Below are 71,702 nucleotides of genomic sequence, written 5' to 3'. Positions count from 1 at the left end.
TCATCTTGTAAACCCACTACAGTACCTCTAAAATGGTTCACTTGGAACACTATAAACAAGACAGCTTTTGGGTTCACAGCGACAGAAATGTTTGCTTACAGTGAAGTGTGTGTCTCTCCCTGACACTCAGTATTTCCAGCTGAAATCCTCTATGCGGAATAATGACTGTTTTCCAAAGAATTTGAACACACTGCTGAATATTTAAGGCATGTTAAAAGTAAAAATATCCCCTTGACAATGTTGTATACTCTATTTCACCACCAAAAAAAAAAAAAAAAAAAAAAAAGGAAATATATGTGTAAATGCCGAGGCATACTTACAACATTTTATAATCATTACTTAGAGCAGAGGGTGGGCGGTTTTCTTGTTTTTGACAGTTCTCACATTTTTGCAATCTGGGAAAATGTGGAATAACAGGCAGTCTGACACCCTGTAAAATATATAGCATCACCAGTTCTTGTACTTTGTTTTTTAATTCCTGCCAGAGGGTTCATTTTGTCTCACTTCAGGCATCCAGTCTAAGAGTTTATTCAAGTAGGCTGGAATACAGTCCATGAAGGAAAATAAGTATGCTGAAATGGACCAAACCTGTGCTTTTTACATGTTATTTTATTTTTTCTTTGGTTGTTGTGCTTAAAATAAAATTAGTTTCAGGTGTGTGCTTAAATTGTTACCATTCTGTATTAACAGAAAATAACCTGTGTACACATTTCCACTTGAAAGAAAAAAACAAATCCAGAAAAAAATTGTATTTCCACCGAATATGTCTTACTGCATGTAAAATTTTTTTGCATTTGTATTTTCTGGGTTTTTTTGAAAGAATAGGCACTTATGCCTCACCATCTCCAGAGCAAAGGCTGCAAATTTTCACACTGAATTCCAGAAATACACATATCTCCCAAAAGATATGTGTATTTCTGAAATCTGTGGTAAAGCTTTAGTAGGATACCTGGATCTCAAAGCCAACAACCTGTTGCCCACAAAATGATAGTAAAATCTGGTGTGCACAATAATTCAATGTAAAAATTCTCTCCCTGAGCATTTAGTAAAGCTCATCCTTTTGTTGTTGTTGTTTGAAAATGTAGGGGTTGGAGGAGTAGCGTATTGAAGAATATCATAGAAATATTTGTCCTGTGTGACATTACAATCTAGGGTTTTATGCTCAAAGTTCTTACATCAGTCAATATTAGCTTAGAAACTGACCCTGCAGTCAATGAATCAAAGAGTACTTTGTCACTGATTTCAGAGGAACATGCTCTAAAAGAGTAGGCATTCCTCAAAGTGAAACACTTCCTTATTCCAAAACTTTTAGGTAACCTATAGGAAGACACAGAATACTGGAATGACAATCTGTTGAACACAAAAGGGCAGGTGGCTCAAGGGTATAAACAAATGCATCAGCATTCACCAGCGCTCCTTCATACTGGGCTGATCTTGAGTAGTGAGCAACACAGACAGCAGCATTTGCAAAACTTGGTCTCTGGTCTTGTCTCTCATTTTCTCTACTTGGTGATGCGTTATTTTCATCCTCTTCACTCAACATAACAAGAAATGTCAGTAAGTGTTCTCTGAGACACAGAGCGGGGGAAGATCCAACAAAAAATGCTTTCTGCAAGAGACTGAGAAAAATAAATCATTAAAATCAACTATGGCAGTGTAAAAGCAGTGACAGATTTCCATACAATTTTAGCAGAGATTTGTTTTGAATAAAGGGGAAGTTTGCTCTGCATAGCAAATTGCAGCAAAGTAGTTTGGTTCCTTGAAGCTTAATATTGGACTAATGAAACCTTAGAAGAATAGAAAAAGAAAGCTGATAGAAATTATTCTGCACTGCTGTTATTTCTGAGCTGCCAACAGCACTGCTGACAATGCCATTGCTGCATAAAATCATTAGCTCCTTTTCCTGTGGATACCTACAGTATCTTCAGGCTTGCATTTGAATATAAACCTTCAGAGAAAATGCATTTCATTTAGACAACACATTGGCCCCGACTGCTATTTCATATCCTGCATATCTGGAAAACGATTTTGCCCTCATGTTGCTCAGATGCAGAAATGCTTTGTGATCCATTCAAATAAACACTTGCACTTATTTCAGTGCATAGCACTTCCAGTCTTCTCTTGTGCTTCAATACCTATTCCTTTGACTCAGATAATAAATTTAACATGACTGATAATAAATTTAACATGAGATCAGTGGCTATACATACATGGTGGGTAACTTCCAAGTTCCACAAAAGCAGAAGGGCAATACAGTCCTAAAAAAGGAGCATTTTTAGATTATTAAGTACCAGAAAGCAATGAAAAATGCAAATTATGAAAAATAGTTAATTCCTCTGGCATAGATAATTAAAATAGAAGTATACAAATACTTTTTGCGTTAGATGGAAGATCTACTTGAGGCCTAAAAGTAAAGTCATCACCCATCCCATCTCCTTACCTGTAGTACATATATTTCTTTAAAAAATATAATTTACATTATAAACTTAACCTAGGTATATTTTCCCCTGTAAGTAGCCCTTAAAATTGTCATTTATTTGCTAAAAGATTTAGAATTCTGGGATTTCTGAGTGTTCTGATAATATACCAAGTATATATAGAGAGATACACAGATATCTGTAGTAGTCACAAAATCAGTTACTGATCAGTTTTTAACAAATTCTGTTAACAAATTCAAATGGTCTACAAAAAATATACCATGAGAGTTAGAGAATCACCTAACTGGTGAGATTTGGCTTTCACCTTGGCCCACACTTAACTCCCAGTCCTGCTGCAGCCCTACTCCAAATCTGGCTTTAAGATTTAGCAGCTCTCTAACAGTCAACAGCTCTCTAACAGTCCCCAGGAGGCTTTCCATAAGGATCTGTTTGACCCTCGCTGTAATTCACTCCTGAATTCCTGCCCCACTTTTCTTCTAGCTGTATACAAACCCACCAAGCTGTGCCTACAAACCAGCAAAGCCTTCTCAGCACTTTCCCAGGAGGGTGGGAAATGGCCAACAGCGTGAAGTGGCCCAGGCAAATATCACCATCCTTCTTCACTTTCTAAAATAATTAAAGCAAAACTTTCCTGCTGTTTTCTGCTCCAGCTAGTTAGTGTATGTGAACATTTACATACATGTGTATGTAAATGTCCCATTTACATGTACTTCCTGCTTTGCTTGTGCTAACTTATGTTTGCATGGACACTTCAAGGTTTGTTTGTAGCTCCAGTTGTGTTTGCACATATCTGAGCCAGGCACAGGGTTTGAAATGTTTGTCCCTTGACCTTTTTGGCTGAGAATACAGTTCATCTTAGCAAAAATATCCCAATTTTGGAGTGCTCTAAGTGGATGGAATAGGCTGATACCAAAAGCATTGCTTTAGTCACTGTAACATCACTTTCGTGATACTGTAGAACAGTTAAAACATATTTACAATGGAAACTTCTGTTTTCCAAAGATAAAAGTATATTTGCTAATTCACTGCTCCAGGGCTACAAGCATGCAGTCATTCCAGCAAAGAAACCAGCGAATTACACAAAATAGAGAGCCAAAGGGTGTTAGGACCACACAAGTGTACCTTGTTAGGACTGGAAAGGGTTACCTTTGTGCCATTCCCTTTCTCATTTACAATCATTGCCCCTAGAATGGATTCATGTTGTGCCATTTTCTCTTCTAGCTACAATAACAATGAAGTTTTCAAATCCCCGTCCCTTCTTTGATTTGATGGTCATTCCTGTTCCCTCTTTTATACAGTCTGGCAGCCTGAACAGTAAAATCACCAATGAATCAAAATACTCCTTTTCTTAGGGACAACTTTTGTTCTCCACTCTTTTTTTCAACTTTCACCTTTTGCTTTCAACATACCTTCCAAAGAGAGCCCAGGGGGGAACCACCCAGCTCCCCTGAACCGACCCTAAACTTCAATCGGTTTTTTTTTGCCGCAGTGATTCCCACTTTCCATTAGGTGGCATTAGTTCAGATTCTATCTTGGAGCAAATTTGGTCCAATGACAGTTTCCCGTTAAAGTCCATCTGAGTTGGCTGGACCATGTCTTCTTTCTCTCTTTGTTTCAGACCTGTATGTTGCCCATCTATAGAGCTGTTAATTCTGTAGGTTTGCCAGGGTCCCCTGCCAAAAAATATATTTGCAAGATGTATACCATTTTGATCAGTAAATAATCTTTTCAAATATAAAATCTCCTGTTAGTTTCTATAGTTTTTTTTTCAGTGTATAGAAAGAACTGTGCATGCATATGTGTAATAGAACATATGTGTATAAAACCAACAAAAGAACAATAAACCACTGCCCAACATTATTCCCCTTTTGTTTCCAAAAAGTAAAGATCTTAAAAGGTGAAAGAGAAACATTTCCTTATCTCATTCCTAAATAACCTCCAAAAAAGAAGAAGGGAATAAAAACAAATCCAGCACAACCTGTTGTTTCTGTGTTGTTAATTCTGTGAAAGAGAGCACTATATAATAGACAGGCTGGAGTATAATACACCCTGCTTTCCTATGAAAATTTTTAAAAAATTATTACTTCAAAATGTGACCTAGAAGATTCACAAGTTCCCTCAAGATAAGTTGAAACCTGAATAAAATCAAATGGAAAAACCAAGGTGAAGATACAGAGAGAGACATGCTGGCTGAGGACTGCAGCTTGCTGCAGAGGCTGGGGAAGTTGAAGCTGGCCCTTCTAAATGAGGGCAAGACAGAAATAGCTTTCAAACATTTCTATCTCCTGTTTATCTTTTACACAAAAAATACACTTCCATTTCAAATGTCAAATTTCTTCAAATGTCCTGGAGTTTGCCTTGGTGGGAAGGGCATCAGAGAGAACACTAGCATAAGGAAAAAATAGTGAATCTCTTCCATTTCTCTTTAGAGTATGGGAAGAATTAAACACAAGACTAACAAGGGAAAAAAAAAACAGTTATGAAAACAACAACAGATCAGTCTTTTGCTCTAAATATGCACTATGTTTACTCTCTCCTCTTCCTGTAATTTTATGCAAGTCTTTTCTTTTAAAGTCAAAACTCCCTAGTTCATATAGGCAAAGGACCACCAAAGTATGTCATCTTTATGGCTTCAGGCAGACCATGGTTCCTGCTGATATTCCTGTATCTCAAGAACAGCAGAGGTCTTCCTCTGGAAAAAACTCTTTCACAGCCTGCATTTACACTGAAGGTTTTATTTAAACCATCTCAACTTTGACCTAGCAGCTATGGGAGTGCAGGTTCTGCCAGCAGATGATACTGTAAATCTCACATTCTAAAGACGCTAAATTTATGACAGTGATCTGTCTGTCTCTCCAGCTTCTCCCACCCACTCCACCCCCCTGTAATTTTGGGATCTATTAGCCAATGTCAGTTAGAAAAGTGTAGAAATTGTACAGATGTACTGATGCTCTCTCCTCCCATGTAGGTGCAGGACTGTGAACAAGATTACTTGATCACATCCTCTGATTTGTATATTTCTCAAGAAATGGAATGAAGGCAAGGGCAGAAGTTTCCATAGAAAAGAAAAAAGAGCAAAACATAGGACAGTCCAGAGAACTGTGAATGACCAGAGGCAAAGGCCATTTTTTTCGGCAATAACACTGTCCTCTGTCATGAGATTCCAGCATAAACAAGGCTGACACACATCATTCTGGCAGCCTGCACTTCTCAGGATTCACTTTCATTCACTTGTATGGGATTTCCCTCAATGCAAAAAGTAGCATCACCCCCTTTGCTTGTCTGATGGGCACAATGCCTGTACCCTCAGGATGGTCAGCTCCAGCACTGCTGCTCCAATCTCAGCAGCATCAAGTGGCTCAGATCAGCACTGTTGGGAGGGGACACATGTCCTCCCGCCCCATAGAGACACCTCCAATAACTGCTGGCCCTATTATCTATGCTGATAGTACAGACAATAAAGAAACCCTCCAAGTATGAAGGTGATGATCTCAGTCTTGTTCCTGAATATTTCCACAAATCAAGGTGTTTGAGGTGTTTGAAGGACTCAGTGCCTGTTTTGGGAAAGACCTTAGGTTGGGAATTTCTTTCTTCTCAAGATTTTCTATAATGGCAGCTCACCTGCAATGTCTGAATTCCATCCCTAAATCAAATTTCTAGCTTAAACTCATTCTGATAATTAGTTCTGAAGATAAAAAGGTCTGCTCATTTTATCACAAACTGGGAGACTATCTCAAGAAGCAATCCATTGTTGAGGTGGACTAGTGTGGAGAAATATGCATTTGGAACTCAATACATTTCACCTTTGTGTAAGAAAGAAAAAATAAAAAAGCTTGAGAGCTACTTTCTGTGCATGCAATCACTTACTCATATTTAATAGCAATTGGAAAAGAGAAAAAATTTGACAACTTTACTGCAATTTGACAACTTTTGCTAAAATTCCAGTGCACTGAACTGCAACAGTCTATTAAATTGTACATTGCCTAAACCCACTCTGACCTGCGTTAATTACAAAAGACAAATCAGGCCTTGAAAAATGTTTTAGCAAGAGAAAATAGACAATACCAAAACACTCAAAAACTCTTGTGATCTTTTCTTAATGGCAGCAGTGTTTCAATAATGATTTTAAACTGGTAATATGAAATTGGCAGGTCATGCTGAAAAACAACAACACAAACAAACAAGAAAACCACCCCTCCTTATGGCTTTTCATTTGACTGTCAAAAATGTAATTTCAAAACAAAACTATGGAAGTAGGTGAAAATGATGACAGCAAAATTAAAACTGATCTTAATGGCATCAAGTAGTGATTTTTTTCTATTACTCTTCTAGCTCCCCTCAGGGTTATTACAGATTTTAGACAAGAAAGAGTGACTGACTGACACTGTTCTCCTGTATTTGGTGGAGGCAATCACATGTCTAATTGTGACAAATGTCTAAGGCACATTGTGGTGTCTTTATGAGTACTAGTTCAAACCAAGTCAGCATAGAATCCCTGTCTATCCACTCCAGAAGATGTATCAAAAGCCAGGATTGGTCTTTCAAGGGAATGGAAACAAAAAACAGAAATGTTTCTCTCCTTCACAGTACCTAAACTGGAGATGTCTACTTGCTTTTCTGTAGCAACACCGAGGATATGAGGCCATGACTACTCTGAAAACTGTTATAGAAGAATACAATAAGGGTGGTAGGTTAGTTAAAATCTAAACATACTGGAGAAAAAAAGGAATACCAAGTTTTGTTGAAATGCATTTTACATGTCTTATGCTCCTTGGCTTATTAATGCTATTTACCTCTTCTGCACATGTGGTTGACCACTTTCTGACTTAAACTTCATGGTATTTTGAGAAGACTGGGAGCATGGAGAGATGGGATTTGCTCTGTCATGTTATACTTCTGCAGAAGAAAAGGGAGTGATCTGTGCTCACATGTATGCATTGGTGGTCAGGGCTGAAGACTTTGTGGTCCCAAACACAGTTCTGTGTGCAGTGGCACATAGGTCTCAGCTAAAATTCCTCTGCTCTTATAGGAGTCAGATTTTTTTTAGGGTAAGATAACTACAACGTGTAAGCTATTTCTCAGACACTTTGTGAAATTGTGTTTTACATACCAGCTACAGCTGTGCATATATTATGGCCTGTTGGCTCAGGAAGGTAGAACTGGAAAGCAAATGAATAAATGAATTGTGTGGGTCAATCTTAGTGTTAGGTCTCCAGTATTTTGTCTGGATGGCCTTCAGTCCACCCTGGGGTTTCATGCCTCTCAGCCTGTGAAAGCCCCTTGGCAGTTCACCGCTGACCCCTGTTGAGTGACAATTAAGAAAGAGAGAGAGAATTCTTACAGAAAACCGACAGCTTTGCAAGTATATTAATCGACAGTTTCACAGCGCTGTCCTGCAGCCTGGCAGGCAGCTTTCCTTGCTCCTCTTTGCAAGAGGATGCTCCTGCCGCTGTCAGCGAGACCCGGCCCGCTGGGGGTCCCGTGGGATAAGACTTGTGCGCCCACCCCGCCCCTGCTCCTCCTACCACCCCTGCCACCAAATTACATATACAGATAACGGGAATAACACATAAAACACCAAACAAACATACCCAACACCCAACCCAGACCCGCGGTTGTTGGTGCTTTTCACCGCCCCTTCGCATAATGAATATATTCGCGTTTCCTCCCACTCTCCCAATGGGCTACCAGCTGCAGAAGTCCTGAATAGCGAGCTTAATTGGGCTTTGTCATGCAGAATACCCCCATTTTCTATAGCAGGTTACAAAGGGGCCCTTGGCAGACGTGGCGGGCTCCTCTGGCGACGGCGGGTCCTGCCTGGCTGCGCCCAACACCTCCGCACACCGCGCAGGTAGCGCCTCCGCCACCATCCCCCCGGCACAGGGCCACCTCCAGCCCACCTCCCCCGGCACAGGGCCACCTCCAGCCCACCTCCCCCGGCACAGGGCCACCTCCAGCCCACCGCCCCCGGCACAGGGCCACCTCCAGCCCACCTCCCCCGGCACAGGGCCACCTCCAGCCCACCACTCCCAGCACAGGGCCACCTCCAGCCCACCTCCCCCGGCACAGGGCCACCTCCAGCCCACCGCCCCCCGCACAGGGCCACCTCCAGCCCACCACTCCCAGCACAGGGCCACCTCCAGCCCACCTCCCCCGGCACAGGGTCACCTCCAGCCCACCGCTCCCAGCACAGGGCCACCTCCAGCCCACCTCCCCCGGCACAGGGTCACCTCCAGCCCACCGCTCCCAGCACAGGGTCACCTCCAGCCCACCGCTGTCCGAAGCTGCCCGGTGCAGGATCACAGCTGCTTCTTCGCTGCTCCCTGGGCTGCTCCCAAACGCACCCGGGACCCTTTGATCCCACCAGATCCCTTTCCCTTGGCGAACACGGCAAGAATGTCAGACATAGTTTATTTCCGACACGACCTTTTATTAAAACTCGGACCTTATGACCAAGTGTTCCGGTTTCATAGCAAATTGGTGCGGTGAGAATTAATGAGCAAAACCCGAACTCAAAAGATATTTGCCATTATGGGCTAATCATATATTCTCTCTTTGATATAAATGGTGTAGAGTGTAAATATTCACCGTGAATTACAGCTAATTGCCATTTGGAATCCAAGCTACTACTTCTGCCCACTGATTGGTATTGTTTTCTTCAAACTTATCTTTCCCCCCTTTTGTTTCTTGTTTTGACAGTTTAAATCCAGGTCTATATGACATAGAAAGCTAATAAAATTCTCATTTCATTGTTAATCTGATTTCATCGCAGTATTGGTTTTACCCTCACACCTGCGTAGCAGGGTGTAATTCCATTAATAATAATGATAAAAAAACCCTAAATCAACATATTCACTGCATGTCTTTTCCCTGATGATATATTGTGAGCAGTGAGAGTTGAAAAAGAGCCATTTATTCTCACCGTGAATGAGTCTGCCTGGAACTGAAGACTTCACCTGCCTCCTCAGTCAATTAGGAATGTATCGAAAATTCTACCAGAAAACGAGTTAAATTAACCGTTAGCTAATTTCCTTGTGTCCCTCCTACATAATCCCCCCTTTTCAGCTTGCCCCAGAAATTACCACATGTTGCAAGGTTCAAATAGTGCCTAATGAAACAGTGACTAAATGGTTCTCTCAAACCCACAGTGAAGCCCTTTCGCTGTGCCTTCAAAGCCTGGGGGGCTGCAGCGGTCGGGGGTCCTCATCTTAAAAAACATTTTACATCTATATATATTTATAATAATTATCGAGTTTGGCAGCAAAGTCTCCCCCGGCAGGGCTGCGACGTCTCTCCCTTCCCACCGCGCACAGTCCGGGGCCGCGGCACCCCGGCTGCCCCCGGGCAGAAGGAAGGTATCGCCCCACCAGAACACGGCGGGAAGGGCCGGGGACCTGAGAGGACACGGCCACGAAGAGACTGCGCATACATGCGGAACCGTGCCCCGGCGTGCGTGGGAACACGAATGGGCTGCCTGGGGGAGTCCACACAACTTCATTTCTAACACTCTGAGTTGGTGCTGCCTCCGAGGGTGCAGAAACTGCTTTGGAAAGACCGCCTCTGTGTTGCTGGGCTCTGCCGGGCAGCAGCGTTTCTCGCCGTCGTGTCGAGGTCTCCCTTTCGCTTTCTTTACATTCACACGGAGGAGGAGCGTTTTTCCCTATTTCATACAGCGGTTCCACATAAATTGTAAACCTCGGTTTTACCGAGGTTCCTTAATTTAAGGACGGGAAGAAAAAAAAAAAAAAAAAAACTGGTCAGCAATCTTCTATGTAAAACCCTCCCGAAGAGAAGATTTGCCCCACAGTTACGAGCTCTCATTTCTGTCTAAAGCGGCTTCACTGAAGTGTCATCTACTAAAACTCGGTGAATTCCGCAAAGAGAGTAGAGTCACTTATTTGAAACGGTAAGGCTAATACAAAGTCATCAAAGCACTATGGTTCTTGTCTTTAAGTGACAACCCTCTTTATTGAACTGTTTGAAATACGCCTCCTGCTTTTCAATGTCTCTCTATCCATCTTTGTCTGCTCTTCAGAAAAGCAGACAATATAAAGCAAAGCCTGGCGAGCTCCCCACGCTCTGGCTTGGGCAGTGCCAACGTTAGCCTTGAAATTGTCACTCCTTCATTAATCTGAAACTAGTTATTTTTCCAGAGCACACAGCACACGCTTCCGATCTCTTTGGGTTCGCTTCCAACAGCTTAAATCCCCCCGGACACGCCGGCTGGGGTCGGGGCAGGGGGGAGGCGCGGAGGGGCCGAGGCCGGTTCGTCGCCTTGAGCGGGGCCGCCTGGGAAGCGCGCAGGGGGGCGGAGAGGGGCGCGGAGCAGATCCTGCGTGAAATCGGTCCTTTCACGGCGAGGCTGAGCGCGCTGCAGCGCGGACACACGCCCCGAGGTTTTCCGAGTGGCACAGTGGGTTCGGGCTGTTTGTTATTCCGCTGTCATGCGGGACTCCCCGGCAGCTGCCCGGCGCACGGCGTTCCGCCACCGGCGGGGGCCCGGCGGAGCGAGGGTGCCTTCCCAGGGCCGGGTCCCACCCAGGACCCCCGGGCCCAGGCTGCCAACCTTGCCTGGGGTTTCTCGCCCAGACCGAGACTCAGTTCAGCCGATGGAGGTGCGCAGAGGCTGCGGGGTGCGCTTCCCACTATCGTACTTATCATGCTTTTCGAGCAGCCACTAAAATAATGGGGGAGGAAAAAAAAAAAAAAAAGTTTTGGCCGGGTTTCTTTCCCGAAGGACAGCATGCGGTCATCTTTAGGCTCCGGATCCAGAATGGGAGTGCTGCCCGCCCTGCCCACGTCCTCCAAGCTGGTGTCAGGACGCTCGCTGGGGTCCCGGAGCGGTGGCAATAGGACTCGGCCCTTCCTGGCCATCTTATTCCCGTGGGCACCACAGAAACTCCCGAGTGATCCTTTCTGGCCGTGGCCTCGTCCTGATGCTGTGCCGTCGGCTGAACCGTACAAGAGGGTAAAAGAGCCCCGGGCAGCATCTGAGCCGCCGAGCAGCGCTGCTGCAGATTCGGCCGCCCCTGCCCGCAAGGGCAGCACGAGGGAGGCGCTGGGGAGCCGCACCCGAGGCCGTGTCCCATGGGGGTTAGGTCAGCAGGAGGGGCAGGAATAGGAAATTAGGATAAACTAGAGGTGAATGCAACGGGATTAGATAGACTGTCCTCTCTCTGCCCCAGCTCCAACCGGAGGTACTGAGGAAGGAGAGTTTCCTGGCAGTTCCCTGGCCTGGATTCCTGCAGTGTGAGCCCCCCTCTCCATGAGTGCTTAGGGCTTGACTGATGAGGCCTAGCCTGCCCTATATCCCCTAGAGAGGATGTGCAGCCAGCCAGAACACTGAGCCCTTCAGTCTGGGAATCTCTGGAGTGTACTTGCCACTGTGTCCCAGCTACACCACGTGTGGAAGCAAGGAGCTGACCAAAGGGCCTCCACTTCCCCAGGTGCCAGATGTTGGCCACAGACATTGTGGCAAGAACTCAGAGTGCAGGGAAAAGCTTTAGCAGCGCCTATGGGGACTTCAGAGCAGGGCTGGAAAGAGCAGCCAAGGGAGCGCGGTGTCTTCGGCACTGGGAAGTTCCAGCAGTCCACGGCCAATGCTCCTGTGAGCTAGCACATCTGATCAGGACATGGGAGCAGGTTCAACCAGGGGATCCACAACAAGAGAGTCTGACCTCAGCCATGCAGACCAGGGTCAGAGAAACTCCTCAAGATGGATGTTTTCTTCTCCTGATTTTTTTTTTAATTGAAAAGAGTTAAGTAAAACTGCAGTTAGTAAATAAATATCTCAAGGGGAAAACTTTTCTGGAGGGATGATAACCCAACAGGTTACAGAAGGTCAGTAGCAGGATCACTCACACAAACATGAGCCACACCTCTTGTGCAAACGCTGCTCATGCTTTAGTTGTGCGACCTTCCCCTTGCTGGGGGGGCTAGGTGACCCGGAGGGTCATTAGGAGCTGTTCCATACCTGAAATCCACCCAGGACACAGGCAACTCCTCTGCCACCAAGCTATGCCAGGAATGGCTCCATCAGGAGCTGAACACTGCCTGTCTTAGGCACTGGATGAGTGAGGGGGGAAAATTGCACTTCACACTTTGTGTGAGGAAAAAAAAAAAGGATAGAAAGAAGAAGGGGTGGGGGAGGGGCGGAAGGAAAAACCCAACACATTTTAATGTAAATTTGCCTACATTTCAAAATGTTGAATGCTGGATGTGGAAAACATACAAAACATTTCCTGCAAATTATGGTACATTCAGCTTCCAGTGGTGCTTCTGTCACACTGACTTGAACTGCCAGGTTCAGGTCGAGTTGGTTGTACCCACCTTCTGAGATGTGTCGGGACAAACCATTGCATCATTCCTCTTTTCCAAAGATTTTACATTAAACATTTACTTTGAAATAAAATATTGTTGAAATATTTTTGAAATAAACATTGTCTCAACTGTCCCAATGACAGTTTGTATTTGATGATGATGATGATGATGATAATGATAATATGCCACAATTACGTCCCAACCCTTGAAAGACACATGCAAGCATTGATTGCTACAAGAACAATCAACTAACTTAATTTTCCTAATTTTTAAAGAAATTGGTAAATACTGCAATGAAGAGAAATCTCACTGTTTGTCTTCTAGAAACAGAGAGAAATACCAATTTATTCACTGAGGTGCATATTTCTACATAGGTACACTGAAAACATATACACTCTATCAAGTGTTTCCTTACAGTTTTAAAGTATCTTGGAGTTTTGCAGTCTTAGATTTCAGAGACTGTGATGCTTTTTCTCACCCAGCAAAGTTTTGCTTTCCTAGGCTGCTGCAGGCCTGCTGACTCCCTCCTGTTACAGTATTGGGATGACACTGCTGAGAGCGTGGGCAGTACTTTCTGTGGAACTAATGCCTCCTGCCAGAGCTTCAAGGTTGGAAAAGACTCACTGTGATTATAAAAGCAAGTTAGACACAGGTGAACTGAAGCAGAGAATCAACAGTTTCCAGATTTCACCTCAGCAAATTTTAGGGGAAAGGGGGACAACCCCCTCAGCCATACGCTCCATGAAGTCCCCTGGGGGAGGAGTCACAAGGACCTCAAGCCTTTGGCTCTTTGGTCTCCCTAGCCTGGCAAGTGAGAGTCACTGGGGTACTAATATCCCCAGCCATTCAGCTGGCATGCTTCTGGCCTCTGCAGTCAGCTCAGGCAGTGAAATGGTAGTGGTATGAATCAGTGAGATTTTTTATTTGTTTTCTAAGTCCAGGCTAGAAACATCAGTCCTGCCTTTCCCTTCCTGTTAGACGCGCATGTGCTGACTCTGCCTCTGCCCCCAGCCCTGAAGTTGGTCCAGGCTGTGAGACAGTGCCCATAGCAGGCTCTCTCCATCCTACCCCAGCCCCGCCCCTGCACCTGGCCTCTCCTCCAAGACAGGCAAGCAGTGCAAGTGTCACTGTGCTGGGGCTGCCTCTCTCTTCAGCAGCCAAGGTGATTGCAGGCTAGTCAAATTGGAGACGTACCTCTGAGCTGAAGCTCCGAAGTTAGGGATAAAACACGATAAATGTAGGGATTGTTTCAGAGGTTGAAGTCAAAAGTGTATATTGGATTAGTGGAAAATCCATCCAAGGAAAAGGTGAGAGAAATAAACATAATGTGCAAAAGGCACTTCTGATTTGCTTATATTGCTTGCTGTATATAGGCTTTCTGTCTGCCAGTACTGCAGGAACTAGGAAAAATGTTGTAGAGGGGCTCATTTGGGACTGACTAGCTCCAGGTCCATCCCACTCTCATCAGCCACCTGTAACTCTCCTGCAAGGAGCTGAGGATGGGCTGCCCAAGGCAGAGGCAGGACGAGACCCGTAGCTGAGCTCTGCCCGACGCAGATTGCAGAGAACTTCAACCGCGTCTCAGCCTAACGGGTTTGCATTCAGATCTTCTCCCTAAGCCTGGTCAGGGCGCCTAATGAAATCAACACCGAAAAGAGCTAACGCTGTTCCGGCGCCTGAGGGGAAAAACAATCCCTGATCTCTGCTTAACATCGACCCGTAAAATAACTTAAGCGGAGTTTCAGCCTGGTGAAGGGCCGACGTGTGCAGCCAGCCCCCTCGGTGAGGGAAGAGCCGGAGCTACCAGGCCGGCGGGGCGGGGGACTGTGTGCGGGGTCCCGGCACACAGCCCTTCTCCCGGCCCCGTGCCGTGATCGGCGGCCCTGGGCCAGCGGCAGCCGCTTGTCCCCAACGCGGCGCCTTAGGGCCAGCAGACGGGAGAAAGCTGTCAGTCGCCAGGAGGGCGTGCCCTGGCTCCGGTTGGGAAGGAACCCAAGGCTGCTGGACTCAGAGGACCGGCTGTATTTGCATTCCGGCCGGAGCGGAGTCCCCCCCCCTTCTCCGCCCCCCAGCCGTCCCGAGTCACAGGGGAACAGAAAACATGTTCATGTTAGTAGCCGATGGCTTTTATTTTCACTCTTTACGCAGATCTGACACATATACAGCGATGCTTTCACCGTACGAAGGACAAGATTGCAAAGGAAAGCACCTTGCCCAGCCAGTGCACCTTCGCTGCCGGGACTGGGCTGGCACTTCATGAGAGGAAGGGGGAGTCGGAGGGTTAAGAAGAAACAAGTTAAATTCTTGTCTGATTTCATTTATTTAAATAAATATAAATATAATTTTTATATAAAACTATTCACAGACAAACAGCCGTCCCAAACCCAAACGGGCGATCGTTATGTCTTTTCTTATTTTTGTTACGAAGTTCGTCCAGTAGATTCTCTACAGGTTTTAATTTGCTTTTCAGGTTTGTTTTTTGTTTTTGTTTTTTTTTTATGTCTCGCCTTTCGGTTTCAAATGCGTTTCTTTTTTTCCTTTAAATTGCCTGTGGCGATACAGAGGAAGACACCCTGGGCTATGCGAGCCTTGTCCCACGTTACATTTTTGAAAGAGCAGGTGCCCTCTCCTAGGGTTACATAAATAACGTTTAGGTTGACCTCCCACGACTAAAACGTTTGCATTCCGAAAAAATATATATATATACACTTCTATTTCTATTACTGCGAATGGATGACAATTAAACCTCCGCGGCGGCGAGGGCCAGCTCGCTGCAGGTTAGCGGGCTGCCGTCCGTGGGGAGCGGTGCCAGGTAAGTCGCCGTGCCGTCACCTCGCTCCGGGCTGGGACCCGGCGGCAGGAGCGGAGCTCCGAGCCGGGCTCATAACGGGGAGATCTCTTTATCCTCGGTAGCCGATGAGGGAGATAGAGACTCTTCATCCTCTGACCGGGGGTAATGCCCCTGGCTGGTGCTGCACTTGCAGCCCCCGTGCGAGTTTCGCTGGGTGCCTTTGCCTTCTTTCTTGTGCTTCACCCTCCTGTTTTGGAACCAGATTTTCACTTGCTTCTCAGACAGGTTCAGGTACGTGGCTATCTCGATCCTCCGCAGCCGGGACAGGTACATGTTGGAGGAGAATTCCCTCTCCAGCTCCAAGAGCTGAGTGCTAGTAAAAGCAGTCCTCATCCGTTTCCCATTTTGAATTTGACTGGATTCGGACCCTCCTGGACGGGAGAGAAATGCGAACTTCAGCGGGACAGGGAAAAGTGGGGGAGGGAGGCGAGAGAGAGAGAGAGAGACAGACAGACAGACAGAGAGAAGACATTCCCCAGTAGCTTGCCGACCCGGGACAGCCGCTCTCCCTTGGCAACACCCCTTCTCCCGCTGCCCCCCTTCCCCGGCGGCCGCAGGGCTCCTACCCATGCCGAGGCAGTGAAACCTCCGGGGGTCGCTGACGCTGTAGGTGGTGGCGGCGCAGGCAGGTGGGTGATGCGCAGGGTGTCCCAGGGCGGCGGCGGCGGGCACCGAGGCGGCGGGCGGCGGGTGCTGCGGCGGGTGGTGAGCGTGGCTGCTCCGCGGGCAGCACTGGGCCTCGCCTGCGGCGGTGGGGAACTGGCTCTTGAGCAGAGGGATGGCTCCGCCGGCGCCGCCGCCGCGGGAGGAGTGCAGGTGCGAGGTGACACAGAGCGGGCAGACGCAGAAGGCGCCGCTCTTTCGGGACGGGCAGCCCGGGCCCGACACCGACATGACGAGGGGGGAAGGCATGCTGAGAGGGATGAAGAAGTCCTGGCCGTGATGATGCTCAGGAAGGGACGGAGCCGGCCTCGAGGAATCTTTGATGATTAAGGAGTCGACATAGAAGGAGCGTGACATTGCGGAGGGCTGCGAGGCCGGGGGCGGCTCTCCCAAAGTCGGGTTTTCCTGCTCGGCCAAGTTGCCACTGAAGTCCTGGCGAGTCGAGAAGGTGCTTATGTTTGAGAGCTGAACAAAAGGGTCCCTGGAGAGGGCCGGTCTTAAAGTCCCCCCGCCTGGATCCCCTGCGCCGGGGTTTTATATCAAGTATTTAAACACGTGATGGCTGAAAGCCTCGCAGATCTAAATCTCCCCGGCTTCCCAGGCCGGCAGGAGAGGCTGCCGGGGGGGACCAAAGCGGGGTAGGGGAGGGGGGCAAAGTGTGCGTGCTTGCTCGTTGCCCGATGACTTCACTCCTTTGCCTCCGCCTCAAATAAATTATAGGAGCAGAGAAAGCGGGGAGGGGGCGGCTGTTCCGCGGCCCCGTCACACGTCGCTCTCGCAGGCATGTCCCTCTGTCAACACACCCGGGATGCTGGGGATAAAATTAATCGGAAGGAGTTTCTGCTCGGGGGTTTTCCCCGAGGAGAACGCTCCTTTCCCTCTCCGTGAGGGAAAGAGAGGTGAGAGCAGGTAATGCCCTGAAACAAGCGGTTCAACTCCGCCCCCCTGACCCCCAGTAAAAGAACATCCAAAGGGCCGTGGATCCCACAGAGGCCTGGGACCAACACCTTTCCCCAGTCCGGCCCACTTCCTGCACTCAGGACTCCTTCAGGAGGCTCCTTCTGCATCAGAGGAGCCAGGTACACATGCAGCCATGGATATAAGGTTAGGGGTGGAGCGCGTTTGTGTGTCTGTGCATACATACGCACGTAGGGTGGGTTGAGTGGCTTTTATTTTCTCCTCGCCCTTTTCACCTCAAGTGAGTCTTGCCAAATTGGCAATTACTGCAACGGACAAAGCCTTCAAATATCTGGACACTTCTCAGCCAAACGGTATCAAAACGGAAAACTTCCAAGCGAACTTCCCCGGCCTCTCCAGGACCGCAGTGCGCCGCGCTAATGAAAAGCGAACATGTCAGGGAGGGATTCTTTGATCTCCACCAAGTTTGCTGAAGCAATCATTCAAACTAAAATTGGATAAACAGCTAAATACGGTCGGTGGCTCGGAAGCATTTCAGAATGCATTACAAAGCCAAGGTATTCGCAGCATATTACGCGATTTTCCAATGACCTGTTTTATGGGAGTTTAAGAAGAGACTTATCGTTAATAGAAGGACTATCGCGTTCTTGTTTAGCAGATGCGAAGCGGCGTTTAAAACAGACTGCGGATCCCATCCCACTTGACACGTGAAAGGGAAGTGACAATTGTGCTCTAAAGCAGAAAACACAGACTACGCCTGATTGCCAGAGGCTGACCAGAAACTCGGGAGTCCAGCAAGAGCCGAAACGTGTTTAGAAGCGGTTATCATGCGCAAGGGCCGGGCCGCGGACATCCTACCATCCCTCCCGCACACCCAGTCTCCAGCTGTTAAACCCAGCAAAATAAAACCGCCTTCTGAAGGAGCCGGCATTTCCTCGCCCCTGGAACCGGCAAGGCTCGGCGGTGCAACTCGAGCCTTGCTAAGAGAGGGGCCCGGTCTCAACCGGCTGTGCTGTCCCATTCTCATCTCCATCCCAGTCCCCATCGTGCCGCGGGCAGTGCCGTTGTGCAGGGACCGGCCCTCCCATAGCCCTGCTCCCCTTTTTCCCCCGCACCTCCCCGGGCCGGCACCATGCAACAGCGTTTTTAGGGACACTCCGCGCTCGGTGATCTGAGGATTTATGGATAGCAATTAAAGTTTTATGAATTGCAGCTGAGGTCTGTTATGTGGCTATTTGAATGTGATTAGAATTCAATTAGAAAGTGTTTACCGGCCGGCGGGGGCTCCTGAGTGTAAACAGACAGCTATTCCAGCAATGCGCTAATCCCGCGTCTTGTGACAACAATTAGGGGCTCGCGGGTTTAGGCGGGTCGGCTCCAACCTCACCTACTTTTCCCCAAACTGCTCTCCAGAGCTCAGCCGAGGCCCCGCAGCCGCCAGGCCCTGGAGCCCCAGCGACCGCCGCCCGCGGAGGCCCTGGGGTCCGCGGCCGCGGGGATCCCCGGGGGCTCTGCCTCCTGAGCTCCGGTGGGGCCCGTGAGATCCTAGTCACGGTCACCGTGCACAAGCATGGCATTTTTTGGTTCGGCTCTTCCCGTTTAAAGAAAAGTATATCTGGAGAAGACTTGAACTAATGTCTGCATTTTGGTTTAATTTTTTTTATTAATTTTTTTTTTGTTTGTTTTCCTTTAGGAGAGCTTATTCTGGAAAATGAAAATATAATAGTACAACCCCAAACCTCGGTGAAAAAAGCTGTCTGCAGTGATGGACTGGATCTGGGGAGGGGGCTGTCATAAAAGAAGGCAGACAGAGAAAGAGTCGGATCAAAATTGCAATTTGTAATTGTTATAATAAACCGAGCGCAGTGATAAAAGAGAGGGGGAAAGAGAGAGAGAGAAATCACTAGGAAAAACCCACCCCTGAAAGCTAGAGCAAGAAAAGAAGTCATTTGAAAGCAAAGACATCCCAAACCAGGCGGAATGATGCAAGGCGTGCGCCCACATCACATCGGCCTCGTTACAATTTTATTTTTCAATAATTCTGTCCGATAAAATTTCATTGTCCATTAAGTAATCCCCAAAATGAGAGCTCTTATGAGCCTATAATGAGCTCTAATTGCTACGACTGGGAGAGCCACGTGGAAGGATTTAGAAGGTATTAAGCAGTTGGGTACAGAGCACAGGCTGTTACCTAGCCATTACTTTCATAATTCAAGGAGAAAATTAGTCCTTTTAAGGGAAAATCCTTTGATTCCCTTCATTCTGCTCGGGGTGACAGAGTATAGCTTTGTCTGCCTTTAGTTCAAGACAGTGTAACAAATGAGAATGTAACGAAATTGCCCCCTTTTGAAAGTGGAGCAGTTCAAAAAGAACATCAGAGCCGCTCCCCTGGTCCGCCGAGCGCAGGACTGGGTGCTGGTCCCTCTTTTCTTCCAGATGTCTCTAACACCTTTATGTAGAAGAGATTCACGGCTTAAATGACAAAAGCAACTCTTTCCCTTCCCTCCCCCAACCCCGGCGGCTCCCGGCAGAAGAAAAAGCCATGCCCGCCCGGAGAAAGCGCCGGCTTTCAGGCGCGCATCTCCGCGGAGTTCACGGGAGGAGCTGCCTCAGCGGAAAGCGCCGCAGCCCGGGGACACGTTTCAAACAGAAAAACAAAAACACCCAAAAAAACCCAGAAAAAAACCCAACAAAAAAATTCCAAATCAACACCCAAAACTTAAAAAACAAACCCAAAACAACACCTGCAGAGCAGCCGTGGCCGCAAACATCACACCGGGGTGACATGCGGTGGCGCTGGGCAGGCTGCGCCCGGGGCTGGGGCAGTTCCCGTACGGGAAAGTCCAGCTCAAAATAAAGTCTTGCGTGGGTAAGCGAGGGGCCGCGGGTTCCTGCTCTATAATCGCATTTATTCGCTACTCTAACATTGATTTCCTATTAGTTTCCAAAGTGATCGGCAATCCCGACGCTGGCCTTTCTGAAGTGAACGCAATCTAAAGACAGGACTTGCCCCCAGCTCCCATTAAGGAGGTCATTATAAAAGCGTGAACAAGTCTATTAATGTTTTATTGAAAGCGCATCGTTAACTTGTATCCATCCTTTTCTGAAAGTGGCATTGTGATATTGCTGTCTGTGGCACATCTTACCCAATATAGCCCGAGATTTCTCCATTATCTGTAACCAAGCAACACTTTCTGAATACCAAAAATTGAAAAGAACCGCTTAGTCTTCAAGAAAGTCCTCAATAATAGTGGAAAAGAACAAAGATCCAGGAGACAACAAAATGCCACAGGGGTGACTTTTCATGAGCAATTATCTCTCATTAATCAGAAGAACAGCTGCAATATTAATTTTCTCTCTTTCTTCCTCTCTTTTCACAGTCCCCAACATTTGAATAATCATAAATTTTGATTTCATGGAGCAGCTACATTGCCAGCGACTTCCAGACACAAGCTACCTAGGCAGGGCGCACGCTTTGCACATAGCTCTTATTTTAAGGCTGCCAAAAAATAAACTGAAGAAAAGAAAAGAGAGGAAAAGTCTGGATTGCTTTCCCCCCTCCCTTTGCCTCAGAGCACGGATTAAACCAGCAGCCCCTTCCCTCCACCCCTGCCGCTTTCACTCATGGAAAGTAACAGGCGAAAGTACCGAGTGTCTACGCCAGCTTCAAGCGTGGGAGTTTCTACAACCTCGCTGTCCATTTAACTTCCAAACATGAAGCCAAGCGTTGTAGATCTGTCCAAAGAGACAATCTTTGGGCGTAACACGCATTGTGAGACATCAAAAGGCCTTGGCGTTATGCGCACTGAGAAGCGTATTCAGCACGAAGGGTGCAATGCCTCTCTTTTCAGGGGCTCAGCCGCGGATTGTTTAACAAGTGACGTCGCCGCGGCAAGAAAACCGCACTCCTCCAAAGATAAGGATGTAACATTAAATCTCGCTTTTTTGGATTTCAAAGAATCTCATTAAGGGCAGGGGCTGGAGGCGGCCAAGCCGGGAAGGGGAACCGTGCCCCGGGGAAGTGAGCGCTCAGTGCCGCCTGCACTCGCTGCCTGGGGGAACAGGGCAGAGTCGAGGCCGAGATCCCACCACTCCTCGAACTCTGCCCATCTTCGGGCATCCGCCTTTCCCTCCTCGGCCCCAGAGGGCAGGGCGCGAAGGCTCTCTCTGGAGACCGGCTCGCAGCCAGGCAGCGGCCAGGGGCTCACCCAAGGGCTTTCGAGCTGACCGCGGACTGAGGAGAGGGAAGGCAGCTTCTCACCTTTCCCGGCAGATGCTGATCCCTGGTGCCCTTCCCTTCCGTGAGAGATTTCCCTTGCCTCCATCCCCTGCCATAAATTACTCCACCTAGAACTTGGCACGCCAACCCCCTTCCCCCTGCAGGAAATGGGGCTGTTTCCGAGGGAATGAAGGGGCACTCCTGCACTGAGGAAGGACAGGCCCCCGGCTGCCCTGCCCGGGACTGCCGGGCCCCTCTTGCCCCAGTGCCCTCTCGCACCTCGTGGCGTGGGGGTGGTGGTGGATGGCAGGACATGGAGCTCCAGCTGGAGTGACCACCTCTCTCTAGGAAGAAACCTGCTGCGTCTTTCAACCACTTCCAGCCTTTGGAGAGATGATGCTACTCCACGTTGTTGGTGCTGTTCACAAAGTTACTCATTCCCACGATTAGCAGTAAATTTCTACACGACTCCTCCAGGGCGACTATGATCCCTTGTGTTTGAATGAGTGTTTCCAAAGAGCTGCGACAGCAGACTTCATCTACTCTTTAGTGCCTTTTGCTTTTACCTGCAGGCCCACAGACACAACTGTCTTTCATGTAAAGGGCAGCCAGAAGTCTTAATTCTGTTATATATTTTATTTGGAGGGGGAAATTTGCGAGGTTCTTCCTAAGTCAATCAGGTCTGCTCATATATATGCAGATGTAGGCCTTAATTCTCTCCCTCTTCAACACTCATAAAAAGAGTGTTAGCACTTTGATGGGTTCTCTTCAGTGTCTGGAAGCAAAAATCTCTTGCTTTCATCTCCTCACCAGAGCACCCTTCTATAAGAGATCATGTGAAGGAGATTGAATAAGAAAATACCCAGTGAGATTGTTATCCACTATTTTGCCTGATATTTCTCTGAGTCTGCCATGTTTCTAGTACTCTTTAGGTATGGGGCAGCATCAGGCTAGACACTACAGGTGGTCTGGGCCCTGGTTTCATTACTGGCTGTTGTTTACAGCTCTAAGAGCTAAAATTGCTAGCTGTTACACATGATATGTGTGAGAGAAAATTGTGATGGCGTATCTTTAAAGGGGATAAAGTGAAACCCCTGCAGCAGCCTCAGTGAAGTTTTATGTTGGGAGATGGAGATGAAACCCCAAGGTGATGTTAGTCAGAACAAGGATTCAAAATGCTGCTGTGGACTCTAGAACACACCAATCACGATCTGTTTTGGTTTTACAGTGATACAAAATCACAGTACCACAAATCAATACAAGAGTGATACTTTGTAGTGATACAGGCCCCAATCCAACAAAGAACATGAGATTCTGTGTAATACTAAACATCCCATTCCATTTCTCTCCTTGAAATTCAGACCTCATGAATTTTGATCCTTAGGTGTCATGGTTAGGTTGAAGCATTCTGCCTAATAGTGACCAAGAAGCAGTCTTTTGAATTTTCTGCAAGAGGAAGTACCACATTTTTAAAAGGCAGGTTAACAGGAATGGACATTCAATGCTGCTTGTGAGAAAAATGAAGAGGTCATCAAACATATAATCATATTGTAGGAGCTAACTATTTCACAGTCAGAAAACTGCAAATTTTGAGTTTAATTCACACGACCTAAACAAATAAAATGGTTATCATTTCTTTATTTTTCCTGTAATGAAAGTATGGATGTGGTATATTTCAAGAACTGTAGTCTGATGAAGGAATTACCTAAGGAGAGATGATACCACTCCTCCAAATTCAGAAAGCAGAGAGGAATAGTTATGATGGAGTTCCTCAAGGATAAGTCTCAGAAGCATCTGAATTACTTTGTTTAACTTGCTTTCTTGCCACAGACAATAGGACTTCACTATTCATAGGAAAGAGGTGAAGTCAGTACCTGTGGAGGCTGGACTGCCATACTGGAAGAAGGGCAGTGACAAACGACAAGCTAGGAGCTCCATGGCTGAACGTGACATTAATGACCCAGACACATTAATCCACGTCTACAAAGCATCACTGCAGTGGGGCCAGGTGACAGGTATGACAGAGTAGAACAGGCAAGGCCATTGCACTAAGGAGACAGAAATACTGTGCATGTGGACTCTGGAGCATGTCAGCTATACATGGAGAAACCCATGTAGCTGGTCAAAGCCCATGACACTGTGCATGCTCATCAGTGATGGCAGACAGATTTCCATGTCCATCTCAGAAAAAAACTAAATCAGAGCACATCCAGTGAACAGAGCTTTAAAAGTATAGTATCAGAGGAACATGGAACCCCATGAGAAGAGAAGACTCAGAGAGAGAAGACATGATTTTTCTTTATACCAGTGAGGTAAATATCTGCAAGAGAGAAGAGCTACTCCATCTAAAGAAGAGTATCATCATAGAAACAGGTGGATATACTCTGGCCATGTAGAAATATAGCATGGAAGAAAAGGAAAAAAAAAACCCTTCTATCTATGAGAGAAATAAGGTTCTGGAACTCCTTGTGGGATTTACCAATGAGAAGATGAAACAGAAGTATTTTTAAGAGAAAACTTGACACATTTATGACTGTTATATAACAGTCCCTGATGTGATGGGACTTTTTCTGAAGACACATATAAACTCTGCTTAACATCCATTTTGAAACAGTACTGAATTAATTTTTAATTGTTGATTATTTCAGGGAATATGCTGTCTAAAAATATGCTGGATTTGTACTCCTAAAAACTAAGGTCCACAGAGCACCTAGAGGTAGTGTGGAAGTACTGCTCTGCTGCATCCTTACTGTCCTCTACCCTGTACAATCCCTGCTCATTGCTTGTTTAGTGTTCTGCCTTTGCTCCAACAGGAACTGTTGTTCTTGTTTGGGTTTTCACCCTGTTTTTACATTTGTTGTTACAATGTGTAATAAAAGCCATATGTGCCCAAATAGTCAGTTTTTTTCATATGTCGGAATAAACTTCGGTCTGCTTTCCTATGAAGAAAGTAATATATTGAGGAAGGACACAATATGGGCATGTCAAAATGAAATAAAAATGAAGATTTTTATTTAAAAAAATATAAAAAAGGTTTTGCGTAGTCTGCCTCTTCTTATTTCTCATTAATACATTGTCCAAGCTTGTATTTGAAGCTTTCTGTTTGAAACAAAATAATTTCACGTGTTCTATGACCTTGTCTAAGTATATTAGTTCAAAGCTTATTTAATATGCTATAATATTGAGGCTATGTCAAATTATAATCAAAAGAAAATTATAGATGTCTTGAAAATAATTTTATAGTTAGGGAAAAAACCCCAACACATTAAAATGAAAGCAACTCCCCAAAATCAACCAAATAATCTAAAACAGTATGAAGCCTCTGAAGAAGGAAGAAGTATTGGAACCTAAACTGGTAGAAGACGTAACCATGAAGGTATATAAGTTACAAATTTATTGTGCAAAAAAATTACTATGCTACACTGACCACATGAAAAAACATCAGCCAAAAAGGAGTCCAAAGTTTTAAGAGTAGGTCAGACACAACTGTGTCCACATTAGCAGTCTGTGTTCTCTCTTTCACACTTCAGCTGAGCCAAGGAATGAATATTCCTATTAAAACGTGCATGTGTCTAGAATACAAGTTACACTACAGTGTATAAGAGGTGTGGCTGTCTGCACTCTCAGACGTACTAAGACAGACTAGTTACAAGTCAGAAGATGGAAAGCTTTGGGTAAAATACTACTCTCAGCTCAGAGCTGTAAGACAGAATAACTCTGCAGCTATTCTGAATGGTGCAGTGGGAGTAGAATTTGGCCTGGTGTTTTCAAAGGTTAGTTAAACAAAATATGACCTTTTTCAGGCTAGGGGAACAAAAGAGGTCAGCTCATTCTTCAGAGCTACAAAAGGTCTTTCAAGGATACCAAAGAAATAAAAATAAAAGCCATGATCACACTTCCTAGATGCACACATAGAAACAACACTTGTATGTTAAGATATTACCCAGTGGAAAAACCCCGTGAGCGTCCCAATTAATAAGGAGTTCCTCCAGTAATTCACCCACTGGGAAAGGTGTACATATTCAAACTATCTATTTTTGTCCAAGGTGCCAGAGCAAGACAGTTGCAGAACTGAGATTTGGCCCAAAATCTCCTATTTTTCAGCATCTTGCAGTATTTTACAGTGCTTCATAAGGCACCTTGAAGAATTGCAAAGAGTCTGATGAATCTGATTGTACTTTAAAAACTCATTGGGCAGAGGAAGCCTAATGCAGCCTTCCCATTCCTTTGTGGGTAAGACCTTACATAGGTTATTTTCCCACTTGCAAGGACATTCTGGTACAAGTTGGCCATCATGTACAAACAGATCAGTTACCCAAACTTCACTGATTTAATTCTCTGCTGCAGGCTGGAATTGATACTCTAGTCTCTTTGAAGGCGCAAAACTCGGCTCCAATGTCTTAAAGGAGCTGCAGTGAATCTGATCACAAAGTGCCTTTGAATTAGATGTGCAACTTTTTCCTCTGCTGCTTCTTCACACACACATCAAGAAACTGTTGCACTCATATAGTGATGGGATAAAGCACAGATTTCACTGAGCTGCATCAGGGGATGCTTAGGGTGAGTTCAAAAATGAACTCAAAGGAACTGGATCCTGCAGAAAGGATATTATTTTCCAATGTCTCTCTTGCTTTGAAAGCAAAGTAAGTCTCTTTTGAGGTAGCAGATTATTCCCCTCTCTCATGCTTTACCACAGAGGTTGGAATTGTTATTTGTTCTCTACCTTCCTCAAGGAAATCATGCTCTAGGAATGCAATATGTTCCACTATGCATTAATTTTTCACACTTTAAACAACTCATAATAAGAATATTTATTTTTTCATTATTTAAGGATGATGCCCAGTACTATCAGAGAGAAAAAAATATCTACTTGGAAGCAGAAAGGATGCTATTTTAAAGATATTCAAAAGGAAATAAAAATGGACATTTTTGAAAGAGACTGGTGCTAAAAATCTCTCTTTGCTTACATGCAATAGGAACGAATATGTTAGCATTCCCAAATATTAGTCAACTTGAAAGTATTCAGAAGAAATCTCAATTGTTCATGTTTTGATGATTTTAAATGAAAGATATCCTTCCCTGTTCTCTTTAGATCAACATTTGTCACAGTAACTAATGAGGAAGTAATTATAATGTAATTTATCAGAATAATCTGACAGGCAAAGAATTATGTTCTCAATCATAAAGGACTACATAGTTATAGTTTTCCAGCAGATTGGGTACATGTGGGTGGCATAGCAGAGGGTATTTGTCTTAAAGCAGGATAAAAACTTTTGCACTTTCTATTCTCAAGCAAAAATGGACAAAGGCATTGTCTAAATTCTCTAAAATATGTTACATGAAGGCATTTCACCTTAATACAGATTAGTAAATCTTATTTTAACAATTTCATCATATAAAATCTACTTCTTTTTACAGTGCCTTTGAGATTTATAGTTCAGTTGCAGTAGTTAAGTAGTCACCCACTGTTTCTTTAAGACAGTGAGTAAACAATTTAGTCATTTAGTCATATTTACCAAGAGGAAAATAGCTGTCCTCAGCATAAACATAAACTACAAGAAGGCATTGAAGCATGGAAAAACAAAGAAACAAGGAAAAAAAAAGAGACATTAGTTTAAAATATGCACTGGTATTCAGGGAGGTTTGATTGTTCACTCCAATAGCAGCTGGGGGAGGCCTGCATTTGTCATTGACCATTTTGGTGTGGGGCATGTTTTGGTTCAATTTTTTTTAGAATAGAAGTTGACCACCAAGTTACAGTATCTGTATCTCTAATATATACAGCAGAGGACTCAGCCCACATTACTCCTTTATACTTGATTTCAGCACTTCCAGCAGATACTGTTCTTTCTTAAAGGTGACCTTCTGAAGAAAGGATTGATATTGTACATCTGCTGTTTTAAGAATGACTTTAAAACCTAGAACTTGCTGTTCCATTTGCATGTTTATATGATTTTGTTTACATTTAACTTTAGTGGACTTTATGCTTTTGGTCTCCCAGCACTGAATAAAACCCCACCAGTTTCAATGCTAGATTAATCTTAAATCAAATACAAAAAGTTTTGTGTGTTTCTTTTTAATTGATGTGATTATAGGAAAAAAACCCTAAAAGCCAAGCAGCATGTTGTATTAGATTCTAAAATTGATAGGAAGAGAAGAAACAAATTGCTGCATACATTTCATGTCAATGAGTCCTCCAAGAAGAAAACAAAACCCAGTGTAATGACTAAAAACAGCCAAGAGTTTATCCTGCCTGTAGGTTATGTGAAACACAAGTAGGTCTTTAAGTCAAGCATATCACAAATTCTTTATGGATTCAGAGATTCTGCCTTCAGAAATGTGTAATCATTTGGTCCTTGAAAGATCAGGAGTATCCAACTCCACCCATCCATAGTTTTAACAGACTTGAAACTACAAGGACTCTATTCTTCATTTTTTTATATGTTAAAGGAATTCTGAAAAGGAAGCATCTGTTTTTCTCTTTACATGCAATCTATGCTTTCAGTACTTTATTTATGATATAGTCTCTTTCAGAAATACTATATTCTATATAGAGGTATCTTTTGAAATTGTCTCATTAACCTCATGCAGTATAGGAAGCTGGACCAAAAGGAAAATAAATTGCTTGACAGAAAAAAGAAAAAAAACCACTAATAAAAAAGGACATGAATTGGAGCTATTTAACATACCCTTTTACTCCAAGAGCTCACTCAATCCTGCATCATAAAGTCAGAAATAGAAATATGACTTACCATAATGGTTTCGTGCCAAGAGTTCCCTTTGATTTTTGCACAGAAAATCTTGGTTCATTTATTTGGGGTTTACAGGGATTTTGAAAAATAATCAGTTAATCATCAAGAAATGACATAATGAAATTGGTCAGACAAACAAATACAATGCTGTGACTAACAGTAAATTCTGTTGTGTGAGTTTTAGCTATGTACCTATTCCTGACTTTGCCTTTCCATGTTTCTGCAACACTGTAAATAATTTTTAAAATTTTATTTGATTTTACCATTAGCAGAAACATGTACGTTGTCAGATACACTTTATCCAGATTTCTCAAGAGCAATGGGACATTTAAGCAGGACAGAGGAGCCAACCCAGAGGTGAGGGGCTCTGTGTCAAGGGAAGGGACTGATGACCAGGTCTCAGAGCAGACCAGGTCATCAAGAAAAGCACAGCCTGATGTGAGTGCCCTTGGAGGTTTGCTACAGTTCTGTAGCTTTGTTAAACTCCCTCTGCAGTGTATATTATTTCTATCTTCTCTTCTCTGGCTTCTGTACCATCCCTGCTTGGCCCCTTCCCTTGCTATCACCACCCACTCTTGTTGTCCTTCTGGCTACCTCTCTTCTCTTAATTAATCAGGGAAAGAGAAGCTGTTCCTGCCAGCTTTGCTTTGCTATTGAGTAGTGGTAGGAGTTCAAAGAACAAGGTTACGCCTGCACCTGCTGCTTGTTCTTTGATGCCCTGTTGCGTGAAACAATTTCCTTCAGAAGTTCCAACAATGTACTAATTAACAAAGGAAAAGACAGGGAGAAACAAGACAAAGACTGGGGGAGGAATGAGGTGAGTAACAACTGAAAGATGTCAGAGGAAAGCAGGGGAAAGAAGAAATTACAAAGGGGGAGCTGGGATAGAAACATATAAAAAAGGAGAGGGACAAACAATAAAGGAAAGGAAATTAAAAAAAAAAGCAGAAACCAGAAGATGGGGAATTGGATAAAGAATTGCATAAAAATAAATTATTTAAAGTCTCCTTTAGATTACAGTATGCAATTCTTACAGAGCAACTCTGAGGACAGTGAGTACCTCTGTTAGAGAGATCTGTACATGGTATCAGTTCTCCCCTACTGCAGTAAGGAAATTCACTGGGGAGGGAGGGCATTCCTACCTGGAACAACAGCACAACACTCCCCAGTCTGGACTCTAAGCCTAACATCTTTATTTAGATATAATGAGAGTTAAGTTGCTTAAAAATGCAAACAGTATGAACCTGGCATTACTCTCACTGTTCCCAAAGAAAGGATAATGAACTGTAAGTGGGAGTCCCACAGTGTTGGGTCAGAGCAGACACCAAAAGTCACAAGCAAGCCCTGTGATGTAAAGGCATGGACTTGGAAGTATGCTGGCAGGGCTGGCACATAGCAGGGACACATCAGCAGTGGAGAAGTGACAGCTCACTGATACTTCTTGAAACAAAGGAGAGGTCTGCTTTCTTCAGCGTAGGTGGTAGAACAAGCTGCACAAAATGAGGAGTCTCCTTGCAGCCTCTGAGGGTGGTCCAGTACTGCTGAGCCCAGTGCTGAAGGCTTCAAGCACACCAGGTGCTGTGAACACACACTGAAGCATCATGGGCAACCTAGAAACTTGAACTTCCACATCATACCTACCACAGCTCTTTATCTATTAATGGCTGCCACATACTGAACACCTGGAAACTGTGGACTGTGGAACTGGCATTTGTTAGGCAAGTAACATACACTTAAATTGAGATCGAGAGGCTTGGGACTTTTTTTCTCTTTGTCTTATCTCAAATCCACCAAGTGAGCTAACCAAGCCTGTCATGCCACACAGCACAGGGATCTGGGACCTCAAACATTTGCTGGTCCCTGTAGCACCGCTCCAAGAGCTTAAGTGTGATGCAGGTAGGCCCATCCCTTCAATGTCTTTTCCAAGACTTCCAGCATGGTGCTGCTGTGCTGCTTAGCACATAACCCTGATTATCCATCTGCTACCGTGAAACAGGTATCTGAAAACAAACTGGTTACCAAATTCCTCTATGGAGTGAAGTAGAACAAGGAGGCATAGCTTCACTGAAACCACTGGGTTTTCTTTTGCTTTTGCCAGTATTAAATTTAGTCCATTTACTCAATTTCAGGACTGTTAGGTGGAACTAATGAGCTATCAATCCTACGAAATGCAATTTCTGTGTGAGACATGTAAGAAGAGTAAATAAGTAAAAACCCCATGAGTTAAGCATACTAGTATGAAAGTGTATTATTACTAAGGTGAATTCTGTGTTATTTTGTAGAATTCTGTTATTTAGGAAATGAAACCTGTTACAAGTAGTTCATGATAGAAATACTGTCACACTTTTCTAGTGTGACAGCACAAAATGCTGCTTCCTCCTTTGCAGCATAGCCAGTGTTACGGATTCTCTCACAACCACACTGTTTCTACCCTGGCTTTGCACAGAACAGCAAGCATCTTCACATCTTTGTATACACTCTACACCTGAGAAATACACCATGAGGATCTCTATGAGTAATGGAGAGTAAGTGGCAACGTAGTCTTTCAGAAAATAAACTGATCAGTATAACGAATCCAGGGGAGTGCCACAAAGATGACTGGAGGGATTGAGCACCTCTCCATTGAAAATAGGTTGGTTTGATTATTTTAGGAGAGTTGGGGTTGTTCAGCCTGGACAAGGCTCTGGGGAGACCTCACAGCAGCCTTCCAGTACCTAAAGGGAGCCTACAAAAGGCTGGAGAGGAAGTTTTTACAGGGGCCTGTAGTGATAGGAGAAGGGGAAATGGCCTTAAATTGAAACACTATAGGTTTAGATTTAGATGTTAGTAAGAAAGTCTTTCCTTTGAGGGTGGTGAAGTACTGGAATGTGTTGCCCTGAGAAGTTGTGGATACTCTCTCTTTGGAAGTGTTCAAGGGCAGTTTGGATGGGTCTTTGAGTGATCTGCTCTAGTGGAAGTTTCCCTGCCCATGGCAGGAGAACTGGATGATATTTAAGGTCCCTTTCAACTCAAACATTCTATGATTCTATGAAATACTGAAACAAGCCAGGAAAAAAGAACTGCAGGTTTCAAAGGAAAAATTATAATGTGAAAAGGAGGCTATTGTAAATAAGATATATGAAGTACTAGGAAAGTAAAGGGAATGCAGAATTCCCTTCACACTCATGAAAGTGGACAAGGGGAGTGCTACAGATGTCATTTATCTGGACTTTAGTAAAGCCTGTAAAATCCCACAACATCCTTTTCTCTTAATTGGAGAGAGATGGAATTAAGGGGTGGGCTGTGAGATGGATAAGAAAGTGGTTGGATGGTTGCATCCAGAGGGTGGAGGTCAACAGCTCCTGATGGACATCAGTGGTAAGTGATATCCCTCAGGAGACCGTACTGGGACCAGCACTGTTTGATACATTCATCAATGGCATAGACAAAGAGATCTAGTACACATTCAGTGAATTTGCAGATGACATTAGGCTGAGAAGTGTGGTCAACACACCTGGAGGATGGGATTCCATCCAGAGGGACCTGGACAAGCATGAGAAATAGGCATATGGGAATCTCCTGATGTTTAACAAGACCAAGTACAAGATGCTGCACCTGGGCTGGGGCAACCACCCCTACCAACACAGGCTGGGGATGAACAGATCCAGAGCAGCCCTGCTGGGAGAGACTTGGGGGTGCTGGTGGGTGAGAGGCTGGACATGACCCAGCCATGGGCACTCACAGCCCAGAAAGCCAAACATGTCCTAGGCTGCATCCAGAGCCCCGTGGGCAGCAGGTGAGGGAGGGGATTCTGCCCCTCTGCTCTAGTGAGATCCCACCTGGAACACTGCATCCAACTCTGGGGTCCCCAATACAGGAAGGACATGGACCTGCTGAAGTGAGTCCAGAGAAGGGCCACCAAGTTGATTAGAGGGGTGGAGAACCTCTACTAGGAGGAAATGCTGAGAGAATTGGGGTTGTTCAGCCTGGAGAAGAAAACGCTTTAAGGTGACCTGAATGTGGCCTTGCATACCTGAAGGAGGCCTACAAGAAAGATGAAGAGGGACTTTCTACAAGGACATGTATTAGACATTAGCAAGAAACTATATACCATGAGGGAAAGATGCAGTTTTTACATTTTCTGTGAGGGTGAGACATTGGAACAGGTTGTTTGGAGAAGCTGTGGATGCTTCATCTTTGGAAGTGTCCAAAAGGCCAGGCTGGATAAGGCCCTGAACAACCTGGTCTAGAGGAAGGTGTCTGTGCCCACAGCAGGGCAGGGTGGAACTTGATGACCTTTAATGTCCTGTCTAACCCAAGGCATTCTATGATTCACACATTTACCTTTTTTTTTTTTTTTTTTTGACTGTTTCAGGCTGAAGCCTCTGACATTATATATTAGATACTGCTGCAAGTACATAATCCACCAGTTCACTCTGTCAAATAAAAAAGGTCTCCTCCCCCTTTTTAAAATGTCATCCTACTAGTGCTATATCCTGCGTCACATTGCTTTCCACTGTTGTCACAAGAGTTGACGGCCTACCTGTTGATAAGGCCATTATGCTCACACTGGCATTTCCCAGTCTTTAAGTTTTGGTTATAAATAATAAAAATACCAAAACTGCCAAGAGAAAAGAAGAATCCCTGCCATTTTTAGGGTTTTCTAGTTAGCATTTATCAATGTAGTCCTAAAGGGGCTGCTCCTCTGCAAATTCATTGTTCATCTGCTCTGCAAACAGTGGCCTTAGCATGATGTTTTCCATTCAAGGCTGCCACAGGAATGGCAGATCCAGGAACTGACAGCACCAAGGGACATGCAGACACCTGGTCTCAGCCTTCATATGAGCAGGTCAGCCTTGGCCAGGGACCACTTTCCCCACATCTCCCTGTGCTAAGCCAGAGGGACCAGTGGGCAACCCCTCAGCTCACAGCAGATGTCTGAATACACCCCCCACCCCCTCTGCCGTGGGCTTCATGGATGCCTGAAAAAGGGTTAAAACCTTGTGGTCAAGAAAGCCAATGGTATTTCAGGCTGTATTGGGAAGGGCATGTTGAGGGAGATGATGCTGCCCCTCTACTCAGCCCTGTGAGGCCACATCAGGAGTGCTGTGCCCAGTTCTGGGCTCCTCAGGGCAGGAGAGACATGGAGCTCCTGGAGCAGGTCCAGTGGAGGGCAGTAAAGATGAGTGAGGGATTGGAGCATCTCTCTTGTGAGGAAAGGCTGAGGGAGCTGGGCCTGTTCAGCATTGAGAAGAGATGTCTGAGGGGGGACCTAATCAATATCTATGAGAATCTGCAGGGAGGATGTCAGAGGACGGAGTCAGCTTCTTCTCAGGGGTGCCAAGCAATAGGAAAAGGGACAACGGCCAGAAACTGATGCACAGGAAGTTCCACCGCAGTGTGGAAGGAGGAAGAACTTAGCTGCGCAGGTGACCACACTCCAGAACAGACTGTCCAGAGAGGCTGCGGAGTCTCCCTCACCGGAGATACTGAGGAACCGTCTGGACACAATCCTATGCCCTGTGCTCTAGGAAGACCCCCTTGAGTAGGGGGTTGGACCCGATGACTGCTGTGGTCGCTCCCAGTCGTTCTGTGCCTCTGGCAGCGCCGGGCCCGGGCAGCGCCGCGCTCTGGGACTCCCCACTCGCCCCGGCCGCCGCGCACCCGCCCACGGCCCGCCCCGGCCGGCGCGGCTCCGAGCGGGGCGGGGCGGGGCCGGGGCCGGATGTTGTTGTTGTTGTTCCTGCCCCGCCCCTCGCCCCCTCCCCCCGCGGAGGGTGACGGGCGCTTCCCCGCCCGGAGCCGCCGCTGCTTCAGCCGCTGCCGCCGCCGCGGCCCCGCTGCCGCCCGGCCCGGCCCCGGGGCGCCCCCGCCGGCCCCCTTCCGTCTGCCTCCCTGGCCGGCTCCCGTCGCGTCGGCCCGGCTCCTCTGGCTCATCGGACGCCCCGGCCCGACCATGGCGGACTTCGATGAGATCTACGAGGAGGAGGAGGACGAGGAACGGGCGCTGGAGGAGCAGCTCCTGAAGTACTCCCCCGACCCGGTGGTGGTGCGCGGCTCTGGCCATGTCACCGTGTAAGGGCCGCGCCGGGGCCTGTGCGGCCGGGGCGGGCGGTGGAGAAGGCCCGGGCGGCGGGACGGGGGCGGCCGGGAGCGCCGAGCTCGTGGGTGCAACTTGGGGCAAGTCGGGGGGTAGGCGTGGGGAACACCGGGCCGGGGCTGCTGCCCTTCCCCCACGTCCGTGAAGCTGCGAGAGGGCTCTTGTCGGCCCCGCTGGGCAGCTGGGAGCCGCCTGGAAACTCGCAGGCAGGTGCAAACCTCTAAGTCGGCGCTGAGGAAACAAGACTGGCTTGGGCTGTGACTGGCAGAGGAATGTGAAGTATTTGTCCAAAATGATGAGCTGTCAGGAAGTAAGGTGCCTGTGCTCCTCTGTATAACAGGTATGTGCCAGCACATGACTGGCTGGACTATTGAACAAGGTTGTTTATGTGCCTGTTTCCCACTCCCACTTAACTTGTGGCTGCTGATATACCTCTGAGGACTTTAACAAAGAGAAGGCATCAGTTAGTCAGATACCTACATGTAAAATTATGTTGTGATTGGTGTGTGTTGTTTCACTGTGTTTGACATAGAAGCAACTTTGTTTTGTGCGTGTTTGATATCTGAGTCTAGCAGCAAGTGACCATGAGCTTGTGTAGTACTTCTCAATAATGTAAGAGATGAGGATATCATTCCTTCCATCAGTTCTGTCAGGCTCGCTCTGTTGAAGTGTAGTAGTTGTCAGTTACAATGTATAGTGTCAGAAGCTGAAATACAAACCTGGAGACAAGGCACAGTAGTACAAACTTTTGGTTTCTTTTGTATTCAGTGTTCAGCAGAGCTAGGTTTGTAGTACAGACATAAAAGCTGAAGATACTGTGGTCTGCTTCTCTGAGTCTCATAAACTATTGATTTTCAGATACTGACCTGACAAGTTTTTTTGGGACTTGGATACATTGTTGCTTTATTATTAGGTTGACACAAATGCTAATAGCTGGGCAGTGCAGTTAGTTATGTAGTTAAAAACAGGAAGTTATAGATAGACTGAGAGAGATTTGAAAAGTTAGAAGGACAGATGGGGCTGGAGGCCAAGGAGGCCCTGTGAAAGAGTAGAAGCATGTAGTCAGTGTGTTCAACTTACGATTGTTTACTGTGAACAGAAGCTGTACCAGTGATTCACTGAAAATAAGTCAGTAGCCTTAGTCTGTTTCTGAAAAACAGAGCAAAACCACAATTAGCAAATGAAAAGTACAAATAACTGAAACAGAGGCTACCCCTGGTTTCTTCTCCAAGACTTGAAGGTATGTTGTGCAAGACAAGATGAAGGCCCGTTACTGGAATGTTGGGGAAGCTTGTGAAGCATTGGCTGTGACTAGTAAGGGCCTTGTGGTTGAAGGATGGCTAACTTGATAATTGTTCATTAATAGTTACTAGCTCATTATTACTTTAAGATCTTCCTTAAAGTACTTGTTCTTTAGGTTTTGAATGAGCAATGAAATACCAAAGTGTGCCTCCAAAATTAGGCAATTGATCTTCGTCTACCTTCTTTACTGTGCCAGGTGTTTACAGTAAACTACATAGCATTGGCCACTTTTAATTTTGTACAGCCTACAAGTTTTTTTGTCATTGATCCAGAAGCTTATTATTAAAAGTTAGATCCCTTTTAGAGCATTCATTCGGTAGATATAAGGAATAGGTCAAGTGCTGTGTACGTGATGAATTTATCTTGCCAGTATAAAAGCACGCATGCATTCTGAAGGTCTGACAAAAATGATCAGCAGTTAAGCAAATACTGGGTTGATCTCTCCCTGGCTCTGCAGTTTGAAGAGTTGCTGACTGCTTCTGCTATGTGTATATTTAAACAGAAGCTCTCTTTTCATAGTCTGTTGTCATATCCTTTCTGATCTTACATAGGAGTCATAATGTTGAGTTTGAAATATGTCAATTCCATGACTACGTATTAACATCATAAGACATTTACCATTACTTGATTTCATCCAACAGAGAATGGAAGTGAGTCTTTTCTAAGCTGAGTAATTAAAATCAATTAAAGGAAAGCAGTTAAATATTAACCAAATAAACCATATGAAGTCTTTGCCTTTTGAGGATGTGGAGGTTTTGGTTAGCACTAAGTTTTCTCCTTGTACTCACTGTTTGAAGCAGGCTGCTGGCAATGCTAATATTTTTTTTTAACATTGTTTTTTAAAAATTTGGTTAAACTGTTTTCACATCAGCAGAGATTTGATAGCTTGGTAGACAGGAGTAATATCACCTGGCTGCTGAAAATTTGAGGTTCTCTCTTGTTGTGGCAAAAAATTTGAAAGCACTGTGAAAATAGAGATCCTTACTTACAACTGAACTGAAAGTCCAAGGTGTTTCATACTTGTTTCTGAAATCCGTATTATGGTAGGAATGGAGGTACATGATGTATTTGAAATAGTGAAGAGAATATTTATGATAGGTGTCTGATAGTGAGTGTTTTCCAGTGATTGTTTTCCTGTTCCTCAACCAGTTGAGACATGTATCATATATATAGCAGACTGTATTAACTAGTAATACTGGATTTATTCTTGCAGTGCTGGAATGATGGAGAGCCATTGGGATGTGCTGATGAATGCTTTTCTGTGCTGTTGTTACAGCACCTTATATCTTAATGCAAGATAACTTTTTGTAGGGGGAAAGAGAACTTAGAAAATATGTATTTACCGAAGTAAGTTTCTTTATTGTTAAACTGAAGTCTGCTAATACAGTTTTCAACCTTACTCTGTATCAAGGACACATGAGTGAAAACAGGACTATGTGAGAATCATGAAGCATGTTAAGATTTGTGAAATATATATTTATTCTTTAAGGGTTGGGAACATGTGGACCTAAAGAGTAGAGTTAAGGCAGTCAAAAAATGGTTTAGTGTCTCCATAAGAGAGGACAAAGAGGAAGAGGATAACGTGTCAATTTTTTGTGTTAGGATGATCTGAGCTGCATGCTAGGAAAGGTTCCAAATTGCCTGTGTCCTATATTGTAAACTTCTGTACTTTAAAGTTTCCACCTCTCACCATTTCTTTCTGCACTGTATACAAGGGCAGGAATTTATCTGTAACTTTGAAGTGGAGTCAGGTTCCAGAAATGCTTGTTCAGGTCCAGGAAGGGTAAAGAAAGTACTCATGCATGAGGTGAGCATGGATCTGTTGAAGACATGATGTAAAGTGGGAAAGGCATAGAGCAAGCAGAGAAGGGTGCAGGGTGTCACTGGAGATGCAGTATTGTACTAAAGAAAGCTAATAGGACAGCTGTCAAAGGAAATGCATCTCCAAAACATTGATTTCCAATATTTTATTTTAAGGCTTATTTTTGCTATTTTTTTTTTTGACAGAACAGTTATGTATTTACATTGAACATGTAGGAGTGTTCTATGGAGTTTCTAATACTTTAATTTCGAAATTTCAGCTTGCAGTCAAGAGTGACAATTCTGAGATCACATAACTACTTACAGTGTATGGTATGCTTTTAATGTATGGAGTCACCCTTGTTTACTCCCTGCATATGATGACAAGACTCTGATATGTCAAGCTCAAAATTATGCTGGTAACTGAGTTAGCTTCAGCTTCGCTACCCCACCATGTATTAAAAATTACCACAAGCCTTGAATATCTTTGCTTATAACTTCAGCCAAGTGTAGCTGCATTGGTCGGAAGTTTCTGTGCCTCACTCTGCCTCAGTGTTTGTAATTTCAGATAGATGTAGAGCTTTTCCAGTGGGAGTTGCTTTTGTCACGCATTACTTTTGTGAGCTTTATGAATATTTGTTTGTGTTTGATGGAGCTGTCAACATTTCAATAATTCACAAATACTGATTTAATAAACTAATTATATAGTAAAGTGGTGTTACCTTTTAGTTTTGTGACTTGTGGTGGCAGTTGTGTATCTCGAGCTTGGAGTCATTCTCCAGGCTTGGTTACTTCTAAAATGTATGCGAATCCAAGGGTTTTTTTCAAACTTGAGTTTCCACTTCAACTTATAGGCAGTTTTAAGTAGGGAATGACACTTAACTGATAGGGCATGACTCTGACAGTTATGTAACTTTTGTCTCAGCGCTTAGTTTCACTCAGCAGTTTGAAGAAAGGGTGGATGGTCCTCCTGTCATGGAGTATTCAGCAGGATTTTCAATTGTAGCAATGTTTTCAGTAACTTAAGTTTCCTTTGTTCTGTGTTGAAGTAGTAAACTTTCCATGTGTGTTTCTCTGTAACAATTCTCATTTGTTATTTCACCAGTTTTGAGAGACTTACAGACTTGCAGAGCTACTATTCTAGTTAGACATAATGAAATATGGTAGATAACTTCTGTGTAAATAAGGTCTCCTGTGAGATCTTATTGCAGCCTTTCATTCTTCAAAGGAGGCATATAAGAAAGGTGAAGAAAGACTTTTTGCCTGGGCCTATGGTGACAGGACTATGGGGAATAGTTTTAAACAGAAAGAGCATAGGTTTAGTTTGGGTATAAGGATGAAGGTGATGAGACACTGTAACAGGTTCCCCAGAGAAGGTGTGGATGCACCATCACTGGAAGTGTTCGATGGAGCACTTGGTTCATTGGAAGTGTTGGTTGGATGCAGCTTTGAGCAACTTGATCTACTGACAGGGAGATTGGACTAGATGATTTTTGGTTCCTTCCAACACAAATCATTTTATGTTTCTACTGCCTGTAATCAATGATAGGAAAATTACCTGCTTCCTTTGCCTTAAGACCCTATGAAAAAGTCACCTACATCCCCAAACTATGTAGCCCAGTGTGCTGCTGCAAACTTTGGCAACAGGTATTGCTGTGTATGGATTGCATGTAAGTCTGGCTGTTCCTGGTGTCCAGTCTTCTTGTACTCTTTGGCATCTACAGCTATGTGAGTAATGTATGCTTCAGCATTGTCTTTACTTCAGTGTGTTTGTCAGGGAACTTGTGTAATCTTGCTTCAAATCTTTTGGCACTGCTTGCATTAGTAATGTCAAGTGGAAACAAACCCAGAAGTTAGCTACTTGCGCTTTATTTTTAGCTGCACTTTCTTTTAACTGTTTTAAACCAGTTCCTGACTAATTTCACTCAGTGCTCTCTGTTATAGGATTTGTTGATGAGCACTCCCCTTACCCATTGCCTTCCGGAAACTTTGCACTTTAATCATATGTCCCCCTCAGCCTTCTCTTTTCCAGCTTAATGTCAGCCTTAGTCTACTGAGGCAGCTGCTTTATTCCCTTTATTATACTAGCCTTCCTCCTCTCTGCCTTTTTCTAACTCCAAATCCTTCATGAAATGTGGATAGCAGAGCTGCAGCCAATACTGAATATGAGGGTTTCATGGAGAGTCAAAATTATGTTAATCACTTTCCCAGCAGTGCCCAGTATTTTATTGCTATTTCTGGTGGCTGGTGCTTGCATTGATGTGATGTTGAAGAGAATCATGAGTGATGATAAAAGATCTGTCCTGTGAGCTGTACCTGTCAAACTTTAGTTGAGTGTCACATAAGCATAGTTTAGGAATCTCAAAATTCACCATCTTTTATTTATCTACAAAGAAACTCATCTGCCAGTTTTTGTCCACTGGCTTTTATGAGGTTTCCACAGTAGCTTACCACATAACTGCCTATTTGATTACTTGGACAAAGTTCTCCACTGGCATGCAGATAATTCATTTCAGTAAGAAAAAGAAAAACAACCCAAAAACTCTGGGAAGTACCTAGCTGCTTGATAGCATATTGTGAAAGCAAATTATGTGTTTAAAATCTTCATCTGTCAAGGCTCAGGTAAGCTTTTCTTTCTGCATACAACGCAGCAATGTGTGATAGGTGTTGCTGCCAGTATTTCAAGTCTTGAGCAGTTTAGTTTCTGATTTTTGTTTGTAGTATCTGATAGACTGCTCTGGTTTATATTCAGAATTTTTATTAAATTTTACAATGACTGCTGTATACCAAACTAGTAGCCAGTCACATCAATGATTTTATAGTCTGTATAGTCTCTACATGAAGTTATTGTCCAGCCCAGATGCCAGAAAATATTCAGATTTTCTTTGAGGTTCATCTGTTCGTGAACCCAACCAAACAACTGTAAGGTAGAAAACATTTTTAATGTATAAGCTGACACTCTTCTGACCTTTAGATCTTGTGAAACCCAATAGATTCAATAACTCCAGCTCATTTCAAACTGCTTCACAACTTTACATTTATAGTTAGTTTTTGTTTAAGCTGTGTTTTGTTACTTAGCATTTTGTGTTCTGAAACTTATTATGTATTTATTTTCTGAAAATCAAGCTGGTGTTTATTCCATTTTTATGCTTAGAACAGTTATTTAGCACTGGATGGGCTTTTCTTCAGGATACACCCATACTGGTGCAGGAGAGAGGTAGTTCAAACTGTGGCCTTAAGTTGCTTCCCTTTCCCCTTAAGTACTTCGCTTACCTCACTTGCCACTATTGCTTATAGGTTTTGCTGACTTTGGGGAAGAGTCAATAGTATCAAGAGAACTATGAGAAGAGACTGTGGGCAAGATGGTTTTCAATCTATGTACAATGGTGTATTTTTGTCTGTTAGTATAATTTAAGAATTACTCTTAATAACAAGTAGTGTTTTCCTGAAATTATTGCTGTTACTGATACAGACCCTGAGAGTATTATGAGGTGCTTGTAATTTGTGGCATGGATTAGGGTTATTTATAATTTTGGTACAATCTAAATTTTGTTTTTGCAGGTTTGGACTAAGCAACAAATTTGAAGCAGAATTTCCTTCATCTTTAACTGGAAAGGTGAGTATCTTTGAATGGAAGTTTGGAATTCGAGTTCAGGTTTTATTACAAAAACAAGTGTTACAAGTATAGAGTACTGTAAAAGTAATAAAGTACACTGCTGTAGTACTAGTTTGTTTCTTTTTTTTCATTTCCCTTGTAGGTTGCACCTGAAGAATTCAAAGCCAGCATCAGTAGAGTTAACAGTTGTCTTAAGAAGAATCTTCCAGTTAATGTGCGATGGCTGCTATGTGGATGCCTTTGCTGCTGCTGCACTTTAGGTTGTAGTATGTGGCCAGTTATCTGCCTCAGTAAAAGAGTAAGTTGAATTATTAATATAGTTTTTGATAGTTGGAATTGTACTGGTTTTGTTCTCATTTTGATTTTTTTTCCTCCTTCACCATTAAAATCTGTTGCTAGATCTTACTTGAATCACTTTTATTTTGCACATTTTGGTATCAGTTGTCCGCTGTACTGGTTAAAGTTACAGGAGACACCAGTCAGGACTTTGAACTTATAACTCAATGAGAGGTAGTATAGCTGAATGCCTCCTAGAGCCATATGTAAAGCTACTATTGTTATTGAACCAACTTTCAATATGCTCTTTAATAGCTGCATCTTCTCTGTGATACCCTGAAATGATCAAAATTTGCCAGTGAATGAATGGCAGTTTGTTTTCGAGGAGCTTCTGATTACACTGTGTCTCCAAAGAACCACATGTTTTTTTGTTAAAAGAGGAGTTTTTAAAAAGAATACTTGATTTTTCTTTTTGAATTTTTCTTCCAAGCTTAGTTGAGTAAGATGCTTTTCTTCCTTTACATGAAGAACTTGAAAATAGCCTTTTGTCTATGTACACTTGGCACTTAGAGCATTGCTCACAACAGAAGCTCATTACACATGCCTGGTTTTCACTTCCTTTTCTCAGTGCAGTTAATTAGACTACCCTCCCACCTCTTCTGTGTGTATAAAAATTGTCTTTGGCTATTTCACTACTTTGCAAGAAGTCTCTATGCCTTCCCATCATCTCCTCACTATTTAGTACTGTTCGTCTTTCCATTTCATGTCATGCCTTGTATATGTTCTCTCTTGTGTTATGCCTCTTAATGCTACAACTTGTGTACAATTCAGTACACAAGAATTCAGAACAATGTCATGATTTTCTTTATCAAAATCATCATTTTTTGAGGTAATAAGTAAAGGCATAAGTAAAGGCAAAAAAACATTTATGGGATAAACATTGATTATAACAAAACTGGTATGCATTTTCATATCATCTGACTATCTGTGTTGAAATCTTAATGCTTAGTCCCTTTAAGAGATTACTTAAGGCTAATTTTAATTATATACAAAATAAAGTAGAAAAGCCTCCTGGTAATGTTGGAGTCTGTGGAGAAACTAACCGAAACAAAAATATTGGTGTCAGTGTGAATTATATCAAACCCTAAGTTTTTTATCCTCAAGCTGTTGCAAACTTGTAAGTATCCTGTAGCATGATTGCATATCCATAGCCCAAAAATCTGCTAGAAGAAATTAGAATCTAGTGATTGCTTCAGCAGATAAGCAGGTGAGTTCACTAGCTTGCAGAGACGACCTTTACAAGTCAAGGCCTAGCTCTGTAGGTAGCAAACACAAGAGAAGCATCCATTACTACTGTCCATGTTTAACTTCTCAATGCAAATGCTTCTGCTGTTATGAAGTTTGACCCAGTTTTCTCACATAATGTGTTGTAGCAGGAAATGATAACAGGATGTAACTTGGGTTGATGTCACAAGCTCTCATCTTCTAGACTGGGTCCTATAATCAACTTTTTTACAGTGTCAAGCAGTGTCAGAAAAAATACAAAGTCTTCTAGCATCTAGAGTCAGAAAACAGTTTGAAGCTGAGGAGAGAGGTTCTGTGTGGGAACCTGGTCAAGCAACAGTTAGGGAAGATACATGGGATAAGGTAAAAAGGGAAGCTCCTTCCAAAACTATAAATCTGAAAAAAAAAAGCCCAACCACATATACTTTGTTCAGAGGAGGCTGGAAAGAGAATAACAGTTTCATTGTTGCTTTAAGATAGAATGCATAAGGAGAGAAGAGTCCTGGAAAGAGTATGAACAGCTGGAGCATGGACACAGATTTGTAACTGAACTTGTCTAAGTCATCCTAGAGTGTGGCCCAGACTATCAGTAAATGTTGCATTTTTCCTGTTCAAGTTGGTACCGGAAGACATTTATGGACCTTTACATCTTTTTCTGCACTTGGATGTCCAGCATTAGTGCAACTTAGGACTCACCTGCCTAAACAAAGTATCTTGTGCCATTGTAGATGCACAATGGCACTAGACACTGATGACAGTTTGATTATTCTTCCAGAGTAAAAGTAATTTAAATCAATGTGGAGATTTCAGATCCGCATCATTTGTCTATGTCAGCAGCTTGCCAAATGAATGTGTGCTTACAGGGTTGTTTCTTAGATAGAAAACTCAGAACTTGGTATCTGTTGGACATATGAAGAATATATAGAGAGAATTAATTAACATGTGTTTTTAAAGACAAAGTGAAAGGGAAGAGTATGCTTTTCCAAGCTCCTAACTCTTAATCCTGAAAATGGCTGGGAAAGAATATTTTTCTTTGGTAGAGGAGTTAAGGGGGAAAGCTATGGAATATTTTTCAAGGACATATTTGGAAATTCTGGTGTAGAAAAGAAGCAGAAGAATTTTTAATTATTCTAGTCAGGGCTACTACTTTTACTTACAGAAAAATGGTGAAAAGTTACTGCCATTTGGGTTGCTTGTATAGATACAGGTGGATTTAACTTTGTCTTGGTAGATATAGAGCAGGAAAATATGAAGTGATACCCTTAAATTCCTCTTACTGGGAACTAGAGGGTTTGAACCCTGTGAGATCTCAGTATTGAATTTTATCCACAAGCTTCTGCATTAAAGAAAAATCTCAGGAATTTAGTTTATGTCAGAGTGCTGTGACAAGTGCAGGAAACTAACAATATGTACTTTCCTAGAGGTGTGGAAAATAAGAGGCAGTGCATTGTGAATTATGTGGAGCTGCTCAGCAAAAACAGCAGTTGTAAAAAATGCCTGGTTCATCTAGGTTCCAGTCTGTTATTTGCTCAGTAGATTCCAGTAGAGCTGTGTTAAGAAGCAACTTCATATTCTCCCACCAAAAAAAAAAAAAAAATTCACTACCTTGGTTTGCTGCTACTGCTGCAGTTTTGCTGATACATAAGACTAATGTATTTGGTGTGAACTACTCACATGTAAATGCTTGAACTACTTGTGTCTAACTTTACCTGTGTCTTGGAAGAGGGTTGTGTTGATCAAATTATCTTCTGTGCTTTGACTTCTTTAGCTATCCTTTCCCTGGCTGGACTCAGCCATAAGTATAGTCACAACAGCCAGGATTCTTCTTGAGGAAACAGGGGTTCATGATGATGTATGCTTATTTCTTCCCTTTAATTTTTAGATACAATTAATTATTTCCCACTTGTACTCATACTGTAAAACAAGTATAACAAATGATCAATAAATAAAAGGTTGCTTCTTTTACATTACTTGCACTTATCTGTGAAGTGTTACCCTGAGAGCTTTGGGAGCTCAGCCTTATTCTAAGTGAATCCCAGTGAAAAGACAGTTCCTTGGAGCTGACTTGTGTTATATCCTTTGCTGCAGTGATCACAAAAGACTCCCAAGACTTTACAGTTTGGGAGTTTGATTTCTGAAAGCATGGTGGGAGTGTTCCCATCCTGAAATTTGTGCCGATCATGTGTTAATTGCATAACAAAAATATACAAGTCTTCATATTTGCTCTTTTCTACTGAAATAGAAGACTAATAAATTTGTTGAATTACAGATATCGTGAGCTAACAAGTGGGAGGGTTTCTCAAGGATTTTATTAAATGAAACAACAGTTTTAATAAAGAAGAGAAATTTTTCTCGGAATGACCAATTAAGAAGTGTCTGTTTTAATGAGACTTAATCAATCTACTCTGGTCTTGAATTACTGGTATAGTTTGCAGCTTTTTGAAAAAAAGATTTTTTTAAATGGTTCATGTAGACTAAATGTCAATTGCAGCTTCAGAGTTAGAATAATTTTCTCAGTGGTTATCTTAATTCTGTATTTTTACTGCCTTTCATTGACTTTTTAAGTTCTAACTTGGGAAAGTTATCACAAATGTAAGTACAAATTGTGAAATTATTGAAAGTTTGTGTATAATAGGAATACATGATTCTTTTTATGCAGTGAAAAATAAGGTATTGGTTTGTCTCCTTAAATCAGCAGGTGCTTCAAATTAGGAATTAATTAAGCCATAAATGCTTGTAAGTTTAATTGTTAATTACATAATTTTAATGTGTTTCCATGCAGTGAAAGCTTTCCTTTCACTGAATTTTTCTTTTCAGTGCTGGTTTTAGAGTCTTTGCATAGTCTTGTTTCCTTTCTTTGTTTGCACTGAGATATTTGGAAAAAGCCTTCTACTCTTCAGCAGCAAAATAAGTGTTTTAATTGATTCAGTATCTTATTGCTTCTCTCCTTTTATGTGGTCTTGATTTGATTTTAATGAATAAAAGCTGCAAGAAAGTCGCAGGAAGTACAGTCCTTCATTTACAGATCTAGATCATAAATGATCTTAAGTTTTACTCATAGAATTTGCCATCTTTTCTGGGACAAATTCCAGGTTGTACAAATGAACAGTAAGTCTTTAAGTTGTTATTCTTTAAATAAAAGGAATGGCATAGTGAATTATAATTCAAAAAGCACTGCAGGCTGAGGTGCCCATTTGAAGCCACTTTTTCAAATGAATTGACACTCATTTTCAGTATTAACTAAATGCTGTAGTTCCTGATGGGTAAATAGGATGTATAATTTCAACAGAAACAGTAACAATGAAAGCTATGATAGCATTGCAGTAGTGCTAGATTTCTTAAAAGCTGGTATTGTACAAGTAAATTGCATGTTTCAAATGCTTCATGGGCAATCTCTTAAAATGAATAGAATTAGATATTTAACAGTGTGATCTATACTAGTACTTTCAAGAGCAATTTGTTTGTTTGTTAATTCACACAAAGCTGATGAATGCTGCTTAAGCCTCATCATTAGTTGTCACTTTCATAGCAGTTCACATCTTCAGAGTGCTGTATAAACATAGCTAATTACAACTTCCAAAGTATAAATTAAATATGTAGTGGAGGAGCTGGAATGAATTTTCTTAAATGTGATAGTCTTGTTTCTCAGTGGATGATACTAATGTTAAAATACATTAGATCAGTTTATTGAATTTATGAATATATTACATTTATTTTCAGAACTGAAGAAAATTTATGTTTTTCTCCTATGCCCATCTGCCAGGGACTTAGCACTGGAGGTACTCTTAATGTCATAATGCTTTTCCTGAGGAATTCCACAAGGCAATTGCTTAAGACAAAAGGTGCCTTGTTTTTGAAGCATCTGTTTAGACAGTTTACATTGTAGTTCAGTTTGGAAGAATCCTTAAAATTGTAATGTATTTATGATTATCCTAACCAGAGCTCATATAATTTCTGTGTTGGTTCTAGTCAACTTAGTATAACTTTTTTTAAAGTGGAACTTGTGTGTATCAAATATGCATTCTTGGCCATTGTTTTGAAATGTATTCAGAGGTCTGTTTTTTTTTTTTTTTTAAGTATTAACTATGGAAGGAAACTTCAACAAATCAGAAGATTCAGGCCTAGAATATTTTGCTTTAGATATTATTCACTGTTATTTTGGTTAGAAGAGTCACTAAGTCATCCATATACTCAAATAGCTCAGCTTGTAGAACAAATAAATGCAAAATCATCATGTGTATACCTATGTGGTTAGTTTTTTTCTCTATCTGAAATCAGATTTCATTTCCTTCACAGCAACCTACAAAAGCTTACCAGGTTTTCATGTGCTTTCCTAAAGGTTATAGTAGAGAGTTGGTGCACAATGGGGTGTGGGAGCAGCTAGTTTTACCATGGCTTTTAATTTGCAGACTTGCTTGGTGGAGGACAGGGCAATAAGATTGGCATGAAGAATACTTACAGATAAAAGGAGTTCACAGAATACTAGTTTGGTTCTTTATAGATCAAATGTAAACCTTTTTGTATTTCAAAAATATGTATTCTGAAGTTAAATTTGTGATTTTGTTTTTTCTTGATTTTATATAAATCCTAAATATAGCGTATCTCTGGGATGTATCATGAATATTCTAAATGCTATTTAAAATTTAATTGCATTTGTGATTAGGATTATGTCTCTGAACATTTTAATATTATTCAAAGCAATCTGGGTAAAATTACCATTTCCATGTTATAGCCTCTTTTATGTTGTGTTGGCTAAGGTATATAAAGGGATCATGCAGTGGTTTGGATTTAGTGTTGCTTTTGATATTGCTCTTCCTGTCCAGACTGATGTGTTCCTGAAACTACAAGCATCAGTTGGGTGAAATTGGTGTAGAGCTATTTTGAAAGAGCATACTAAAAATGATCTAGTTAGTTGTAAGATTTGGAAATCAGTTTAGAAAGGAACATTTTTAGGGTTCTGTCTTTAGCAACTTAGAGATAATCCCAAATAAGGAACATATGCAAACACTGTTGAGGAAAGAATTACCTGAAATTTATATGGTAAAATTAAACTAAGTAGAAAGCACTTGACAGAACAATAGCTTGTTAGACTATTACGGTAAAACAGAAAACCAGAATGAAATTCTGGCAAGTGCGAAGTAGTGACACACTTCTGTGCCTCTTTTGATTTTTCTCCAAGTACCCTAGGTCTGGAAAGTATTCACTTTTCTACTTTATTAAAACAAATCACAGTAAAATGTTATTTTCTGCTGAAGTGTAGCATTCCAGTAACTCAAGCATTCTATATAAAGTAAGTTATTTAATGAAGAAAACAGTAGTTCCAGAACCATTACTGCTGACAAAACAGTTGGGAGGATGAGAGGGACAGTTCTACAAAAGAGAATAGTGAAGGAGTTAATAAGTCTCATACCTTTCCAAACACATGTAAAGTGTGAAATGACCAGATACTTTTACTTTTTTTGCTCATAAAAATATTTTTTGCTGAATTTTGGAATAAATTACTGAATCTAGAACTATAGTAATGATGGGAAATACTAAGTTGCCAGATTTATTTTTTCTGAATTGGTGAAGTGGCTACAGGATCAACCAGTGTTTTTCTGATTCAGCCCTCGGATGTACAAGGGACAATGAAATTAAATTAAAGGCTGTCCCTTTGAGAGGGATCATTCTCTTCAGCATGCAAACTAGTGAAGTGATGGATTTTAAAGTCTTCCACAGAGTTTTGTCAAGTTGTACTGCCTTTCAGTCTTTCTGGCCATGAGGCTTCTCTCCCATTCTTGGCCACTGCCCTTAGACACTCCTAACAGCAGGAGTCAAATTATTCCTATGCACTAATAAACTAAACCTGAGAATGTTCCTAGGAGTTGTTGCTTTATGATTTGTACTTCTAGGAAGGTCCCTGGCAGGCTCTGGGTCTGTTTTGTGTAACAATTCATAGGCATTATCAGAATGCTTCAGGCACTATGAGTGGTTCGGAGGTTATGAAAACTTAGTGATAGAGATGTAAGCTGTTCCCTGCCAGCTGGCTTGAAATGAATGGGAATGTTTCTGGGCACAGTTTCATTTCTTAATAGAGATGTAACCAGAGATCCTTTAGCTTCTCAACCTACACTGGCCTTGAAATATTTTCCATGGCATACTCCTGGATATTTTGGAAATAAATGACAGGGACCAAATTTAACATCTCTAACCTTAAAAGAGGAGATGGAAGTGGAATTTTCATTCATGTTCAGTGTAAAATTTCCCACAGAGAATGACACCTGATGAGTTATTTGGTGGAGATTTGATCCTATTTTCATCCCTGTTACGGTCAATTCTATTTTACATGTTCATTTTCTGTGGCCTTTTCTGTGAGAAGGTCCTTCAGCAGGAGGTGGATGCTTTAGATTGTCATGGCTAGATTTGAGTAATTTCCTTGGAGTGATCAGAGCTTCATGGGTTTTGTTACCATATCAGAGCTAGAATTTAATCCTAGAATGATAGAGTTACAGATCTTTATTTAGAAGTTCAACAACATGAAGTGTAGTCATGATGCTTCATGGATCAGTTCAATACCTGTCTGCCTGTGAAATGTGTTTTTTTCACCACATTTCAAGGCCTTCTTAAGGGAAGAGTGTTATTTTTGCCAAGGTCAAGACTATTTCTGCTACAAGGCTTTTCCATGTTATGAAATTTTCACAAATGGTTGCCTCTAGTCAGTATTACCTCTTTATAGAAAGTAGCTAGCAACACTTAGCTGGTGACTTAGCTCTTGTAGGACAGCTAAAATATCCAGTGGCTAAAATATCAGTTAGCATCTTGAATCCTTTGGATTTTGTGTATTTGAGAGGAAACTTACAGAAGACTTAAATCAACTTCTAGGAACTTTCTTTAGTAGTTTCTCTCTGCTAAGTGTTCTACTGCAGACCGAAATGCCTTTGGAAAATACTCATTCAGTATCTGTCAATTAGTACATTGGTGATAATACAACATCCTCTCCATTTTACTCCTGGATAATATAAATGGGGTGTATGTTTCTGTACACCTTCTCTATTCTGCACAAGTTTCGTGGCTTTACTGCTTTCTTAAACACTCCAGGAATTTGACAGTCAAGGCAACCAGAGTACCTGAGGAATCATCTCGAGTTTAGATATTAAAAAGTGTTACAGGCAATAGTGTCAAATAACGCTGAGTTTCTCTTTATGTCAGCAAATAGTTTGGTGGAAGAGACCTTTCCAGAAAGTAATTGGTATGATTTGGTTCATTAAGCTTTAAATTCATCTCTTTGTGATGTACCAACCCAGGGTTGAGACCTGTAGAAATGAGGTTAGTTTATGGATTGTGTGAGACCATATCCTCAGGGCTATCTTCCAGAATGCGAAGTTTCATGAAGTCAACTCGATGTTGTCAGTTCTCCTGCTCCACAATTCTGTTGATTGTATTTCTCTGTGTGATCTGTAGCTTTGATCTGTGCTTTAGGCTGGACTCGCTTTCTGCACAAAGTAATTGATCTAGTAAGGCAAAATGCAGCAATACCAATCTTGTTGTACAAGCAGTTATTTCAAGATCCTGTAAAAAGCACCAGACTGCTGCATTTGTTTCCAGATATTGTTCATTCTGTTTAGTATAGATTTCACTTGATTTCTTGCATGGATGCTGAAGTGGCTTCTGGGATGAGCACCCTTACAATGGCCTAAAATAAGAAATATCCTAGCTACTAATAGGAGAAATTATGCAAGATCTCCATGTTCACCAATGTAGTAGAACAGACGATTTTTCAAAATACTGTGCACTAAAGCAGATAGTCCAGGATGTCAGGATCTGAAATCAACTCATGTTTCACCTTTGTGATCTTCTCCCTTCACAAATGGAGAATTCCTTAGCAACATGGCAATCTTAGCAATTTGCAGTTTATATTGGTTTACTTGAGGGATAGTGTTCAAGATGAGGACATTCTCAGCACAGATGTACTTCATTCAGTTATGTGTGTTTTGCGTACAGCTTTGGCATATTTGTGGTACTAGTATGGGCCTCAAAATTGGCTTGGGGAAATGTTCTGCCGTATTGAAAGTGAGGATATGAGACTCGGTTATCTTCTAATTTTCTATTTAATCATTTGTGCTGATGGCTAAATTACTTGGGTATAAATTTTGTAGTCAGAATGAATAGAAATTCCTGCTTCTGTCATTTTTCTCTTTGAGTGAGCGGAATATAGTGATACTATAGTTCCAACCTCTGTCAGGATCCTTTGACTTTTTTCTGTGGTGGATAATACAAATTCTGACCATGTGAGAAGCTAACAAAAGTCTGCCTAGTGTTGTCTCTCTGTATTTTGAAATTTAAGCATAAAGTGTATTTGTTCAGGGTGATACTCAAAACCAATAATACTTGATTGTGGTAAAGTTTTGTATGAAGGAATTTGAAAATCCCATGCTATTTATTGGGCTAATAATGCACTACGTATACATATGTATGATTTCAGATGAGAAGTTAAAGATCAAGTGCACATAAGGGAGAGTCTTTGGTTTTTCCCAAGCAACTACAAATACAATTATTAGTGGAGGATCATGTTGTTGCTATCTGGGTTGTTTCCCCATATAATAAAGACAAAGGGATGTACTCAAATTAGCACCATTTTGGGAGTCATGTAAGATCCTTTTGTTTAATATTGTACCAGTCATTCACTGATTTACAGCGGGACTTGAGGGGGCCTTGGCCCATTTGCTAGTGCGGTTTAGTGCAGTGTGCGTGTTCCTGGCCATGCACTGCCAGAAGGGGTCCTGTTGCTGCACAGCCTTCCTGTCCAGATCATCATAATTCCATTTGGAGCTAACTGGATAGACACTGCAAAGGTGTAACAGAAATGTCTTGCAGTTGGTAATGGATTCAGTACTCTCCTTGTTTCTGCATGGAAAGTTCATATTTAGGCTTAGATTTATTTTTTTTTTTTCTTCCATGTTTGAGGGAATAACTTTATTTTACTGAATCAGAAGCAATAAGCATCAGTGAAAGTGTATTCTGCACTGGGGTTTTTTGGGAGTCTGACTTTTCAAAAGACACTGTTAGACATTAATGTCTTTAAAGAATCAGTTATATTACAGAAATATTTCATTAAACATTTCATCTAGAAAATTGAAGAGGTCTATTTTACAAAATTCTGTGGATAGCATTGAAGACTACTTTTTTCGTGAAATATGTTACAAAGCATGTTTTCTTATCATTAGTATGCTGAAAAGTGTACTTGAATTGCAGGTTTTTTTCTTTTCTCAAATATTGGACTGGGTTTAAAAAAAAAATTAAAAGCTGGATAGTATTAAATCTTCCTAATAAGCAAGTCTCTCTTCCACTTAATTTGTGCTTTTGTTGTGGCTAACAAATAATTTGCTCTATGGGTTTTTCTGTACACCATTGATAGAATATACAAGCTTGTCATCCTAGTGTGCTGGAAATGCTACACTCAAATCAAGTGTTCCTTTCTGGTTTTGTATATCCTCACCTGCTCCTCACTGTAAATCATTGAGATGTCAAGAGCAGTGATTAATTAAGCTGCACGTGCAAGTGCTTTTTTTCACCTGTCAAGTAGGAAGAAAACTTACTATAGTGAATTGTGTGATGCTGTTTAATGAATTTCTTTTTTTTTCCAGGCTCTGAGGTTTGCAGAAATATTTTACAGTCTAATTTTCATTAACATTTCTATATTAGTAATATGGTGTGTTTGGGAGCTATGACTATTCCACATTATACTATAGGAAGGGTAGGTATTATTTAAGGCTACAGGAAAATAAAGAATCATGGTCTTGAGTCTGCATGTATTTTTATCTCATGCTAGTCAAATGACTTTAAGCTGTCCTCTTGTTTGAATAAACCAATTAATAGTACCTATCAATTTCTTATTTATATTTATGTATTGTAATATAGATGTAATTTTATTGGAATTTGAAAAGCTTGGATGTTTTTCACAGTCTTTAGGGCAAACAATGAAATTAAATTGTATAGTGATCTTAATCTATTATTAAAAGGTCCTGGAAAGGAAGATTACAAGGTAGATTCAGGTTTTGAATCAGTTTTGCCATTGGTTTAGCAGCGGGTGGGCAGGCAGATGCCTGCTCAGAGTAGAACCTATTGCCATTTTTCACCATTGATAGAGTAGCCTTTCAGAGTCAATGAGCTCTGTCAATGTGAGCTTGTCAAGGCTACAACTTCATAGACCTGAGAGGCGGTTTGAGAGGTCAGCCCTTTTCAGGTTTGCTGTGATGCAAATGAACTTTAATGCTTAAACAACTATTGGAATTTTTATGTCTGCTCCTTGTTCTTTTTTCTTCACAAAGTCATTGACGAGACATTCAGTGCTTTTTAAATTGGAAGTTGCATTGTGCTAAAGACCTAGTACAGATTTACGGAGGGCTGAAAGCAGTTAGATCATGTTCTTTTCATGGTGCGATTAGAATCAAATCGATTTCCCTACAGCCTTCAGCATTCAGATGGCAATTTTAACAAAGCTTGGGGGCTAGACAAGGGACAAAACGACTGAACTGAATGTTAATTACACTCTGCAGCCTTATTTTCTTTTGATTTGGAGCTGACTGGCAACTAAATTAACAAAAGTGTGACCATAACTGCTGCCCTATTTTCATTTAAAAGGAGAGCAGACTCTAAAAGGCTATCTTTACAAAGAAACAAGTGAGGTCTACTGATTATTGTTAAAGGGCACTGTCTTTAAAAACATAATAATAAGAATAACCCCAAAAATACTCAATTTCCAGTTGATGTGATAAATTGGTCACTGGTGTGTCCACCTTTTGATAATTCCTCGGCTTGTGATTTTAAAATAAAACATAATAAAAAACTTTGCTGTAATGAATACTGATAGATAGCAATGATCTAATTTTTAATAATGTGACCACAGTACATGCTTAGCTGTGTTTCCCCACAACTGCTTCAGTATTAAAATAGAGGATGTTTGAAAACCAAGATGTTAATATTTGGGGGGAAATGAACAATTTGTTGTCCAATTTTTATTTTACTTGGACATTTTTGTTTCTCATGACAGCATTTAGTTTGGTTTGTTAAGGTTCATTTACTGTATTAGTATTTTGTAGTAATAACAGCAAGATGCTTTCCCCTGACCCCTCTCTGCCTTGTGAGGAAGCTGCAGCTGCACTAAGTTGTATTTGAGCCTTGTCATTGCTCCGTCCTTTTGCACCTGCAGCTCTGTTGGTCTCATCTTAACACCTGGCACCATGAATTATCCTCTTTTTATTCACTGTCTGTAGCAAATCCCATTTAGAGCTAAGCAATATATATTCTGGCAGTCAAATGACCATAAATGTCAGTATGTATTTCTCAAATGTAAATATAACTGAATAATTATATTCAAAATGCTGTGAAACTTTGCAGCACAGAATGTCCTTTAATTCTAGCATGCATAATCTTAAAAAGCTGGGCAGAACAGCTTTCAGGATTCTCTATCTGAAATGTCAAGTGTGGATGGCACAGGCAGTAAACCTTTCCTTTAGAATCCTAAATATCGGGTTTGCTCTCTATACAGATCACAAACTTAGTAATGCTTTTTTGTGGAATTTACTGTAACTTTCTGCATTTGCTTTTTCACTCTCTAAAATCTGGAGGTAAATTTATTTATTTAGAATGCTGTGTATTTGCACTTGACCTACAGCACTGCAAAATAGTTTGCAACATTTGTGAATTTATATGCTGACCTTAGAAGCAGTACATTTAGATCACTGATCCTGGGGGAGCAGTGTTCCTGCTTTTTATACTTAGATCTTTGAACTAATTAATTTAATTTAATTTATTTAATACTAATTTATACTTTGAAATTTCTATGAGTTTAAAGTTAAAACTGCCATAAGAACCAGAAAGCATACATATCAACAGTTTTTGTTCCAAAGTGATTGAAGGTACTCTACTCGGCTATCATAAAAAGTTGTTTCTGTTCTAGATACTATTTAATACCAGACAAGTTTTGATCATACTACAGACCACCTTGTACTCAGTCACTGTCCTGTACCTCTCTCCTTTTCACACAAAAGCAGCTGCAAAACAAAGTTTTTCTAAAACCAGTCAAGAGTAAAATTCTTTCTCATTTGTCTTCCAGACACGAAGATCGATTGAGAAGTTATTAGAATGGGAAAACAATAGGTTATACCACAAGGTGAGTGCCGCAGGGAGCAGCTTCGTACTGTTGGAGTTTGAATTGCACAGTATGGAAACAGATGCTTTTGTTGAACGAAAAATATGAAAGGTGAACAAATGGGCTAGTCTGTGTGCTGCAATAAAATACAGCTCATTTTTCTTCTTTTTCTTTCCTCCTTGTCTAGCTGTGCTTGCATTGGAGACTAAGCAAAAGGAAATGTGAAACGAATAACATGATGGAATATGTAAGTTAAAGGGCTGTTTTGTGAGTTTCTCTATTAAATGATCATTTATTTTGCTTCTGATCTTATTCTTTTCATGATTATTAATCAGTAAAGGTGTCAGGAGCTTAATCGCCTGAGTGCAAGGATTTTCTACGGTTCACAGATGCATGGTTTCATGTGCAGGACTGATTTATAAAGTTATGAATGACTTGAAAACAACGCTTCACTGTGTTCTGAAAAATAATAAATTAATTGCCAAGATAAAATAGCTTGAACATGTGCTGATGGAGTGTGAAATTTTAGATGCTGTATAAAGAATAACCACAACTTTGGTTACGCAGCAAGTCAGATATGGCTATTTTATATAATGCTAATCAAGTCCAAAAGTATGGAAGAAGACCTTTCAACTAAGCTGTTGGAGCTTAAGAAACATTTAGCCTTTTTAGATTTTAACTGCCCCTTACCTCAACTATCTTGAAAGTATCTTTATCTCCAATTGGTGTGTCACTAAAATATTTCTTTGGCTGAGACTCCATATACCTGTCTTAGAAATATACAGTGAGAAGTTATGTGTGGTTTAAAATTGATGGTGTCCTGTGTAGGATTTAGCTTGCAGCTTGTTCTTTTTGGTGCTGTTCTTATTTCCATTTTCAATATATTTTGAAAGTACAGAGGACAGGGTGAAATTAAGCTGATAAAATGTAAACTATTTTAGAATTTCCATAATTTCTTTTAATGCTTTAGTAACTAGGCTGTAGGAAGGTTAGGTTTTTAAAAATAAAGATTAGCTTTGAAGAAATATCTACTGCATTAGGTCTAACTTATCTGTGATCTTCCATTACACTGCACGTTGTCTGTTCTTTAAAATAACAAAGCTACCATGCCTATAAAAAATTTTAAATGTGATTTAATAGTACAAAATTATATTAAAATTATCTTTATCTTTTAGTCTTCTCCTTTTCCCTGTCCCTCCACTAGATCTTATCTCTTGCCTGAAATACTAGGTCTTCAAAAAGCATTTTTTACAGAATGGTTCTATTTAGTTCACTGAATAAGTACTTTTTGTAAAATTTATTTGACTGGAATATTTAGGTTAGATATTTGGGTGTGACTGAAAATGGAAGAAATGAAATTTCAAAAAATAGACTTAAGGTTTGCCTAAATGAAGCATTTGTATTTTGCTGAAAACTTAATTTTTCTACAGGAAAGATTATCAAACCCAATGTTCAGCAGATTCAATTGAAAAAAACATAATGTGAGTTTGTCAATACTATGGCCCAGCAATATTTACAGATGAATATTCATTCTGTCAACTATAATTTCAAGTCATTTGACCTGCTTACTACAAATATATGCATGGGCAAATAGTTTTACAGGATAAAGACCAAAGATTATATTTTCAGTTTGTGAAACTTCGGGTATTCTCTTTGGGTATACTTAATGAGAAAATTTTTACAAAACCTCACTGTGACATTTTCTCACTTTCAGTGAACTGATCTGCTCGTGTCTCTAAAAACTGCCCCTAATATGATTGTAATTTAATTTTAAATAATAGATGTATAATAGATGCCTATCCTCAACTTTTCATGAAATAGATTATTTAAATTAGACTCTTGTACACAAAACTTAGTGCTTCACCAAACTGAGCTTTGAAATCCACTGTAGTAGATGTTAAAATAAATAAATAATTAAATTAAGAAAGACAAGATGATCTTATACCTTTGGCATAAACACAGTGCTCCAGCTTTACTTCTTGCTCCCTCTTTGAAAACTTGCCTTAAAATCCAAAGCCCTGGTATCTCTACAGAATCCAGTGGTTGACTCAGGTCAGTGATCAGTGGATTTTGAGCAGTTTGCATTACTTATGTGTAAAATAAGTCACCCCTGAATATCTCAAAAAATAAACTCGTATACCTAATTTCAGTATTTGTTATTCCAAAAGTACTTCCCTTAGAAATAAGATTGGAGACTTACTTTTATTTTCTGAAGCTTCGTATGCTTGCAGATGGTCTTTATTCTCTAAGCAGCTAAGTTGTGTTCTCCTTTACAATCACAAACATTGAGAAATAATTTTTAACTTCTTAAAAAGGTGATTTTCCCTTACAAGTAAATAAAATCCTTATTTATGTTACCAGATGCATTTTTTTGTTTATAAATCAGATCATGCTGCTGTGTTATGACTGTCTCAAAAGAAGCAATGTGCAAAAGTCAACATTTTCTTCAACCTTTCTATTTAAAGAGGTTAAATACTGGAATTGTGTTCTGGAGTGGACCCTATAGTGTACTTTGCTGAGAAAAATGTAGTTTAAATTTGAATTGAGACCATAAGAATAATCACACAAAACCATTAGTCAAGTTCTTGTTAACTATTTGAACATTTGTAGAATATAGGAGCTTTGCAAAAGTTGATACACTTTTTTATACAGGTATTGAACTATAAACATAATTTAGAATCCTTTATTAAGTGGCAACAATTCTGAAGTGAAATTGCAATTGAAAATTGACTTTTCATGCATTGTACATTCAGGAGGTTTATTTATTTATTTTTTTAATTAATGCATTTACATATATTTAGTAATTTTTTCCCAATAAATAAATTACTGCATAATAATTCTTTAACATAATTAGCTTACTTCAGTTTGTGTTTCATATCAGTAGGCAAACTTTTCTAGTTGAATTTTATTCTTTGAGTATTGGTTTTCAACCCCAAACCAATTATCATACATGACTTCTCTAATGGTCTTCTACCTGAGACAAATGCCTTGATTTTTTGTTTTTCATCACAACTTGATATATTAAAAAAAATCCAAACCCAGAACCATGTGAATTATAATTGTGATAGATAATAGGATTGCTGCCATCTTTAATACATATTTGTTTTCTTTTTATGCAGGTCATCCTTATAGAATTTTTACCAAAGACACCGATTTTTCGACCGGATTAGCATTTGATTTATTTATAGAGACTTATTCAAGTATGTTGTCTTTCCAATGGTGCCTTGCTTGGTGCTCTCCTGGTAGTGACATAACTTTGGTTCTACAGAATCTTGTGGTGGTTTCATTTGGGTTTTGTTTGTTTTGTTTTTTTTTGTTTGTTTGTTTTGATTTATTTTTGGTTGGTTAGTTGTTTTTTGTGTTTTTTTTTTTAATAAGAGTATGTTCTAAGTGTATTTGGTCAAACTCTACAAAGTAATTTCTTACAAATGTTAATTACTACTTAAGTTATTTTTACTTTTGCTACTTCTGTTTATTAATGTATCTTGATTTTCAAAGGAGTCTTTTATATGTGTGCGCGCGCGTGTGTACATATATATATTACTATAAATACACAGCTGAAAATGATATACAAGTGACCAGGTATTTTTTTATCCCAATATGATACAACTGGTTGACTGTACATTGTGTAAATTCCTTTAGTCATTCTGAAGTTGCTGAAGTTCCTTCTAAGATATTTGGAGGCTTCTGTCAGTGACTAGTCAATTGTAAATACTTTTATTTCTTTTTGGGATATTGACTAGTCCCTTCCAGCAAAAGAAGGAGACAAAGGTCTTTTTGAAACTGTGATTTTTGGAACCCAGATATAGTTAGTAGAAATCTCTATGCTTTTCATGAAGAAGTCCTGTAAACTGGTTCTGAAAAAGTTTGGCTTGAAAAAATTAAAAAATGCAGCCAAGTGGAATTATTTTACTCAGACTAGAAGAATCACTGAGAACATTGCATGCATCTGGTTAGTAGAACTCAAGATCACAGAAGTATATTATTATTGCATTTTATAATGTAGCTGTTTTAATTCAGTCAATTGCCATGTGCTAGCTTTATTCATACTGTTTACCAGAGCTTATACACAGGGGTGCAGAAGGACTTGTTTTACTAAAACTTAATTGCCCAAGAAAACCTTTCTTTTTTTTTTTTTAATGTTAAAGCTACTTACGCAGAAAAAAAGTTATTGAATTCTTGAATAGTGCAGTTCCAGATGCAAATGCCATGTATTAAAATAATCAAACAGGGTGCACTGGGCAACAGTGTATGTTTAAATGTGTTAGACAGTTATTTATTGCACCCTTTCTTTTGCTCATTTTGGTTTACAAAGCTTATTTTCTGCACAAGTATAAGACTTTTTTGAACTGGATATATGATGTATGCTTGGGTCAGGCCAGTTGTATTTCATTTCTTCTGGTTATACTTTAGTTTTACATATCTTCACACATAGCTTTTGGGTTTTTTTTAATTGCAACTCTCATACTGTAGAATTTACTTAGGTGTCTAAAATTACTGTACACAAAATTGATGTAAGTTAAGAACATGTTCCTTGTACAGATGTGTTAGCAAGCAATAATGTGAATATATTAAAAAAGATATACTCTGCTTAATATTTGTATGAATGAAAAGTTGATACCACTACAAGAATAGTCCTCTCTTTTTAATCTTTTAAATACAAGTTTTATTTCAAGGTAATGTATTACAGGTACCTTGATGCTGTGAGCTATTTTTCTATGTCTTCAATATATTTATTCTCTGTAAAATATTCCCTAGTGAGTATTCTATTGCTAAATTGTTCATAGTGGGAGTGGTCTAGAAAGTTTTAAGTTTTCTTAAATCTAAGCCTTCTGTATCTGTTCCCAAAATTCATCCTTTGTTCAGCTTTCATCTGTGGATTCCTACTGTTCACTTTGAGAATAGCTCCGCTATGCTTTTCATACAGGCCTACAAGGCTGTATCTTTGACTTGACAGAATATGATTTTTAATTAACAAATCCCAGTTTTGTGCTGGCCTCAGTCTTCTGAGTGTCACCCATGGTTTCTCTACAAAGTAACTGTTTATAATGTTCTTAAAATCAATTTCAACCGCTTCTTCAGTACAAATCTGGGCCTGCTGCATTCCTCTCACCCAGAAGTATTAATTATAACCTCGGACTAGTTTCAGCCTGCAGGAGGGCAGAAACCTAACGTGGATGGCAGCAGAAACAGGGGAGGTTGGAGGTGCAGAGGAGAGGTTGGAATTGAACAGAAGTGATAACTGGTGATAAATACTTATGACCAGAAATATAATATATTTCTTTTGTGTCAGTTTTCAATAAAATGAATATTGGATCATATGAGGCTTAGAGTTTATAAAAAATTTCATTTTACTGTAGAGATAATTTGTGTCATGGATGCAGTTTTCCACTGATGTGGAAACCTATCCCTCCACTCTAGTGGAGGGTATGGGTTGTGGTATGTTCATAGCAGCTATTTGCCTTAGTTTACTACTCAAACTTCCCATAGCATGTTCTGTCCATGTCCACAGCTACCTTGCCAGCAGCACCCAAACACAGCGAGGGTAAAGCTGCTTCGGGTATGATGTGTGCTGAGACCAGACCAGTGCACAGAGCATGGCTCACAGGTTTGCAGAGTATCCCATTTGTAAAGCTTCCGTGTCAACAGTACTGATGCTTAAGTTCTTGTCTACTTCCAGGTGCATCAGCAGTCATAGTCTTGGTTAGCAGGCATTTCTATATTATAGCTGCGACTTCCTCTTTAAGAAATAATATAGAGATCCAAAGTAGAGCTCTGAGCAACTAAAAAGTTAAATCCCTTTGTAAGGAGACCAGACTGACTCCCTCAAAAAGTATTTTGGATATTTTATTAATGCAATGTCTCTGACTTAAAATATAATCAGGAAACCTGAGAAAATGCCTATAATGAGAGATTAATTTTATCTCAGAAGTGGTACTCTCCTCAAGAAGTAGTACGCTCACCTAGTAAGAATGTTACAAAACATTTTCATACAGTCCCTTTCAATTCATTAATTACAGTGATGGAAATTGAAGATGGCAGGAGCTTTAATCAGTTTTTTAATGCCTGCGACAGTTGTCAGGATTTTCTTTTGACATTGCTTCGGAAATAATAAATCTGTTTATTTTGATTGCTAGTAAGAAGACATATATTACCTTTTTTGTCACTTGGCAAAGAACGAAATTGCACAGTTTGAGCATACTAGAAGCTATAGTCGGACTTCCAGGACACAGCCTACTCTTTACTAAAATAGCTATTACATTATACTAACTTGTTTAGCTTATTGCAGCTCAGCGGTTCCTACAAATAATCTTATCTATTTCAAATTTCCTTGAACAGTTAAGTTAGGTATCAAGTTGATAATAATCCTTTAGCAAATTACGCTAATTATGCCTGTTTCATCTTTAGCCTGCTGAACTAATGGTGAAGGCATCAATGAATCCCTGTGAGAGCTAATTATTAGTTTTAGATATAGTTGCCTTTAACTGGTGAATAAAGATTTCTTACTTACTGTAATATAATAGAAACAAATTCTTTTAAATTTTTTAGTCATAGGTGGAAATAAGTTCTGAGAGAGAAGGACTGAGGAGCTCATCTGTTGTCAAGTAGTTGTGACTCCAAGTTTATATTGGGATTGACAAACTTCACCAGAAATGAAAATGTTTATGGAGATACAGGAAGTCAGTAAATTTTTTGTAATAGGTCAGTAAGAGTAATTTTAATAAACTATTTGTGCAAATCCAGAATTTCCCATGATATTTAAACCCAAGAAAAATAGTTTATAAAAACTTTTTACAGTACTTAGATGCAAATTATAATCTCTAAATCAATTTGTTAAATGATAAGTTTTTGTAATTTTCAACACCATTATGTTTAAATGTAATACATTGTCTCTCAGATACAGGCTTACTTAAAAGTCAGTTTTAATTTTTTTTTATTTCTAAAAGTCATTATTTAGCCCCAAAGATTATAGGAAGAGCTTTAAAATGCAGTCTGTAACTGCTTAGAAGCCACAGGAGCCAAGGAAAAAGAACGTGTCTTTATTCCCTTCCCTCCCCCCCACCCCAAAGTCTTAATTTTAAATTGGTCCCCTTGTTTTGGAGCCCTAGTTTATGGGTTTTGAGCAGCTGGCAATAATGCAAATTGTCCACCAAAAACCCCATTTGAATTCTGAACAGTTTAAAGAGATCACTTTAATTGAAGAGGTGAAAGACTTGTTAAGCAAAGAAAATCCGTGGTTCTTTTAAGTTCTCCCAGCACTGCTGTTGAGTAATTAAAATAAGGATCATGATGATCCTACATTAGGTCAAAATCCAGATGATTTTGTGTAAAGGAAACACTCAATTAGAGAGGTCTCAGAGCCTCAAATGTCTTGGATTCATAGTAGTGACTTATTAAGGATAAGTGGCGCTGGCTAGTTTTGTACCTGTGACTAAAATCATTTGTGTTGCTCTTCAGCAACCTTGCTTATGAAAAGAAAGCATTTCAGAAATCTGTATTCATCACTGCTAATTTGCTGTAATTTCTGTGCTTCTCCCTATAGCCATGTTGCATTTCCATGACAAACAGCTAAGTGTATGATCATTATAATGCCTTTAATAGCCATATTGTAGGTAGAAATATTAACTTCTCAGGGACTAATAGGAAATATGAACATGGAATTAATGAGCTGAATACCTATCTGCATGAAGGCTTACTTTGCAAATGTCACCCTAGAAAATTGATTGTAATATGCATGACCATTATGAATGTTATTCAATATAAAGTTATGAGAGCTTCTTTTACCCTGTATTACTAGGCTGCTGAATGGCAAAGTATGTTGGATAAGGATAAATGAAGGGGTTTTTTTCTGATTTGGATGGATTGGTTATTTCTAATGGTGCTACCTTCTTAATTCCCGTGTTTATTCTTTGTAAAGTTTTCTCTGTAGGCTGGGTGAATCAAGGGATACTGGTGTACTAAGAAAACAGTATCATTCTTCTTAAGAAAGTAGAATAATTTCAAGGGGCAAAGTACTCAAGAAGTAAAAAAAGTCACTGCTAAAAACATGCATTTATTCTTCATTAGATATCCATTTCTGCTGTTTTGTTGGTAACAGTACTTTGCAGTTCATTATTTTTTGAATTTTCATCTTTCAGTGATGTCAGTGTATATATCAGTCAGTGTAGGCTGAATTAGAAACCATGTTTGAAAAATTAAAACCCCCTGTTTCCTTGCTTGAAAAGTCATATGTTGACACTTGTGCTGATGTATGTATGTATTCCTGCCATATAACACCTGTGTAATATGCATCTTTTATAAAACTACATTTTATTGGTTTCATGGAAGTTGTCCTTTAAAAAAAGTCTTCTGGTTTGTTTAGTTCATTAATATTTCATTATGAGTTATTTTCTTGAAGAAGGATTCATAAATGTTTGGCTCTTCAAAATACAACAGATCGGTAGGAACAATTTAGTGAGGCAAAAAATGAAATATAGGAATTAGGAGAAGCAACACTCAAAAGATTGGATTGGGGGATTAGGTTTAGAGTTCTGTGGGTATGGCAGAAAATAGTTTTGAACTGAATGAAATGATATTGAATGATGCACATTAAGCAAAAGCTAGCAGTTCATTTCAGTAACTATGTAGACTGTGTATTAACTTCTGTTCACTTTTTTATTTTGGTGTGTTATTGACTTATTTTGGTTATGCTCTAGTTGATAGACAATTCTGCTGTCATGCAGAATAATAATGCAGAAGGTAAGCTTTCTTCTAAACTCAGCATCTCTTAATTTAAAATAGACCAAAATGGAATTGCTGATGAGAGCTGCGCTGAGTGCAGAGCAGTCTTTTCCTAAGCTGGAGCCTGTAATGCATGACTAATTGATTCCAAAGAAAATTCTTGACCTGTCCAGACAGCTCCTGTCATGTGACAGTATATCTAAGGCCCACAAGTAGGATCCAGTTAGTACAATTTATGTTCAGGTAAGTAAGACTTTTGTAGTTAATTGTAGTTTTTTTGGAGAAGGGAACCATTGACAAATGCTTGTTTTGAGAGAAAAAATAGAGTTTTATAATGTTTATTGAAACATGCTTTTTTCTTATTTGCTCCTCATTTATAGCTTAATAAATGAAAGTTACTTTGCCTCGTGTTGAAAGTAGTAGTCAGCTGAAGACTTTTTTTTGTTACAGTGTTTTAAGTTTATGAATACATTTTTAAGTCATGTTTAGAAATGTTTCAAAGTCATATCCTGATGCAGTGTAACTGATATTTTTAGTGGCTGTATGTTTAAACTGGTTTCATTGTACTGATATTAATATCTAACTCATCCACTCCAAGTATGTATCTCTGATCCTTTTATGCTAGCAATAGGCTTTCTAGCTTGTTAGGATATGCAGTGTACCTACTGGCTAATATTGTCAATGAACAGTTTGGTTCAGTGGGATAACAGGGAATGTGAAGTAGTTCCTGATTTAACAAGTGTAACCCAGATTCTTGTTTTCATAGAGTCTGGGAATCAGAATATGAACTCATTCCAAACATGAATTTGAAAGAGAGTAGTAAACTACAAAACAGTGCCTAAATGTTGTGTGCTAAATTAGACCTGTGTAACTCATGTTGCATTAAAAGAATTTGCAGAGAATTGCATTGGGCTGCGTGTGCTTAGCAAAGACCTTTTAAATGTATGAAGCAGTAATGGTAAATAAGTCACTGAAAAGATGTTGCCATCAAGAGGGAAAACAAACCCCGGTATTTTGGAGTATGTTAAAAATCCATTTCAAGCAGAAAACGTGTCAGCAATAATTTAACCTAAAACTGGAAATTAAAGAAGCTGCTACTTATAGAGAGACTTGATGTTAATTTTGCCTGTCGGGCATCTCTCCTCTCACAAAGAGTTTAGAAAGATAGGTTTGCTGTGATTTCCACTATTGTAACATTCCTCTTCAAGTATCCTAAGTCCAGGTGAGAGACTCAAAGCTTAGTAACCAGCACTGTGTTTACAGGGTGCACAGCTTTGGGAGGAAAAGATAGGAATAAAAAGACTTTTTTAAGGCTGCACAATTGTATATATGCATATTTAAGAGTATTTAACCATGTCTGCTAAATTACTGAGGCTAATCTATTGTTGAATTCCAGAATATTATTTAATACATTGACATTGGTTTTTCCTGACCTGACCAAGAATTGGAAAGGACTCCAATATTACTTTTTTTTTAAAGCATTTCTTAAGTTGTATGTATTATAAACTAATAAAATAATTGTTTAACCTATCTTCTAAGCCTTACAGTTTTTCATCTGTGTTGCGTTGGGTGTGGTAGGGAGAGGAAGAAAAGGAAAAACTTAAGAAACTGCTGTATTGTGCAATGGTCTCATCTTACTTCCAGTTTATACTTTTAGTCTAAATGGGGAGGAGGGTGAGAGGGGAGAGAAAATGATTTTGGGTAATTTAGGTGACTCCAGGACTGGAGTTACCAAATTACAGGCATTGCCTGCGTAAGTGTTTCAAACTGGTTTTTCATTAAGTCCACATTTGGAGTTCTTTAAGCTTTTCAAGCGCTAATGATAGTAGGATTTATTAAATGTACTGTCATTATGGTTGAATGGTGATTTTGAAGCTGTGTCAATGCTTTTACGTTTTATTCACATGTGCTCTCAAACAAGATAGGCTTTCCATCTATTAGATGCCACCTATTCAGAAAGGAATCATTGCCATCCATGCAATTCACATGTTTTTCAGACCATTCAATATGAAATGCTGCTTAACCTGAACCTTATGAACATAAACTAAGTTTGAGCTCTCCGCCATGCCGAGGATGGCCTTGGTTCTCATCAGCCGGCAGCTTTTCTTTGCATGAAACATTTTAAGCTCTTTGGTTACTCTAGTATGGAAGTCTTGACAGTCTCTTTATAATGTGCGTGTGTATAATGTCTCTAGCATGTATGAGGGGTGTGTTAGACATGCTCATGTCCCAACGTGCGGGTGGGGAGGGGTGCTCCTGCCCGGTGCTGTGCAGCATTCCGGGTGTTGTAATGTGGGTTTGCAAAGCGGTAGATACAATGTTGCTGAGCAGAAAAGCGCACGATAGATTTAATGTAGCCAATTGTGTACTTTTGAAAAAAAGAGTAACTGTTCAGTGTGAGTTAATTTTGGATTTTTTCAGCATCTCTCTTTTAGGCTTTGTGCTGCATTCTTCTAGACAAATGCGTATTCCATGTGGGCCACTGTTCTGCTAAATGCTCTCAGTTCTCCTTTTGCAATCAAGATTATGTTGCTAAGGAGATTTTGCTTTTATTGGTGCCATTGATTTGTGTTAATACGTTTTGAATACCTCTCGGTATTCTTCCGTAGACAAGGCCAAAAGAAAAACTTCCCTGAGTTTCCCGATTTACATCACAAATGGAGCGGTGGTGTAATGAAGCCGATATAAAGTGGGCAGTTGAAAGGGAACTAAAGAAGGGCACTCAAGTGAGAAATGAAGAAATGTGCCGAGAGCGGTCTGCGGGCCGCCTCCGGCCCAGCTGCGGGAGCGGGCCGGGCCCGGCGCCGGGGCAGGGGGACAGCCCGCGCCTCCGGCCGCCCGGACCACCCACTCGCCGCGCCCCGGCCCCGCGGATTACCCGGGGCTGCCGCTGCTGCTTCCGACCGCCCGCCGCCGCGGGGCACGGCGGGCCCCTCCCGGCTCCCCGGGGCGCGGGGCACCGGCGGGAGAGCGAGCTCTGGGGAGCCGCAGGAGCGCGGCCTCGGCCTCCGCGGGGATCTCCTCATCGCCCGTCCCTCCGGCCGGACCCTGTGCGCGGTACCGCGGCTCCCCGCGGCTCTCGGATGGGGCACAGGGAAGCAGCGGGCCCCGCTTTATCGATACACCGCCACGGGCAGGCTGAGCTGAGAGTCTGCTCTGGGGCACTCTGGCTTTGTGACGCCCTTGGCGAGGCGCTCTCTGGGCATTGCCTCATCCCTGCGAGCCTGCCTGTCCTTTAAAAGGAAACAAACAGAAAAACACCACCACCCTGAAAAAACAACTCCACCAGAAAAAAACAAATTAAAAAAAACCCCAAAGTAAGCCCAAGAGTTTCAAATAAAAATATTAATTTTAAGCCACACAAAGCCTTTTAACCTCGTGTCCATAGATGGTTCCACTGAAGACAGGTCTCAGGAGGACATTAGGTCTCCTGCTCTCATGTACAAGGACAAGGACCTCTATTGCCTGCTCTGGCTCTTTTGTATTACATAGATAAGCTCCTGAATGACTCAAAGTCCAGGTAGTTTATTTATATGAGAAGATTATTCAGAGAACATTTACACCAAAAAGCCAAAGAGAGTTCCCATATTCCAGGGTTTGTTATCAGAGAAATCTGCCTGTGCTGGTCTAAAACCCCTTCCCCCTGTTTGATGCCAGGACAGCAGAGAAGGGCTGTGTCTGTCCACAAACAAGGTAAAGAAGCAGTGTTTATATGTGCAAAGCACAATGTGGTTGCACGTATTCAGAGATGAGGATTTCTCTTATGCAACCCCATGATGTGATGGAGGCAGTGTGAGCACTATGCTGTGTGCTGGCTGATGAGCTGGGATGGTAACTGGTTTCACACACCTCATTTAGATTTTGGTCTTCAAGACAGAGGTGACCCAAAGTTGCAGATTCACATGGCTTCTGATCCAGAGGAGCAAAGTAATTTATATATAGAAAGGGTTGCTCTAATTTTTTGCATCAGGACCAGCAGTCTCCTTTATGATATATATTGCTTAGTGTGAAAATGTCCCATTGCTTTTATGAAGACTCAGCTTGCTTCTTCACACTGGTCAAGCCAGAGGTCTTTATTCTTAATGTATTGATCATGTTGTATGTAGAATAAACTTGGTCTTGCATTTTTGCTCTCTACAGTATTAAGCCCCTGCCAGGAAGATGAAAACAGAGGCTTGCTGAATGGATGGGAGTAGAATAAATCAACCTCTTTACTCATTTTTGAGGGGACCTTTTGAGGACTCCAGGTGTTAAGTGACTTCTTCCTGTTTGTGTGCCTTTGAAGATCTGGATCTTGAGTAATTGTTTAATAAAATGAGAGAAATTAATAAGGATAACTATTCTATCTGAATGATGCAAAAATTATTTTATCAGTGAGTCTTACTCATGATTTTATGCCATTCTGGTTTAATTTCACAGTTCTAAGTGAAATACTTCATCATGTTTCCAGAGTGTGTGCAAAAATACATCTCTCATTTGTTTTTTTAATAGTTTTTTGCAACACACTCTATGGAAAGGGCCTGTTTTTATATGAGATAATGAGTTTTGAGGTTAATGAGGATAAGGCCCAGAATTCGTAATGTATTGTGTGTCATTGAATATACAGTAGAAACAAATTGAGAAGCAGACACTGTTTTAAAATCCTCTTTTATTTAGGCATTTTGTTTAGCATTCAGAACACAGCCACATTACATGATTAGCTGATTTTAATGACTGTCCTCTAATCAGTTAAATGGAAGTATGTGAAAAACTTAAAAAGATTATATTTATAGAGACAGACTGTTTACATTATTACACCTCAGCTAAAAGGATATTTGGCATGTATGATACAGCTAAGAGAAAAATGTGGAAGGCTGAAGAAACCTTGAAAACAATTGGATCCAGCCCATTCTTTCTCTCCCCACAATGCAAGCTCTGATGACTTAGTATTTTAATTAATGTCAACCCTTACCGTCAGTGCTCATGGGAACAATCATTAAACCAACACAAAAACATTTTAAATGGCTGGCAACCTACCAGATACTGAGCTAAGCATTCCCATGGTAGAGTGGATGGTTTCTTAGCCAATTCTGCACTGGATTCAATAAGTACTCTAACAGTACTGGCTCAAAAGGCTATTATTTTCATATTAAACAGTGCAGTATGGTTTCTAAATTCTGTTATAAAATGTTTTATATTTACTAACTAATATTGATGTTATTTATATGGATGTGGTTGAACTTTACTAAAACTGTTACTAAAACTGGTTTTTTCCTTCTGTTCCCCCCTTTTTTGGTTTCCTTGCTGCTAAACCAAAACTATGTATGTTTTATTTTTTTTCTCTTTTATATTGCACATGATCAGATACAGTCTAAACCAATAACTGGTTTCCAATGTAGCTTAAAAAAACTGCTGGCCAAGAGAATTTTAAAATTGGAACAATTGTATATTTTTGGTTTTGTATTATGTTACTTTTGCGTGGTAGGGACTGGGTCGTGTCTCTGACTACCTGATAGATACTCCATTGTCCTCACCGCTGCAATATTTGCTTGTCAAGTATACTAAGTACCCTGATCTTGCTTATTCCTCGAAGGTATTTTTCCCTCCTCCCATCCTCTGTTTGCTGTTTGCTCAAATTGTTTAAACGTGGAGCTCAATGACAGGCTATTAGCGCTGACTGGAGCCACACATAATGTGGCCACATGTTGTGTAAGCTTCACAACTTGTCTGCTAATTCGCCTCAGGCCTGACCTGAAATACCCTTGCTATTCTAGCTCTTAGCCCTTCCCCAGCACAGACAATGCACACACACTCATGCTAACTCGTATGACACATTGGTGAGGTCTTTGATGTGGGGCCAAATCCTGCCTCGCTTTGTGCCAAAGGTTGTGCCGCGGCAGTCGGTGAATCTCCCCGAGGAAGAGAAGAGGACAGAGGCAGCTATAAGGATGGGACAGAGATGAGGATAACTCTTCCTCTTCTGGTGCAACCCATCAGGAGTGAAAGCCCACAGTTGAAGCGCGTTGGGCAGGGCAAGAGGGCAAAAGGCACTGCCCTCCTCTGCCCATGGCTCTGTAAACCCTGTGAATCCCACTGATGGATCGCTAGGGAAAATACAATTTCCGTAGGAAGTCCACAAGCTGTGAGGAAGTAACCTGGCGGGGGAAGCCCAGGCTGGCAAGTAGAAGGTGCTCTCTCTTTCATTCTTGTCATTAGGCTCTCTGATGCTATTGTCATGGGTACTAAAAGGGGGGATGTTTTAGTTAAGTTGGGAGGAAAAAAAAGAGCAGTCCATGTAGGACGAAGAAAAGGATAATGAAATACATACTGGGGAGCTCAGAGAATGTACTCATTAGAAGAGGAGCTTATTGTGCAGTAAATAAATGTAAAATAAAGTAAATAACCTAGAAGGATCCAAGCCACAGAAAGTGAAAAGATTGATGCAGATGTATAGCACTGGTATCCAAAAGGGAAATTAGTTGGAGAAATGGATTTCAGGTTATGATACGGATTAGGAAGAAGAGTGTTGGGTAAATTAGGCAGTAAAACTGATGGGTTGATATGGCTAATGGGAGAATGCAAATACATAGAGGAAGCCTTAAAAAGGCAATGGAAGCCCCAGCAACAGTATATAAACAGTGTTTAAAAATACTGTAAAGCCAATAGCAGACTAGAAAAGGGGAATATGAAAGTTTTGGGAGTATGGAATTTAGGAGGATATGGAAAAGTAAAGTTTAGTGAAAATTAGAAAACTATGAGCAAGGAGCACAGAAAGAAAAAGTAAAAGAATAAATGTGAAAGACCAGAAAAGAAATATTTTAGAAGTGAAAAGGGGAGAGTTATGAGAATTAAAATAATGGGGGGAAAAAAGTGACGTGGTCATAGAGAAAACTGGGGGAAAGGAACAGGAGAAGTGTATACACAATGCACAGTCTGTGTTCATCTCTTTAGAAATACCTTTAAACCTTCCAAAATGTGGACAGCTTTGAAAACTGCAAACCCCAAGATCACCAGCTCTGCTTTGTTGTATCCATCTTCATCCTATAGGATGAAAAATTGGGAAGATCTTTACCATTCCCATTTCGTGAATGCACTTTCCCACTCATGATTTTTAAGTTATAGGAAGAACTCTCACCCCATTTATTCTTCTTTCCATGTCCTGTCACCCTGAAACACTTCCAGTATTCAGTCCCACATGTATCTCAGAGACTTAGACCCACAACAGGCTGTTTTCAGATCTTTTTTGAGCTTTTCCTCATTCACAACCTGAATTCCCTGACTCCAGGAGATACAAGTAGCAGGGGAGGCTACATTTTAGTCCTAATAAGCTGCTGCAAACATCTTTCCCCATTAAACTGTGATATTTTTTTTTCCAGAAGATGAAGGGTTGTTTTCAGAAGCACTGTAATGATCTAAGGGGTTTTTTTTCCCCACTTCAGTTTATTACCCATATTACAAATGTAGGCTGTAAAACCTTCAGTTGTTACAATGTCCAGAAAGTTTCTGGCAAAATCATCATCTGTTTCATAAAGGTGAAATTTGCTGTGGACATATGAATTATTTTTCTAGCTGAGGCATATAATTAGACCAAGAGAATTTTCATGTAAATTCTTCCCCTGGGAATAATGAACAAATACACAGAATGCCATGCCAGACCATGGGCTAAGGACAGATGTTCAAAAGATCTCCAAAAAACTGAAGCCAGGCATATAAAAACAATTTAAAGTTGATGTAAGCAAGTCTGTGACAAAGATTGTCTTTCCATGAAATGTGTGTACAGAGTGTGCAGTGCTTTAATTTACATAGCAAATAGATGTTCTCATTTATATAATAAAGCTTAAAAGTTTGAATTAGGAAAGTAAGCTTGTTTTCCTTTGTGCTATACAAATATGTGTGCTAGAGATGGACCTTATTTCAAAGAATGTGCAAGTAGTTAAACAAGAGAGGCAAACAGAGAAGCTGAATACAAGCAAAATATCTTGTTAGTTCCCTTAGAAATAATGGTGCTTCTTCATCATTTCCCCCTACTCATTTCAGCCTTGCCAAAACTAGCCCTGCCTGTCACAACTGCATACTAAGCATCCTCTGTCACCCCCACAGCAAGGATTTACTTGCGGGGGGAGGTGTGTGATAATCAACAGGATTCTTCTGTGGGTTTTTTTTTTTTTTCCCTTCTGAAGAGCAATTGTCTTTCTCAGGTCTGGTATGAATAAAGAGTAAAATCAGCATAGCTGACAGAAAGAAAAAAAAAAACCCACCTAGAGACAGTTTGGGTTTCTTTCCAAAATACAAGCCATCTCATCCCTAAAAAGTTTTACTTCTGTCTAGTAGCATATAGATGTCTTGCTTTTCCC

At 41.0% G+C, this 71,702-nt stretch overlaps 2 protein-coding genes across 4 annotated transcripts; one reads left to right on the top strand and one right to left on the bottom strand.

Annotated features, from left to right (window-relative positions):
• Positions 1-15,639: 15,639 nt before the first annotated feature.
• GSX2 (GS homeobox 2) lies at positions 15,640-16,629 on the bottom strand. The gene is made up of 2 exons (XM_053940287.1): positions 16,176-16,629; positions 15,640-15,980 (listed from the first exon to the last, which is right to left on the bottom strand). The coding sequence occupies exons 1-2, from the start codon at positions 16,627-16,629 to the stop codon at positions 15,640-15,642; spliced, it is 795 nt and encodes a 264-aa protein (XP_053796262.1).
• A 17,331-nt stretch (positions 16,630-33,960) lies between these two features.
• On the top strand, positions 33,961-64,899 carry CHIC2 (cysteine rich hydrophobic domain 2). Of its 3 annotated transcripts, XR_008430459.1 has the most exons (8): positions 33,961-34,215; positions 40,904-40,958; positions 41,101-41,256; positions 54,613-54,669; positions 54,836-54,895; positions 57,768-57,848; positions 61,198-61,350; positions 63,430-64,899. XR_008430459.1 is itself a non-coding variant. In XM_053940291.1 (7 exons), the coding sequence occupies exons 1-6, from the start codon at positions 34,097-34,099 to the stop codon at positions 57,816-57,818; spliced, it is 498 nt and encodes a 165-aa protein (XP_053796266.1). In that variant the 5' UTR covers positions 33,961-34,096; the 3' UTR covers positions 57,819-57,848; positions 61,198-64,899. The 3 variants fall into 3 exon arrangements, 2 of the variants coding, with proteins under 2 accessions (XP_053796266.1, XP_053796265.1); XM_053940291.1 differs by having other exon boundaries at positions 61,198-64,899; XM_053940290.1 differs by lacking the exons at positions 61,198-61,350; positions 63,430-64,899 and having other exon boundaries at positions 33,962-34,215; positions 57,768-59,243.
• The last annotated feature ends 6,803 nt before the right edge of the window (positions 64,900-71,702 follow it).

Source organism: Vidua chalybeata, chromosome 4 (genome assembly GCF_026979565.1).
Source record: "Vidua chalybeata isolate OUT-0048 chromosome 4, bVidCha1 merged haplotype, whole genome shotgun sequence".
In the NCBI taxonomy this organism is placed as follows: Eukaryota; Metazoa; Chordata; class Aves; order Passeriformes; family Viduidae; genus Vidua; species Vidua chalybeata.
The sequence above is the reverse complement of the archived record's forward strand: the minus strand, read 5'-3'. Positions and strand labels throughout refer to the sequence as shown.

Excerpts from the sequence above, each read along its gene's own strand:
- GSX2 (XM_053940287.1), bottom strand. The coding sequence starts at position 16,629 with ATGTCACGCTCCTTCTATGTCGACTCCTTAATCATCAAAGATTCCTCG. Across the intron at positions 15,981-16,175 it reads GTTTCACTGCCTCGGCATGG|GAGGGTCCGAATCCAGTCAA; the intron begins GTAGGAGCCCTG and ends TCTCCCGTCCAG.
- CHIC2 (XM_053940291.1), top strand. The coding sequence starts at position 34,097 with ATGGCGGACTTCGATGAGATCTACGAGGAGGAGGAGGACGAGGAACGG. Across the intron at positions 34,216-40,903 it reads GGCTCTGGCCATGTCACCGT|GTTTGGACTAAGCAACAAAT; the intron begins GTAAGGGCCGCG and ends TTGTTTTTGCAG. Across the intron at positions 41,257-54,612 it reads TTATCTGCCTCAGTAAAAGA|ACACGAAGATCGATTGAGAA; the intron begins GTAAGTTGAATT and ends TTTGTCTTCCAG.